The sequence below is a fragment of the Heterodontus francisci genome, unplaced genomic scaffold (genome assembly GCF_036365525.1).
Source record: "Heterodontus francisci isolate sHetFra1 unplaced genomic scaffold, sHetFra1.hap1 HAP1_SCAFFOLD_58, whole genome shotgun sequence".
NCBI classification, from domain to species: domain Eukaryota; kingdom Metazoa; phylum Chordata; class Chondrichthyes; order Heterodontiformes; family Heterodontidae; genus Heterodontus; species Heterodontus francisci.
Genome location: NW_027142006.1, coordinates 2598145 through 2670233, shown reverse-complemented (window position 1 = coordinate 2670233; position 72089 = coordinate 2598145). Strand labels below are relative to the sequence as shown.

The 72089-nt window shown below is 46.0% G+C and overlaps 1 non-coding gene across 1 annotated transcript; it reads left to right on the top strand.

Moving 5' to 3' along the window:
* Nucleotides 1-30254: 30254 nt before the first annotated feature.
* On the top strand, nt 30255-30345 carry trnar-ucu (transfer RNA arginine (anticodon UCU)). Its single transcript is given in 2 exon segments — nt 30255-30291; nt 30310-30345. It is a non-coding gene; the product is annotated as a tRNA-Arg (tRNA).
* Nucleotides 30346-72089: the final 41744 nt, after the last annotated feature.

Genomic DNA, 72089 nt, shown 5'->3' with positions numbered 1-72089 from the left:
TGTGTGGAGTTTGTAAGTTCTCCCTGTGTCTGTGTGGGTTTCCGCCGGGTGCTCTGGTTTCCTTCCACCTCCAAAAGACTTGCAGGTTGATAGGTAAATTGGCCATTGGAAATTGTTCCTTCGTGTCGGTACATGGTTGGAGAATGGTGGGGATGTGGTAGAGAATATGGGATTAATGTAGGATTAGTATAAATGGGTGGTTGCTGGTTGGCACAGATTCGGTGGGCCGAAGGGCCTGTTTCAGTGCTGTATCTCTAAATAAGAAAAGTAAAATAAAAGCTACCAGTCGTAAATCAACTCAAACCCATTAGAGAGATAGAGGGAGACTGTCAGAGAACTTCCTGCATCCAGTCCTGACCCTGTCACACTCAGCAGCTTCTCACCCAGACCCCACTCTCATCAACACTGAACATTGTTACCGAGACCCTTCAAATACTGTTTATAAAAGGTAGAAAAATTCAAACTTCATCACAGCTAGATTGAATACAACAAAGTTTAATATCTTCTCGTCGTCACTCGGTAACCACAAGAGACAGTCCTTAAGTCAGTAGCATAAATTATCAGCTGGAAGAATGTTTGTCATTGGGTTGAATCATTTCTGTGTGAGGAATGTTCCAGCATCATAAACCAGGGGAACGTGTTGACTGAGCTGTGTCTTCATCTCTTCTGGACTGTTCACCCTTCATTCTGCTCTGATTCACTTTCCCAAAGCGGATCTACAGATTCTCAAATCCGGAGACTGGGTTTTCTTATTTTGTTCCTTTTGATTCTTCTTGCTCCTGAATGATAATATATTCCAAACTCGGATGAACCTTTCCCTGTGTCCCGGTCTCGGTTAAAAGCGACAAATAACGGCACCAACATTCTGAAACATACAACACGGTCACATTCTGCTTCAGTGAGATTAATGCTGAGGCAGTTTCCGTGTCGAATGCGATTGTGAACAAATTTCTCTCGAGGAAATTGTAAGTGATCAAGTATTTGCACTGAAATTCTGTGCAAGAAGGGACATTTTCAAACAGCCATTCCCAAATCACTTCCTTCACAAAGACAAAGACTGTGCTGTCTTAACGTGTGACTCAACTTCACAAACAAATTTGAACTCGAAGTTCAGGAGAAGACAGAGATGTGAATGATTGACAGTGTAATCTTTAAATCATAATTTTCCGTTTCTTCGTTGAAGTGAGGCTCAACCCTAATCCACTAGAGATCGCGGAAAGCTACAAACTTGGATCCAGAAAACAGAAAAGTAGTGAAACAGTTGGTGAGCACATTGTGACACTGAATAATTTATCACCACATTGCAACATTGACACATTCTTAGACCGTACATTATGAGACAGATTTGTGCTTATATTGGTGGATGAGGAAAGATACTAAACACACAAAATCCCAATTTGAGCTAGAGTGTAAGATTGCTCTTTCCACGGAGATAGCATGAAAGAATGCTCGTGAATTTCGTCCTGTGCCAGTGACAGCAACACACTTCAGAGGAACTTAAATACACTGGTAAAATGGGCTTTCACACAACAGATAAAATTTTACACAGAGAATTGTGAAGTGATACAGTTTGGGAGGAAGAATGAGACAATGCACACCAATCTTTTTTGATCAAGGTTTGAAAAGGTTTGCTCTTAGCAAACAAGACACTTGGCTTTATTAATAGAGGCATTGAGTAAAAGCAAATAAGTTTTGCTAAACCTTTATAAAACAGTGGGGCTGAATGGCCTACTCCTGTACCTCCACGGAAAGCTTCCACTCCAGGCTCGGACACCCTCTTCAGGATCACTCTCCATACATTCCGTCACTCCACGCACGGATATCTCCTTCGGGATCATATCACAGATCCACAGTCCTGCCACATTCAGTCGTGAATGGTGGTGGATAATTAAATAACTAACAAGATGAGGAGGCTCCAAAAATATTCACATCCTCAATGATGGTGGTGCTGAGCAAGTCATTGCAAAAGATGAAGCTGAAGCATTTGCAACCATCTTCAGTCAGAAATATTAAGTGGATTTGATCTGTGCTAATTTCAGCTCCTCATGCTCGCTGGTGCCTTGGTTCTCTGGTGCTAATTTCAGAGTAAATCATGCAGCTTGACAATTGGAGCCAAAGAAAAAGACACAGGAGAGGTTGAAAGTGCCAAAACCTGGGATTGAACCAAGAACTGTTTAACTGTTAGTACAGCACGAACTCAACAAAGCTATTTCAACAACACACAAAAGCCACCATTCTATCACTGCTTTGGAAGACAATATATACATTAAAGTGTTTGTAAAAAGTTACAGAACACAACATGTGAGTAATATTCCCCATTGTTTTCTCAGTACTGATGGACTGTGAAGTGGGTGACAACCAGAAGTCCCACTGTGCCACACTGACCCTGAGCTGTGAGTGAAATGAGATAAAGTTCAATCTTTAGCAGAGAGATTCTGGAGAGAGGTAAGAGTCCTGAATCAAGGAAAGACTTTCTGACACAATAAAAGCAAAATACTGCAGATGCTGGAAATCTGAAATAAAAACAAAAAGTGCTGGAAATACTCAATAGCTCTGGCAGCATCTGTGGTGAGAGAAACAGAGTTAACGTTTCTGGTCTGTGACCTTTCATCAGAACTAACACAGGTTAGAAAAGAATTAGGTTTTAAACAAGTGAAGGGGAGGGGCATGTGAGAGAGCAGAGGGCAGGAGAGATTAAATAACAAAGCTGTCCTGGGACAAAGGCAAAGAGTGTGTTAATGCTTGTGGTTGCCTGACACCAGTCATGCTCTGATGTTATTGAACACAATGTTCAATCCACAAGGCTGTAGAGTGCCGAATAAAAAGGTCAGGTGCTGCTCCTCGAGCTTGGGTTGATTTTCACTGGAACACTGGAACAGGCCAAAGACAGAAATGTTGACATGAGAGCAGGGGGGAGTGTTGAAATGGCAAGCAACTAGAAGCTCAGGATCATGCTTTCGGCCTGAGCAGAGGTGTTCCATCTAATTTGCGTTTGGTCTCCCCAGTTTAGAGGAGACCGCATTGTGAGCCGTGAATACAGTATACATAATTGAAAGAAGTACAAGTAAATTGCTGCTTCACCTAAAAGGAGTGTTTGGGGCTTTAGATAATGAGCAGAGAGGAGGGAAAAGGGCAGGTATTATATCTCCTGCGATTGCATGGGATGGTGCCTTGGGAAGGGGACGAGGTATTGGGGGTAATGGAGGAGTGGACCAGGGTGTCGCGGAGGGAACAATCCCTTCGGAATGCTGACAGGGGAGGGAAGGATGCGTTTGGTGGTGGCATCACGCTGGAGGTGGCGGAAATGGTGGAGGATGATCCTTTGGATGTGGAGGCAGGTGGGGTGGAAAGCGAGGACAAGGGGAACCCTGTCGCAGTTCTGGGAGGGAGGGGAAGGGGGAAGGCAGAGGTTGAGAGTCCTGTCAATTACACTGGGAGGGGGCGGGGTGGGAGTAGTTGAAATCTGCTGATGTTGTTGAATTTCATTTCAAATATTCCTTGAACTCTCTGCTGATGAAGACTGAAAAAGGGAAGAACAACCACACAACAAGGGTCTCAAATCCAAGACCCTGAGATTAAAAGTCTCATGCTCTACCAACTGAGCTAACAAGGCCTGATACAGTACTTCTACTCTGTCTGTTAGTGGACGGATGCAGCTGTTGACTCCACCCCAAGGGCGGGAATTTGTTCCACCAACTATGAAGCAGCTTCCTATCAATTCCTCAGATTATCAGTAAATCCACTTCCAGAAGCCCCAAAGTGTGATATATTCCTCTCACTCATCAATAATAAAACTGAAATCTTTTTACCTTCCAAATTCTGCCATCCATTTTGTCAGTATTTATTTCTCTCTCCTTTTTATTTAGTTCATGCATTTCTTCAGAATTTTTTTTTCAATTACATCTGAGGGAAGAAATGAACAGATCTGGCAGCTCAAAACTGGGCATCCATGAGGCACTGTGGGCCATCAGCAGCAGCAGAATTGTATTTAAACACAATATGTTACCTCATGGCCTGGCATATCCCTCACTCTACCATTACCATCAAGCCAAGGGAGCAATAGTGGTTCAATGAAGTGTGCAGGAGGGCATGTCAGGAACAGCACCAAGCAGACCTAAAAATGAGTGAAGCTACAACACAGGATTACTTGCATGTCATATAGTGGAAGCAGCATGCAATGGACAAAGCTGAGTGATCTCACAACCAACAGATCAGATCAAAGCTCTGCCGTCCTGCTACATCCAGTCCTGAATGGTGGTGGATAATTAAACAATTAACAGGAGGACGAGGCTCCACAAATATCCCTATCCTTAATGATAAGGGAGACCAGTATATCAGTGCAAAATACAAGGTTGAATTATTTGCAACCATCTTCAGCCAGACGTGCCAAGTAGATGATCAATCTCGGCCTCCTCCTGAGGTCCCCAGCATCACAGGTGCCAATCTTCAGCTAAATCCACTTCACTCCACATGATATCAAGAAATGGCTGGAGGCTCTGGATACTGACAACATCCTGGCTGCAGTGCTGAAGACTTGTGCTCCAGAACTAGCCACGCCGCCCGCCTAGCTACAACACTGGCATCTACCCAGCAATGTGGAAAATTGCCCAGGTATGTTCTGTAGACAAAAGGCAGGGCAAATCCAACCCGGTCAATTCCTGCCCGATCAGCCTCCTCTTGATCATCAGTAAAGTGATGGAAGGTGTCGTTGACAGTGCTATCAAGCAGCACTTACACAGCCATAACCTACTCACCAATGCTCATTTTGGGTTCCGCCAGGGCCACTTAGTTCCTGACCTCATTGTGGCCTTGGCCCAAATATGGACAGAAGAGCTGAATTCAGGAGGTGAGGTGACAGTGACTGCTCTTGCCAAGGGCATCAAGGAGCCCTTGCAAAATTGAAGTCAATGGCAATCAAGGAGAAAAATCTCCACTGGTTGGAGTCATACCTTGCGCAAAGGAATATGGTGCTGGTTGTTGGTGGCCAATCATCTCAGTACCAGACATCGCTCAGGAGTTCTTCAGGGTAGTGTCCTCGGCTCCAACCGTCTTCAGTTGCTTCATCAAAGAACAAACAAAGAACAAAGAAAATTACAGCACAGGAACAGGCCCTTCGGCCCTCCAAGCCTGCGCCGATCCAGATCCTCTATCTAAACATGTCGCCTATTTTCTAAGGGTCTGTATCTCTTTTCTTCCTGCCCATTCATGTATCTGTCTAGAATCAATAAACTTCCTTCCATCATAAGGTCAGAAGTGGAAATGTTCACTGATGATTGCAAAATGTCCAGTTGCATTAGTAACTCCTCAGATACTGAAGCAGTCCGTGTCCACATGTAGAGAGACCTGGGCAAGATTGGGCTTGGACTGATAAGTGGCAAGTAACATGCACGCCACAAAAATGCCAGGCAATGACCATTTCCAACAAGAGTGAATCTAACCATCTCCCCTTGACAGTCAATGACATTACCATTGCTGAATCCTTCACAATCAACATCCGGGGGGTTACCAATGAGCAGAAACTGAATTGGATCAGTCATATAAATACCGTAGCTACAAGAGCAGGTCAGAAGCTGGGAATTCTGCTGCAAGTAACTCACCTCCTGTCCACCATCTACAAGGCACAAGTCAGGAGTGTGATGTAATACTCCCCACTTGCCTGGATGAGTGGAGCTCCAACAACACCAAAGAAACTCAACACCATCCAGGACAAAGCAGATCACTTGATCAGCACTCCATCCACTACTTTAAATATTCACTTCCTGCACCACCAGTGAACAGTGGCAGCAGTGTGTACCATCTACAAGATGCACTGCAGCAACTCACCAAGCCTCCTTCGACAGCACCTTCCAAACCCCCAACCTCGACCACCTAGAAGGACATTGGATGAATGGGAACACCACCATCTGCAAGCTCCCCTCCAAGTTACACACTGTCCTGACTGGGAACTATATCACCATTCCTTCACTGTCACTGGATCAAAATCTTGGAGCTCCCTTCCTAACAGCACTGTGGGTTTACGTACAACACATGGACTGCAGCAGCTCCAAAAAGGCAGCTCACCACCACCTTCTCAAGGGCAATTAAGGATGGACAATAAAGGCTGCGTTTGCTGACAACGCAACCACTAGGTGGCACAACTCGCTTTCTCCCCCTGCTTTGCACCGGCCGCTTCCACCCTCCATAGTCGCTCGCTCCAGACCTCGCTGCTCCCCCGCCTACTTCCCTGGCCGATTGTCTCCCGATCATGTCACCCCATTCTCCAGTCGTTCGCTCACTCCCCACCCCCCCTCCCCTAAAGCCACTAGCTCTAGGCTGCGCTGCTTCCCTTCTCTCGGCCACTTGCTCCCACGTTTGCCCAGTCTCCACGCGCCGCCCGAAGAAGCAAGGTGGGCTGCAAAGTGTGACGTAGGAGTGAGTAGTGAGTGGCCTAGAGGAGGGAAGTGGCACGGCCTAGAGCTAGCGGCTGGAGCGGGGGTTGGGGGGCAGAGAGCAAGCGGCCATAGAGCTGGATGACGCGAGTGGGGAACAATTGTCCAGGGGAGCATCGAGGTGTACAGCGAGCGGCTGAGGGGAGGAAGCGTCGAGGCCTGGAGCGAGTTGCCGAGGGGGGAGAGCTCCAGCCTCAAAGTCTCCTATTCAGCCGCTTCCTCCAGCTGAGTGAGGGGCTGGATACCTGATGACGATTCAGCGCACATGTGCGAAGATGGACCAAGCGCGGATATGCGATGATGTTGGCGCTGCGCAATGACATCATCCTCCACATGTGCCACTTAATCCTGGCAAGATGTAGCTGTGCCTATGCACAGCTTGGCACAGTCCGATGATGTCAGCGGGCCGCTCCGTTGACAGGAATCACATTGTGTCAGCAGTGCCCACATCCCAGGAAAGAATAAAAAAGAGATTTACCACAATGGTAGCAGGGTGAGGGATTTCAGTTATGTGGAGAGATTGGAGAAGCTGGCGTTGTTCTCCTTGCAGCAGAGAAAATTCAGAAAAGATTTGACACATTTGTTCAAAGTCATGAAGTTCTTCAATAGTTTAAATAAGGAGAAACTGTTTCCAGTGGTAAAAGGGTCAGTAAGCAGAGGACACAGATAACAGGTGATTGGCAGAAGAACCAGAGATGACATGAAGAACCATTGTTTACACAGCAATGTGTTGTGATAAAGAAAGAAAAGACTTGCATTTATATAGCACCTTTCAAGACCACTGGACATATCAAAGCACTTTGTAGACAATGAAATACTTTTGAAGTGTAATCACTGTTGTAATGTCAGAAATGCAGCAGCTAATACCCACAAACAGCAATGTGATAATGACCAACTGATCTGATTGAGGGGCAAATATTGATCACAACACCAGGGAGAATTGCTCTTCACTTGTTTGAAATTGCAGCATGGGATCTTTTACATTCACCCAAACATGCAGACCAGGTTTTGGTTGAACATCACACCTGAAAGGCAGCACCTTCAACACCCTCAGTGCTGCACTGGAGTGTCAGCTGTGAAATCTGAACCCAGAAGCTTGTGATTTCGAGGTGAGTGTGACCAACTGAGCCACAGCTTTTACCTGAGTCTCAATCCTTCTCCCAACAATTTCTATCGGGTCTGTCACGACCCCTCATGATTGTGAACACCTCTATCAAATCTCCTCTCTAAAGAGAACAACCCCAGCTTCTCCAATCTATCCACATAACTGAAATCCTAACCACATGTTGCAGAAATCGATTTTTCCTCAAGTTCCTTCTGGTTTTGTGAGTCACCTTAAATCTATAACCTTCGGTTATTGACCCTTCAGCAGTTAGAAACAGTTCCTCAGTATTTACTCTACCTCAAACCTTCAAGGAAGCTCTGCAAAGTAACTGAAAATCAAGTTGTCAGAAGTGGGATTTAAACACATGCCTCCAGTGAAAGCTGCAACCTGAACAAAGAAGCTGAAACCGCTCAGTCACCTCAACTGTTCAGACCTTTTTGACCTCGTCCTCACTTCCGTCCTTTGAAAGGTTCACTCAGTTCAGGAACTTGTTCAATGTTGCTGGAATGCTCAGTGACTGGGATATTAACTCCCCCGGGTTTTCCTGAGCTTGTTCTCGGTGTATTGGGATGTTTGTCCTGGGCTGTGGAATCTTGCATCCCTGTAATGGACATTAACCCACTGATTGAATCTGTATTCACTGCTTTCTGCTGGTGCTGGGTAATTGCAGAGTGTGGGGCCGGAATGTTGCTGCTTGTCCCGGCCTCACTCACTCTGGGAAAGAGTGAATAATTGATGCATCTGTTTCTGTATCTGAAATGTGACTTCGATCTGCTGTTATTAACCGAGGCAGCGCTGCAGAAGGATACGTTAATAATCTCTCACTAATCAACTGCAAACAGTCAGAATGTGTAACTTTGAGCAGCGCTTTCTGCACCGTCAGGGCTGGAAAGTTGAGGGAGGGAGAGACACTGTCAGTATCTGAGTGTGTACAGCACTGCACAGAGAAAGAGCCAATATACCGGGGCTGAGACACCGTGCATCTTTTCACATTTAATCACAATAATATCCACAGTCAGGAACTGAAAATGATGAAAAACCGAATAGCAAGAGCAAAATTAAGAAATGTAAGTAATTATAGATTAGCTGATCAGCTTTCACTGTGTTACCTGGTAGTCTACTGTTTTATATTCAATGCTGTCTCCACTGTGGCCAGGGAATGATTTCTTCTCAAAGGCTGAACATTAACAAAACTGCTTGTAATTTAAAATCTTTTAAAAGTAATTCCATGGAGCGAATGGGGCAAAGTCAAATAACTGCATCAATTATAGGAGAGCTGGTTGGTGATGACGTGGATGTGTCTGCAGTGTGCAGGACCAGACTGTTTCTATAGATTCACAATGAATGTTCCATCCTTTATTTATAACAGTAAAACTGATAGTGGACAATGGCTATTCTGGTTGCAGCAACCTGAAGCTTTAACTCATTAACACCCTACTTTCGGGTAATTTAGAAAGCACAACATGCAGCTCTGTCAGTTAGTATGTTTGTTTGTTAACCCACAATTTGATGGTTCAAGCACATAAATGGATGAGGCTTTATTAACTTAAACTCTTCTACATCTGCTATATTACTCTTGCTGTTTATTTTTCAAAGATAAGGTTCATCAAGTCTTTCTTTGTGAAATCCATGCTGACTGTGTTTTATTATTTTTCATTTCCATCTGTATTTTCTACTTTGGAGGATTACAGGATATTATCATTTTTTTAATTCATTCATGGGAGGTGGGTGTCACTGGCTAGGCCAGCATTTATTATCCATCCCTAATTGCCTTGAGAAGGTGGTGCTGAGCTGCCTTCTTGAACCACTGCAGTCCATGTGCTGCTGTTATGAAGAGAGTTCCAGGATTTTGACCAAGCAACAGTGAAGGAACGGTGATACAGTTACAATTCAGGATGGTGTGTGGCTTGGAGGCGAACTTTCAGGTTGTGGTGTTCCCATGCATCTGCTGCCCTTGTCCTTCTAGGTGATAAAGGTCGCGGGTTTGGAAGGGGCTGTCTCAGGAGCCTTGGCACATTGCTGCAGTGCATCTTGTGGATGGTACACACTGCTGCCACTGTGTGCCAGTGATGGAGGGCATGAATGTTGTAAATGGGGTGCCAATCAAGCGGGCTGCTTTGTCCTGTTGAGTTTCTTGAGTATTGTTGGAGCTGCACCCAGCCAGACAAGTGGAGAGTATTCCATCATACCCCTGACTAATGTACAGGCTTTGGGGAGTCAGGAGGTGAGTTACTTGCCGCAGGATTCCTAGTCTTTGACCTGCTCTTGTAGCCATAATATTTATATGGCTACTGCAGTTCAGTTTCTGCTCAATGGTAACCCCCAGGTTGTTGAGAGTGGGGGATTCAGCGATGGTAATGCCATTGAATGTCAAAGGGAGATGGTTAGATTCTATCTTGTTTGGGATGGTCATTGTCTGGCAGTTGTGTGGTGAGAATCTTATACATCTTTATTGTAGGGTACTCTATTGTACTGTTGAGTGACTACACTTGAAAAGTCCTTCCTTCATTGGCTGTAAAAGGGTTTGCAATGTCCTGTGGTCGTGAAATGCAAGTCTTGCTTTTTCCATTGTTATCAGTGTCATTGTGATCAAAAGATAGGATTCATGAGCACAAAGTTTAAATCAATTTTGATTAAAATAATGTGAAATCATCTGTATTTTTGCACTATACTTAATAATCTCCATCTTCCTATCCTTACAGAGTACAATGTCTTTGACCCTGAAATTGATTCCACAATCGCAGTCCCTCAGACAATTTCAGCTCAGTTCTGATGAAAGGTCACAGATCTGAAACGTTAACTCTGTCTCTCTCTCCACAGATGCTGCCAGACCTGCTGAGTATTTCCAGCATTTTCTGTTTTTATTTCAGATTTCCAGTATCATCAGTATTTTGCTTCTGTGTTACTTTGAAAGTTAAAACTGACCCACCTGTCTACAATTCACACTGGGGTCTCCCATGAAATGATTCTGTATAATGTTGATGTAATGAATACAGACTCCGAGCACTGAGCATCCTGTGGGGAATTGGGGATATGAAAACCAGCAGACTCTGCAGGAATTTCCACTGGGAGCACAAATTCACAAAATCTACCTTTTATATATCGATTCATTTTGATTGTCCTTCTGGAAAATTATTTTGAAGCAATTAAAACATCAACCCACAGCTCCATGACTGGGTCAATTATGAGGTCATCCTCTGACAGGTCATGTGACAGCTGGAGCCACAAGACATGAGAACCAGATTTGTGACTGGATTAAAACCCGGAATCCTGTCATAATGGCTTTTCAAATAAAGCTGTTGCTGTTTGAAAACACAGCAGTTAAACTTTCTGCCTGACCATGAGGGGAGCTAGGGAGAAATTTACAAAACTAAATCCTTTTACAAAATAGTTCAAAAACAATTCACTGAAAATTCATGTGAGGATTCATATGCAGTAGAGAAACAAGCAGAATACAGAAAGTACAGAGGAGAGCTGAAAAAGGAAATGAGATCAGCAAGAGAATGTATGAGAAAAGATTAGCAGGTCACATAACTGGGAACACTGAAGTCTTTTACCAACATATGGACAGTCAATGAACGGGTGGGTCAATTAGGAGATCCTGTGGAGGCAGAGGGTGTGGCTGAGGTACTAATTAAGTACATTTCATCTGTCATCACAAAACAAACGGGTGCTGCAAATGTCACAGTAAAGGAGGAGGAAGTGGAGAATTTGGAGGGGATGAAAATAGATATAAAGAGGAGACAATTACAAGGTTAGCCGTGCTCACACCTGTCTACAGGTCACCCGGTCTGGATGGGCTGCATCCTGGGTTGCTGAGGGAAGTCAGGGTGGAAATAGCAGAGACTCGAACCACAATCTTTCAATCCTCCTTGAATATGGGAATGATGCCAGAGGACTGGAGGATGGAAGTAAGCTTGGGTAGTTCGATCTCAGTTTAACTTGACCATTTTTATCATGTATCCATTGTCATAACTAACAAGGTTAAGAAAGCCATTTTATAATGAACACATGACCAAAGGAACCATTTTGTGTTCAGTACTAACGTTTATATCCTGTATAATTAATGAGTATCTACCCATCCTGAAACAGATGATTGTAAAAGTAATGAGCCTTGATTGAGTTATAATTAATGAATCAATAAACATTTTAGAGAGAATGGGTTTTCGTTTAAAGTTAGTTCAATCTAATTACTGTGAGTTTCTGTGTCTGTGTGGGAAAGGACAGTTTCAGCTAAATGTATTCAAACAATGGACCTTTCTCAGACCCCTGATAAAACCCATGGTATGGTACATCGTGACCTTCAAGAGTCTAGATTTAATGAACAGGAAACTTGTTTCAGATCAGATTGGGAGACAGTGTGAAACCACTCCATTGTACTCATGTCTGAGATTCTGAGGACAGGTGACTGTTAGTGGAAGACATTATTAAGAACTAATTAAATGTACCTAGCAACAGCTAGGACCAATTATTATTTTACATGGTGGTGTGATGGCCAGCCAGGGGTTAAAAGTAGGGATCTTGTAAGGTTTCAGTGTGCAGGAACACTAGAAGATATCAGGGGTAAAGACTCAGATCATCAACCAAGTTCTCCATCTGACGAGGGATCTAGACTGGACAAAGAGGACCGTGACACTCTGAGACCAAGCTCGACCAGTCCCCAGAGCTGTAAAGTTATATTCCACAAGTTTGTTTAGTATAATTTTACTTTCAATTATTAAGTACTATTTTACTCTCAATAAAAGTTCTGGACTTATTAATCAAGTATCCTGTTGCTTTAATTGGTTAAAGTCATGCCCAAAGTGATTGTCTACAATAGACTTTTCAGAATTAAAAGATAAGTCTGCAAGGGTTGTCAATATTACAGCCCTGTTTAAAAAGAGAGATAAACCCAGGAACTACAGACCAATTAGTCTAATGTCGGTGGTGGGGAAACTTTTAGAGACAATTATCCAGGAGGAAATTAACTGTCACTTGGTAGAACATGGGCTAATAAATGACAGCCAGTACAGATTGGTTAACAGAAGATTGTGTCTGAAATAATTAATGAATTAATTTCTTTGATGAAGTTTCAGAGAGAGTTGACGAGGGTGGTGAGGTTGATGGTACGTGTCTGGACATCAAAATTGTGTTTGAAAAGATACCATAAACTAGACTTGGGGCAGCACAATGGCGTAGTGGTTGGCACTGCAACCTCACAGCTCTCGCAACCCAGGTTCAGTTCTGGGTACTGCCTGTGCAGAGTTTGCAAGTTCTCCCTGTGACTGTGTGTGTTTCTGCTGGATGCTCCGGTTTCCTCCCACAAGCAAAGACTGCAGGTTGATAGGTAAATTGGCTGTTGTAAATTGCTCCTAGTGTAGGTAAGAGAACGGTGGGGATGTGGTAGGGAATGTGGGATTATGGTGTAGGATCACTATAAATGGGTGGTGGTTGGTCAGCACAGACTCAGTGGGCCGTAGGGCCTGTTTCAGTTTTGCATCTCTCTATGACTTGTTAACAAAATTCAAGCAGATGGGATTAAAGGGGCAGTGGCAGTGTGGATACAAAATTGGCTGCAGGGTAAAAAGTAGGGTGAATACTTGTTTTTCAGAATGGAGGGAGTAATACAGTAATGTCCTTGTTGTTGCAATATGTTCAATGTCAGACCCCGAGCTGTCCGAGGGATGGGGCAATTTGTGATGTTCCTGTGGTTGCAATATTTGCAGTGTCTGACCTTGATCTGTCACAGGGACGTGGCATTTATGAGGTCCCTGTGGGGTGCTGTTTGTTTGGTGTATCACACTGACCTGTCCCATAGAGCGGGAAGGTTGTGATGTCCTTGTGGGTTGCAATCTGTTCAGTGTCTGACTCTGATCTGTACCAGAGATGGGGCAGTGTGTGATATCCTTGTGCATGTCATACAGGCCCACTGGTGTGTGGTTCCATCCTGATGCCAAGAAACAGAGCCCCATCTCTGGGCAAAAAGTCTCACTTCTCAAGGGGTGTCTCGAGAAGACACAGTGGCGCAGTGGTTAGCACCGCAGCCTCACACCTCTAGAGACTCGCGTTCGATTCTGGTTACTGCTTGTGCAGAGTTTACAAGTTCTCCCTGTGACTGCGTGGGTTTCTGCCGGGTGCTCTGGTTTCCTCCCACAGCCAAAGACTTGCAGGTTGATAGGTAAATTGGCCATTGTAAATTTCCCCTAGTGTAGGTAGGTGGTAGGGGAATTGAGGGGATGTGGTAGGAATATGGGATTAATGTAGGATTAGTATAAATGGGTGGTTGATGGTCGGCACAGACTCGGTGGGCTGCAAGGGCCTGTTTCAGTACTGTATCTCTAAATAAATAAATAAGAAGGCTGAGGCAGTAAACCTGGATAGTAAATCCGGAGTGGAGTCATGGAGGCAGTCACCTGTTACTTATCAGGCAGTTTTCCAGCAACTCCTACAGCAGAACTGGTAACAAACAGTACTGGTTTTTCCTTTCCTTTGGACAAGACGAGCAATGCTGAGAGGGGGTCCTGATGCTCAGGGTCTCCATACTGTTTGCCCAGGCCTGTGCCCTAGAGAGGACACTCCAGCTTCGTGGTTAAACATGAGCACAACCCGGGAATAAACAGTTACTGATTATAAGCTCTCATTCAATTGGTGTAGAGTATGAGCGCCAGGGGTTACTTCGGACAGTGGGAGAGCTCTTAGTGTCTCATTGGATACCTACCATTCACTCCAAGCTGGGCAGCCCCCAGTCAGTTAGGTGCTGAGAAGCCAAGACCTGCTTGCTTCAATGGGTGCTTGGAGCTTAGAGAGTCATCTCTCAACAGGCGGTTCGATAATCTATGCACCAAGAAAAACAAACTCAACAAAGAAGACACCAGTCCTTCGCATCACAAGCTGGAATGTAAGGACCATGTGTCCTGGCCTTACCGACAACCTTCTGCAGGTTGATGACACACACAAGACAGTTGTGATCGACAAGGAACTCACAAGGCTCAATGTGGACATTGCTGTGCTGCAAGAAACTAGACTCGTTCAAAGTGTATCCCTCAAAGAGAAACACTACACCTTCTTCTGGCAGGGGAAAGTCCAAGAGGCAACTCGTGAGCATGGAGTGGGTTTCACAGTAAAATACACGCCACTTGAGATGAGTGAACCAGCCACAGTAGGCTCAGAGAGACTTCTTACTCTTCACTTGTCAACAAGTGTGGGCCCAGTTAATCTCATGTGCATCTATGTCCCGACACTCACCTCCACCCCAGATGTCAAGGATCAATTCTATGTGACACTTGACACTGCCATCAGTAGAATTCCCAGCACTGAGGGACTGTACCTTCTAGGAGACTTCAACACAAGCTTGGGTACTGACTACACAGCTTTGCCAATGTGCATAGGGCACCAGGGGATTGGCAAGATGAACGAAAATGGACAGAGGTTGCTGGAGCTATGCTGTCACCATGGATTCTGTGTGATGAACAGCTACTTCCAGGTCAAGCTGTGCTACAAGGTGTCCTGGAGACATCCGAGATCATGCCATTGGCACCAGCTAGACCTTATCTTCACCAGACATAACACCCTCAGCAGTGTCCTCATCACTCGCAGCTATCACAGCGCTGACTGTGACACTGACCACTCCCTGGTGTGTAACAAGGTCAGGCTTCAGCCAAGGAAGCTTCATCCATCCATGATGAAAGCTCGTCTTCTGATCAACACTTGCCGAACCACTGATCCAGAAAGGACCCAGGAGTTCCTCAACATCCTCGATCAGGCTCTTTCAGACAACAATGCTCAAGGCCTCAGTGCAGTGTCAAAGTGAAATCATCTGCACACCACCATCTATATCTCTGCACTCACTGCGTATAGGAAAAGTGATGGGAGGAATGCTGACTGGTTTGAGGCTTATTGGACTGAAATGGAGTCAGTTACTGTAACTAAGAGGAGAGCCCTCATGAACTACAAACAAGTTCCCAGCAAACAACATCTAAATGCTCTCAGAGCTGCCAGAAACAAGTCTCTGCAGACTGCTCGGCACTGCACCAATCAATACTGGTTAAAATTCTGCTGATGAATCCGGGGTTGCTAGAGGGATGTATGAAGGAATTAAGAAAGCAATGGGCCCAGTAGTAACTAAATCAGCACCTTTTGAAGACAAAGAGAGGGGTGATCATCACTGAACCTAACAAGCAGATGGAAAGGTGAGTGGAGCATTATCTTGAACTCTACATAACGGAGAACATTGTCATTGAAGTAGCTCTCAGTGCCATTCCAGACTTCCCTGTCATGGAGGAACTGGACAGTGAGCCCTCCATAGTCGAGCTCAACAAGGGCTCAAAACATGCGTGATGCAAACATTGTCACCTTGTACAAAATTAAGGGGGAACGCAGTGACTGCAGCAATTATCGGAGCCAGCTACTCAGTTCCACTCACCTGCTCGATCCCTTTCCTCCTGCAAGTTCCTTTGCTTCAGGTATCCATCCAATTTCCTTTTCAAATCATTGATTGTCTCTAGTTCCACCACACTCGTGGGTCAGGACATTACCACTCACAGCATAAAAAAATTCCACCTCACCCAAGGATAGGAAATATTTATATCTTCTATATTTGGCTTATTCTCTATCTCTACGAGAATAGAATGGCAGTCAACATGAAAGAGAACCCAAAAATCTTCGAGCAGTATATAAATAATAAGCAGGTAGTAAGCGGTGAAGTGGGCCCCATTAGGGACAAAGATGGCAATATATACTTAGAGCTGCAGGGCAATGTTAATCTAGTTAATAAGTACCTTGTATCAATGATCACCAAGGAAGTGGAATTTGACAAAATATCAGGAGAAGTGGAGAGTGTAGAGGCAATGGAGAGGGTACAAATTGAGAGAGGGAGGTACTGAAAAGGCTGGTTATGCTTCAGGAAGATAAATTACCTGGTCCAGATGGCTTTCATCCCAGATTGCGAAAGGAAATGTGGATGCAGATAACAGAAAGGCTTGCTATAATCTTCCAATCTTCCCTGGATACGGGGGAGGTGTCAGAGGATTAAACAGTGGCAAATGTGACACCATTATTCAAGAAAGGGTGTAAGGACAGTCCGGCTAACTACAGGCCAGTTAGATTAACAGCAGTGGTGGGTAAGGTTTCAGAAAGAACAATCAGGGGAAAAATCAACAGTCACTTGTAGAGGTTTGAGTTAATTAAGGAGAGTGAGCATGGATTTATAAATGGGAGTTCATGCTTGACTAATCTAACTGCATTTTTTGATGAACTAACAGAGAAGGTTTATGAAGGGCATGCAGTGGATGTTGTTTATATGGATTTTAAGAAACGACACATAAAAGGGTGATTAACAACATTGAGGTTCATGGAATAGGAGGGTCAGTGTCCAATTGGAAAGAAAATTGGCTTAAGGAAAGAAAACAGCAAGTCGTAATAAATGATTCATTCTCAGACTGGAAGGTTGTCGACAGTGCTGTTCCCCAAGGGTCACTGCTGGAACCACTGCTTTTTACTTGCGACAGATAAATGACTTGGATCTTGGAATATAGAACATAGAACATAGAACATACAGCACAGAACAGGCCCTTCGGCCCACAATTTTGTGCCGATCCTTTGTCCTCTGTCAAGGACAATTTAATCTATACCCCATCATTCTCCTTTATCCATATACCTATCCAAAAGCCTTTTGAAAGTCCCTATAGAACATAGAACATATAGAGTAGAATCTCAAAAAATGCCGATAACACCAAACTTGGAGAAGTGGCAAACAGTGAGGATGAAACGAACCACCTGCAACAAGACAGTGATAGGCTAGCAGAATGGGCAGACAGGTGCAGATGGATTTTAATAGTGACTGGTGTGAGGTGATGCATTTTAGCAGAAGGAATAGGGAGAGGCAATATATACTTAATGGCACAGTTCTAAAGAGTGTGCTGGAATAGAGGGACCTGTTCACTGAACAATGAACAACGTGAACAATTACTTCTTGTTGTGTGCTCTCAGATTTGTCACCTTCACTGTACTGGAGTGAGGTGACATCTACTGGCAGGAAGCAAGAACTGCAATCAAGCTGCAGAAATTCCATCGTCTGTCAGGGTGAAAGAAACATTGCAATGTGAGGAAATAGTCAATGGGTTTGATTGGGTTGATGGAGACATGATTCCACTTGTGGTGGAGTCCAAAGCAAAGGCCAGAAATATAAAATTGTCATTATTAAAAGATATGAGGAATTCATGATAAATGTATTTAGGTAGTGAGTGGGTGGAATCTAGATAAAATAGAAAGTGAGATTGGGTGGACAGAAGCAGTGTGAAAGTATGGCTCAAACAAAAGGTAAACGCCCTGAAAGGTGAACTCTGTTTCTCTCTCCACAGATGCTGCCAGAGTTTCTGAACATTTCCAACACTTTCTGTTTTTATTTCAGAATTTGCAAGATGTTGCTTTGCTCTGAAAAAAAAATGGATGGTCGGCTTTGGCTGCCAGTGAAATTCCACAGGAGCTAAAAGGAAGCTCTGATATCAGTGGCATGTTGATCTAGGGGTATGATCCTTGCTTATGGTGAGTGATTAATTAATGTGTGAGAGATCCTGGGTTCAAATCCTGGACAAGCCCTTCTTCTTTGGCATTTTTAGTTTAAGGTCATTGATTGGTTTCAGCCTTGCAGAAGGCGGAATTGATTTCCATATGGAGCCTGCTTGAGGACCAGAGAGCTGGATTCAAAGAGCTTGATTAACTAAATGTACAGATAGCCAAGTGGGAATATAAAGTTGTTGCAGTAATTGTGGCCTGACTCCAAAAACAACAGGACTGGGTTCTGGACTGGAATGGAATGGAATTCTTCAGTGTTTCTGCTGTTTGGCTTGCATTGACTCATCGATTTTCTTGTTTTTCACTTTGTCGATGCCTTTGAATAATTGTGGATCCTTCTTCAGATTGTCTTCTTTCACCAGGTAGTTCTGACCTCTGATGATGATGATCGTAATGAGCTTCAACTCACTGATAGTTTTGGAACTGAACAGATTTCCTTTGCTTGAGTCTACAACATGGAACTCAGTCTGACATGTGGACCCATGGGAGGATTTGAATGCCACTCCTGCGTTGAAGAATACAGTTGCATTCATCCAATAAGAGACCGAGTAGAAGTGACAGTTCAGTCAGTCAAACATTAAACTTTTAATTTCAGGGTGGTGAGTTTGAGTGCCATTTTGTTTTTCCCTTTTTTAAGGCTTCATTAGCAGAGAGTACAAGGAGTGTTTGAAATGAAATTCAGCAAATGTATGAGAAAGTCTCACTTTGATTCGGGACTCATCTCTCTGCAGCATCTCGCTGTGAAAGATTGAACTTCATCTCATTTCATTCCCAGCTCGGGGTCAGTGCGGCTCAGTGGGACTTCTGGTTGTCTCCTGCTTCACAATCCATCAGTGCTGAGAATGCAATGGGGAATATTATTCACGGCTCTGTAACCTGAGGACACCGATTTAAGGTGAATGGCAAAAGAACCAAAGGCAACATGAGGAAAAACTTCTTTTGCACAGCGAGTGGTTAAGATCTGATGTGCACTGCTTGAGAGTGTGATGGAGGCTGATTCAACCATAGCTTTCAAAATGGCATAAGATAATTATCTGAAGTGGAAAAATTGCATGTTTTCATGGAATACATGAGTCTGTGGCATGAGCTGAGTTGCTCGTGCATAGAAGCAGTACAAGCACAATGAGCTGAATGGCTTCCTTTTGTTCTGTAACTATTCTATGATCTATGATTCTTTTCAGAGTGAAATCAACACTCACATACAAGAAACTGACAGGTACACTGTAAACTTCGCATTACCAGACAAGAAATTGACAGATACAGTGTGAAACCCACAGTCACGGAGCAGCAGTTGGCAGGTAACGTGTAAAAATCTTTCTTTCATATCCCAACTGCAAGGTACAAAGGAAATTAGGTACAAACCCAGGCTCACACTTCAAAGACTGAGAGATACAAAGCAAAACACATATTCACTTACAAGTGCAGAGACGAAGACACACTCAGAGGAGGTGCAGATTAAAGACACATGCATGTAACAGAAACTGATAGGGATAGAATCAAACCCTTTCTCACTTCTCAGAAACTGATAGATATAGACAAAAGCTGATGCTTACATACAAGTTGTTGAAAGATATGTGGTGAAACTCACAGAGCAATAGCAGAAACAAACAAGTACTGAATAATACCCACAGTCACAGACCAAAAACTGAAATATACTGAGTTAAACACCACTTTCTCACACCAGAAACTCATGGCTACAAAGTGAAGCTGACTCTATCCTCCCAGGCACTGACAGGTGCAAAAGAAAAAACTCACGACGATTCCAGGTCATGAAATGTACGTAATAAAACCTTTCAGCTGAAAGAATAGCATTAATGACAGGTGTGATACCCAGAATGCTCAGCGGCCTAGAATCCGCCCGATCTGTGACAGGACCGGGGCTCGCAGGCGCGGTAGAGAGCTTTGTCAGCAGCAAGAGCTGCGGGTTCGGTGTTGGAGCACGATATTCACAAAGTGCGAGAAGACTTTGCGGGCTCACACAGCTGGAGCAGGGCCTCAGGGCCACAATAAGATGGAACAATCCCATCTGTATCCCTGTGGATGGCGGTGGTGAAGCTTTTCCCGGTGAGGCTTCCCGAAACGGCGTCGAAAAATGGATAAGAATTGGGGACTGGTTCGGGAGCGTTTTTTTATTCGTTCGTGGGATGTGGGCGTCGCTGGCTCGATCTCAGCTCGAGTAATGTGTCCAGTTCTGGGCACCAGGCTTTAGAAAGGACATCAAAGCTTCTGAGACAGTTCAGAGGAGATTTACTAGAATGATACCAGAGATGAGGGGTGTCAGTTCTCTGGACAGGCTGGTGAAGCTGGGATTGTTCTCCTCAGAGTAGAGAATGTTAAGGGAAGATTTAATAGAGGTGTTCAGAATCATGAAGGATTTTCATAGGGTAGAGAGGGAGAAACTGTTTCCACTGTCCTGGGGGTCAGTAACCAGAGGACACAGATTTAAAATAATTGGCCAAAAATGTCAAGGGGAGGTGAGGAGAGATCTTTTTACCCAGTAACTGATTCGGATTTGGAATGAATTGTCTGACAGGGTGGTGGAAACAGATTCAATTATAACTTTCATAAAGGAATTGGACAAATATTTCAAAGTGAAATTCTCCAGGATTATGGGGAAATAGGCAGGGGGTTGGACTAATTGGATCTTTTTGTCAGGGAGTCAGCAGAGACACAATGGGGCCGAATGGCCTCCTTCTGTGCTGTATGATTCGATGAACATAAGAACGAGGAGCCGGAGTCGGCAAGTCAGCCACTCGAGCCTGCTCTGCCATTCAATACAATCATGGCTGATCTCATCACGGCAGTTCTTGTTTCTTGCCAGTAGATGTCACTTCACTCCAATGCAGTGAAGTTTACAAATCTGAGAGAGACACAACAGGAAATAATTGTTCCCATGATAGTGAATGTGTTGGATTTAGAAATACTAGGAGTGGAGACGAGTTATTACTTGTCTGCTCGATCCCCATAGCCCTGTAAAATTATTTCCTTCAAGTGCCCATTCAAATTCCTTTTGTAATCCTCGATTGTCTCCATTTCCACCGCCCCCGTGGGCAGCGAGTTACAGATCATCACCAATCAGTGTAAGAAAGTTCTTGCGCACATTCCCCCTGTACCTCCAGTCCAAAACCTTCAATCTGTGTCCCCTAGTCCTTGTACCAATAGTTAACGGGAACAATGTTTCCTTGCCAACTTATTTAAAACTGTCATAGCCGAAAACACATCTATCAATTCTCCCCTCACTCTCCTTTGATGCAGGTAGAACAACCCTAGCTTTTCCAACCTAACCTTGTAACTAAAATCCTCCATCCCTGGATCCATTCTGGTGAATTTCCTCTGCATCCTCTCAAGGACGCTCACATTCTTTCTTAAATGTGGTAAGCAAAACTGGAAGCAACACGCCAACTGGGGCCTAACCAGAGCTTTATAATGGTTCATCATAACTTCCCTGCTTTGTACTCAATGCCTCTTTTTTTCAAGCCCAAGATCCCATATGCTTTGCTAACCACTCTCGCAATATGACTTGCCACCTTCAAAGATTGATGCACATGAACCCCAAGTCCCTCTATTCCAACACACACTTTAGAACTGTGCCATTAAGTAAATATTGCCAATCCCTATTCCTTATGCCAAAATACATCACCTCACACTTGTCACTATTAAATTCCATCTGCCACCTGTCTGCCCATTCTGCTAGCCTATCATTGTCCTGTTGCAGGCAGTTCATATCATCCTCACTGTTTGCCACTCCTCCAAGTTTGTTGTCATCGGGATATTTTGAGATTCTACTCAATATTCCAAGATCCAAGTCATTTATCTTGAGCAAAAAAAGCAGTGGTTCCAGCACTGACCCTTGGGAAACACCACTGTCGACTATCCTCCAGTCTGACAAAGAATCATTTCATAAGACTCGCTGTTTTCTGTCCTTAAACCAATTTTCTATCCAATTTGACACTGACCCTCCTATACCACGAACCTCAATTTTGTTAACCGCCCTTTTATGTGGTACCTTGTCAAACGCTTCCTTAAAATCCATATAAACAACATCCACTGCATTCCCTTCATCAAGCTGCTCTGTTAGTTCATCAAAAAATGCAGTTAGATTAGTCAAGCATGAACTCCCATTTATAAATCCATGCTCACTCTCCTTAATTAACTCAAACCTCTCCAAGTGACTGTTGATTTTTTACCCTGATTATTCTTTCTAAAACCTTACCCACCGCTGCTGTTAATCTACCTAGCCTGTAGTTAGCCGGACTGTCCTTACACCCTTTCTTGAATATGGGCGTCGCATTTGCCACTGTTTACTCCTGGCACCTCCCCCGTATCCAGGGAAGATTGGAAGATTATGGCAAACTCTTCCATTATCTGCATCCGCATTTCCTTTCGCAACCTGGGATGCCAGCCATCCAGACCAGGTGATTTATCTACCCTAAGCACAGCCAGCCTTTTTAGTACCACCCTCTCTCAATTTGTACCCTCTCCATTGACTCTACTGTCTTCACTTCGACTGATATTTTGTCAAATTCCACTTCCTTAGTGATCACTGATGCAAAGTACTCATTGAGTAGATTAACATTGCCCTGCACCTCGAAGCTTATATTATCCTTTTTGTTCCTAATAGGCCCGACTCAACCTCTTACTACTCACTTATCATTTACATGCTGCTCGAAGATTTTTGGGTTTCCTTTCATGTTGACTGTCAGTCTATTCTCATAGAAATAGAGAATAAGCAAATATAGAAGATATACGTATTTCCCATCCTTGATGAGGTGGAATTTTTTATGCTGTGGGTAGTAATGTCTTGGCCCACGAGTGTGGTGGAAGCAGAGACAATCAATGATTTGAAAAGGAAATTAGATGGATACTTGAAGGAAAGAAACTTGCAGGAGGAAAGGGACCGAGCTGGTGAGTGGAACTGACGAGATTGCTCCGGGGAGAGCCAGCATGGACGTGATAGACCAAACGACCACCTTCTGTGCTGTAAATGACTCTGTGTTGTTTCTCAAATTCAATCCACTGGTGCTTGGTAAATAATTTCAAAGTAAATTGTGCAACCGGAAAATCAGAACCAAAGCATGGGACGCATAAGGAAGCAAAATTGCTAAAACCCGGGATTGAACCAGGGACTTTTAAATCTTCAGTCTAACGCTCTCCCAACTGAGCAATTTCAGCCCTACGTTAGCAGTGGTTTGGTGTCCTTGTTTTGGAAGAAAATACATACATTCAAGTTTTCCAAAAAATTAAAGAACACAACATGTGAGTAATATTCCCCATTGCTTTCTCAGTACTGATGGATTGTGAAGCGGGAGACAGCCAGAAGTGCCACTGAGCCGCACAGACTCCGAGCTGAGAATGAAATGAGATCAAATTCAATCTTTCATAGTGAGATGCTGCTGAGAGGTAAGAGTCCTGAATCAAAGCGAGACTTGCTCATTTCAAACACTCCCTGTACTCTCTGCTCATGAAGCCTTAAAAAAGGGAAAAACAGAATGGCACTCAAACTCACAACCCTGCCATTAAAAGTCTCATATTCGACTGACAGAACTGTCACTTCTACTCGGTCACTTATTGGATGGATGCAACTCCAATGCAGGGGTGGCATTCAAATCCTCCCATGGGTCCACATGTCAGACTGAGTTCCATGTTGTCGACTCAAGCAAAGGAAATCTGCTCACTTCCATAACTATCAGCAAATTGAAGCTGATTACAATCAACATCATCAGAGGTCAGAACTACCTGGTGAAAGAAGACACTCTGAAGAAGGATCCACAATTAATCAAAGGCATCGACAAAGTGAAAAACAAGAAAATCGATGAGTCAATGCAAGCCAAACAACAGAAACACTGAATAATTCCATTCCATTCCAGTCCAGAACCCAGTCCTGTTGTTTTTGGAGTCAGGTCACAATTACAGCAACAACTTTATGTTCTCACTTGGCTATCTGTACATTTCGTTAATTACAATTTTGTCGACAAGCTCTTTGAATCCAGTTGGCTGGTCCTCAAGCCAGCTCCGTTTGGAAGTCAATTCCACCTTCTGCAAGGCTGAAACCAATAGATAACCTTAATCTAAAAATGCCAGCAGACCAGGGCTCGTCCGGGACTTGAACTCGGGATCTCTCGCATGTTAATTAACCATGTTCCCAAAGCAAGAATCATACCCCTAGACCAACGAGCCACTGACAGGTTAGGCTTTATTAGCTGCTGTGGAATTTCACTGGAACCCCCCAGCCAATCATCCATTTTTTTTCAGATCAAAGCAACATCCTGCAAATGCTGAAATAAAAACAGAAAGTGCTGGAAATGTTCAGCAGCTCTGGCAGCATCTGTGCTGTGAGAAACACAGTTAACGTTTCAGGGCACTCACCTTTTGTTTCAGCCATCCTTTCAGACTGCTTCTGTCCATCCAATCTCACTTTCTATTCTATCCACATTCTAACCATTCACTACGTTACTACATTTTTCATGAATTCCTCATTTCTTTTATTAATGACAATTTTGTATTTCTGGCCTTTGCTTCAGACACCACCACAAGTGGAATCATGTCTCCATCTACCCAATCAAACCACTTCGCTGCATCCTCACATTGCAATGTTTCTTTAACCCTGACAGACTGTGGAGTTTCTGCTGCTTAATTGCAGTTCTTGCTTCCCGCCAGTAGATGTCACCTCACTCCAATACAGTGAAGTTTCCAAATCTGAGTGAGACACAACAGGAAATAATTGTTCACATTATAGTGAATGTGTGGGATTTAGAAATACTAGGAGTGGAGACGAGTTATTTTTGCACTCTGCTATTACATCTTTTATAATGGACTCCAGCATTTTCCCCACGACTGATGTCAGGCTAACCAGTATATAATTCGCTGTTTTCTTTCTGCCTCTTTTTTTAAATAGTGGAGTTACATTAACTACCATCCAATCCATTGGAACTGTTCCAGAGTCGATAGAATTTTGAAAAAAGACCAGAAATGCATCTGCTATTTCAAGGGCCACTTCCTTAAGTACTCTGGGATATAGATTATCAGGCCCTGGGGATTTATCGGCCTTCAATCCCATCAATTTCCCAAACATTCCCTGCTAATACTGATTTCATACAGTTCCTCCTTCTCACTAGACCCTATGTTTCCCAACATTTCTGGGAGATAATTTGTATCCTCCTTTGTGAAGACAGATCCAAAGTATGTATTTAATTGGTCTGCCATTTCTTTGTTCCCCATTATAAATTCCCCCGTTTCTGACTGGAAGGGGCCCACATTTGTCTTCACTAATCTTTTTCTCTACACATATCTATAGAAGCTTTTACAGTCAGTTTTTATGTTCTCTGCTAGCTTACTCTCATACTCTATTTCCCCCTTCTTAATCAATCCTTTTGTCCTCCTCTGCTAAATTCCAAACTGCTCACAATCTTCAGGTTTGCTGCTTGTTCTGGCCATTTTATATTTCTCCTCCTTGGATCTAATACTTTCCTTAATTTCTTTTGTATGCCACAGTTGAGCCACCCTTCCTGTTTTACTTTTGCACAGACAGGAATGAACAATTGTTGTAATTCATCCATGCGCTCTTTAAATGCTAGCCATTGCCTATCCACTGTCAACCCTTTAAGTAACGTTCCCCAATCTATCACAGCCAACTCCCGCCTCATACCTTCATAGTTTTCTTTGTTTAGATTCAGGACCCGAGTCTCGGAATCAACTCTGTCACTCTCCATCTTAATGAAGAATTTTATCATATTATGGGCGCACTTCCCCAAGGGACCCCACACAACAAGATTGTTAACTAATCCTTTCTCATTACACAATACCCAGTCCAGGATGGCCTGTTCTCTAGATTTGTTATACACCTCTATCAATTCTCCACTCAATCTCCTTTGATATAGGCAGAATAATCCTAGCTTTTCCAACCTAACCTTGTTGCTAAAATCCCCCATCCCTGGATCCATTCTGGTAAATCGCCTCTGCGTCCTCTCAAGGACCCTCACATTCTTTCTAAAGTCTGCTGAGCAGAACTGGAAGCAACACTCCAATTGGGGCCTAACCAGAGTTTTATAATGGTTCAGCATAACTTCCCTGCTTTTGTACTCAATGCCTCTACTTATAAAGCCCAAGATCCCATATGCTTTGCGAACCACTTTCGCAATATGACTTGCCTCCTTCAAAGATTGATGCACATGAACCCCAAGTCCCTCTCTTCCAGCACACTCTTTAGAACTGTGCCATTAAGTATATATTGCCTCTCCCTATTCCTTATGCCAAAATACATCACCTCACACTTGTCACTATTAAATTCCATCTGCCACCTGTCTGCCCATTCTGCTAGCCTATCACTGTCCTGTTGCAGGCAGTTCATATCATCTTCACTGTTTGCCGCTCCTCCAGGTTTGGTGTCATCGGCATATTTTGAGATTCTACTCTGTATTCCAAGATCCAAGTCACTTACCTTGAGCAAAAAAAGCAGTGGTTCTCGCACTGACCCTTGGGGAACACCACTGTCGACTATCCTCCAGTCTGACAAAGAACCATTTAATAAGACTCGCTGTTTTCTGTCCTTAAACCAATTTTCTATCCAATTGGACACTGACCCTCCTATACCACGAACCTCAATTTTGTTAACCGCCCTTTTATGTGGTACCTTGTCAAACGCTTCCTTAAAATCCATATAAACAACATCCACTGCATTGCCTTCATCAAGCTGCTCTGTTAGTTCATCAAAAAATGCAGTTAGATTAGTCAAGCATGAACTCCCATTTATAAATCCATGCTCACTCTCCTTAATTAACTCAAACCTCTCCAAGTGACTGTTGATTTTTTACCCTGATTATTCTTTCTAAAACCTTACCCACCGCTGCTGTTAATCTAACTAGCCTGTAGTTACCCGGACTGTCCTTAAACCCTTTCTTGAATAAGGGTGTCGCATTTGACACTGTTTAATCCTCTGGCACCTCCCCCGTATCCAGGGAAGATTGGAAGATTATAGCAAGCCCTTCCATTATCTGCATCCGCATTTCCTTTCGCAACCTGGGATGTGAGCCATCCGGACCAGGTGATCTATCTTCCCTAAGCACAGCCAGCCTTTTTAGTACCTCCCTCTCCTAATTTGTACTCTCTCCATTGCCTCTACTCTCTTCACTTCGACAGATATTTTGTCAAATTCCACTTCCTTAGTGATCACTGATACAAAGTACTCATTAAGTAGATTAACATTGCCCTGCACCTCTAAGCTTATATTATCCTTTTTGTCCCTAATAGCCCCGACTCAACCTCTGACTACCCACTTATCATTTACATGCTGCTCGAAGATTTTTGGGTTTCCTTTCATGTTGACTGCCAGTCTATTCTCATAGAAATAGAAAATAAGCAAATATACAAGATGTAAGTATTTCCCATCCTTGATGAGGTGGATTTTTTTATGTTGTGGGTGGTAATGTCCTGGCCCACGAGTGTGGTGGAAGCAGAGACAATCAATGATTTGAAAAGGAAATTGGATGGATACTTGAAGGAAAGAAACTTGCAGGAGGAAAGGGATCGAGCTGGTGAGTGGAACTGACTAGATTGCTCCGGGGAGAGCCAGCATGGACGTGATAGGCCAAATGACCACCTTCCATGTTGTAAATGACTCTGTGTTGTTTCTCAAATTCAATCCACTGGTGCTTGGTAAATAATCTCAAAGTGAATTGTGCAACTGGAAAATCAGAACCAAGGCAAGGGACGCATAAGGAAGCGAAATTGTTGAAACCCGGGATTGAACCAGGAACCATTAGATCTTCATTCTAACGCTCTCCCAACTGAGCTATTCCAGCCCGACATTAGCAGCAGCGTGGTGTCCTTGTTTTGGAAGAAAATACATACATTCAAGTTTTCCAAAAAATTAAAGAACACAACATGTGAGTAATATTCCCCATTGCTTTCTCAGTACTGATGGATTGTGAAGTGGGAGACAGCCAGAAGTGCCACTGAGCCGCACAGACTCCGAGCTGAGAATGAAATGAGATCAAATTCAATCTTTCATAGTGAGATGCTGCTGAGAGGGAAGAGTCCTGAATCAAAGCGAGACTTGCTCATTTCAAACACTCCCTGTACTCTCTGCTCATGAAGCCTTACAAAAGGGAAAAACAGAATGGCACTCAAACTCACAACCCTGCCATTAAAAGTCTCATATTCGACTGACAGAACTGTCACTTCTACTCGGTCTCTTATTGGATGGATGCAACTCCAACGCAGGGATGGCATTCAAATCCTCCCATGGGTCCACATGTCAGACTGAGTTCCATGTTGTAGACTCAAGCAAAGGAAATCTGCTCACTTCCAAAACTATCAGCGAATTGAAGCTGATTACAATCAACATCATCAGAGGTCAGAACTACCTGGTGAAAGAAGACACCCTGAAGAAGGATCCACAATTATTCAAAGGCATCGACAAAGTGAAAAACAAGAAAATCGATGAGTCAATGCAAGCCAAACAACAGAAACACTGAAGAATTCCATTCCATTCCAGTCCAGTTGTTTTTGGAGTCAGGTCACAATTACAGCAATAACGGGTCCTTCTCAGGATGGCAGGCTGTTACTATTGGGGTACTGCAAGGATCAGTGTTGGAGCCACAGCTGTTAACAACCTATATAAATGATTTGGATGTGGGAATTAAATGTAATATTTCCAAGTTTGCAGATGACACAAAGCTCGGTGAAGTGTGAGTTGTGAGGAGGATGCAGAGAGGCTTCCAGGGGACCTGGAGAGGCTAAGTGAATGGGCAAGAATATGGAATATAATGTGAATAAGTGTGAAGTTATTCACTTTGGTAGAATAAACAGAAAGACAGAGTATTTCTTAAATGGTGAGAGGTTGGGAAGTGTCGATGTCCAAAGGGACCTGGGTGTCCTTTTTCCTGAGATACCAAAAGCTCTTGTGCAGGTGCAGCAATCAATTAGGAAGGCAAATGGTATGTTGTACCCACACGAGGGGTCATGAGTACAGGAGTAAAGATGTCTTGCTGCAATTGTATAGAGCCTTGGTGAATCCGCACTGGAGTATTGTGTACAGTTTAGTCTCCTCACCTTGTGAAGGATACACTTGCCATAGAGGGGGTGAAACAGAGGGTCAACAGACTAATCTTTTTTTTGCATTTATTTCATTTCATCTCAGTTTGTTCAGTTTGCTTACCTACTGTTTTTTTCAGGTTTGTACTTCCTGCTGTTCAATATTCAGTCCATTAACACCTAATCTGTACTAATGCTTTGACTTTCAACACACCATTAACATATTGTTTGCCTTTGCTGCATGACCTTTTGGTCAGCTATGTGGCCTTGTCCAATCTACACCTTCTCCTTTGTTATCTCCTGCCCCACCCCCACCCCACTTGCTTATAACCTGTGACTTTTCTAATATATGTCAGTTCCGAAGATGGGTCACTGACCTGAAACGTTAACTCTGCTTCTCTTTTCACAGATGCTGCCAGACCTGCTGAGTGGTTCCAGCATTTCTTGTTTTTATGTCACCAGACTAATCCCTGGGATGGTGGGATTGTCTTCTGAGGAAACTGGGCCTGTATTCCTTAAAGTTTCGAAGAATGAGAGGTGATCTGATTGAAACTGACAAAATTCTTACAGGGCGTGACAGTGTGGATGTAGACAGGATGTTTGCCCTGGTTGGTGAGTCTAAAACCAAAGGACATCGTCTCAGAATAAGGAGTAGGCCATTTAAAACTGAGATGGGTGGCATTTCTTCACTCAGACGGTGGTGAATCATTGGAATACTGTGCCCCAGAGGGCTGTGGCAGCTCCATCATTGAGCATGTTCAAGACAGAAATTGATAGAAATCTTGATACTCATGACATCAAGGGATATGGGGATAGCATGGGAAAGGGGCTTTGAGGTAGGTGATCAGCCATGATCGAATTGAATGACAGAGCAGGTTCGACGGGCTGAATCGCTTACTCCTATGTTCCTCTGTTCCGAAGAGAGTTGGCGCCAGCGCGCAGCCCTGCTTTACCCCACTGCTGATCTTGAAAGCGTCTGATGTTGCTCCATTGTAACTGATGGAACTGTGCATGTTCTCGTGGAAAGAAGAGATGATGCCCAAGAGGTCAGGAGGGCAGCCGATGTTCCATTGCAGTTTGAAGAGGCCGTCTCTGCTGACAATATCAAAGGCCTTAGTGATGTTAACAAAAGTGTGTGAGGCTCTGTGGCGCAATGGATAGCGTGTTGGACTTCTAAATAATAATTAAGATGATATTCAAAGGTGGTGGGTTCAAGTCCCACCAGCGTCAGATTTTGGACCAGAAACAGAGGAGCACAACGGAACAACAAATGAAGAAATCTGCCAAAAGCACAGACTCGGAGACAGAGCGAGAGAGAGGAGCAGAGCAGGGGAAAAAAAAATCGAGGAGTGACGTCACAATGGAGAGTGAGAGCAGGGAAACAGAGAGCCGCTGCAGTGAGGATCCAGGATTTGGTTCTTTCTTCGGTGCAGTGGAAGGAGCTGTTTGGTGAGGATCTGGTAAGCTGTGACATCACAGGCAAGCAGGTAGTTGATTGGTTTGGAAGAACCGACCTGCTTGATGCGCATCTGGTAAGTGATTAAGATCCATTTTAGTCCTAACATTTAAAATAGTAAACAAACTAGTGGTAAGTTTATTAAAATATGCAATAAAATGAATAATTGAATAAAATATTTAAGTAGTAAATTGAAACACGTTGAGGATGACAGGACAGGTGATGTGTCACAGCTGCAGCATGTGGGAGTTCCTGGATGCCAGTGTGATCCAGGGCAAACACGTCTGCAGTAAGTGTTTGCGGCTCAAAGAGGGAGAAAAAAGGAATGTAGTGGTAGTAGGGGACAGTATAATAAGGTGGATTGACTCTGTTCTCTGCAGCAAAAGCAAGAGTCCAGACGGCTGTGTTGCCTGCCGGTGCCAGGATTCAGGACATCTGCTCAGGGCTGGAGCGAAACATACAATGGGAGGGGGAGGATCCAGTCGTCGTGGTCCATGTCGGTACCAAAGACATAGGCAGGACAAGGATAGAGGTTCTGCAAAGTCAGTCTGAGGAACTAGGCACCAAATTAAGAAGCAGAACCTCAAAGTTAATCATCTCTGGATTATTACCTGAGCCATGTGCAAATTGGCATAGGACAAATAAGATTAGAGAAAGTAATGTGCGGCTGAAAGACTGGTGTGGTAGTAGTGGGTTCTGGTTTGTGGGGCATTGGCACCAGTACTGGGGAAAGAGGTGGCTGTACCGTTGGGACGGTCTACACCTGAACCGTGCTGGTGCTGGTGTTCTAGCGAGCCACATAACGAGGGACGTAGAGACGGTTTTAAACTGAATAGTGGGGGCAAGGGATCAAATTTGGGAAGATATGGTGAATCAAGGAGGAGAGACAGGGCGAGAGAGAAAGGTATAAATATGGGAAATGATAAGCAGACTGTGACAGGAAGGGGCAGAATGTACAAATCTAAGAGTAAATCGACAGATAAGGCCAGAGGTGACAAAAATAATAAAACGACAAAACTAAATGCTCTGTATCTGAATGCATGGAGCATTTGAAACAAAACAGATGAACTGGGAGCACAAATAGAATAAATAAGTACGATCTGATAGTCATTACAGAGACATGGCTGCAGGGCGACATAGATTGGGATGAGAATATTGGAGGTGACATGGCATTTTGGAAGGACAGGAAGCTAGGAAAAGGTGGTGGGGTAGCTCTGTTAATTAATAATGGTATTAGCGTAATCGAGAGGGATGACCTGAGTTCTGGAGATCAGGATGCAGAATCAGTTTGAGTACAAATGAGAAATCATAAAGGCAAGAAGTCACTTGTGGGAGTGGTGTACAGGCCACCTAACATTCACCACACTGTCGGATGGGATATAAAGGAAGAAATAATGGCAGCTTGTCAGAAAGGTACTGTGATAATTATGGGGGATTTTAATCTACATATAGAGTGGAAAATTCAGATGGGCAGAGGTAGCCTAGATGAGGAATACATAGAATGTTTTGGGGATAATTTCTTGGAACAATACATTCTGGAGCCAACCAGAGAGCAGGCTATACTAGACCTGGCATTGTGCAACGAGATAGGATTAATTAATGACCTCATAGTTAAGGTGCCCCGAGGTAGTCGCGATTATAATATGATTGAATTTTACATTCAGTTTGAGGGAGAGGAGAGTGGGTCCCAGACTAGTATTTTAAATTTAAATTAGGGCAATTATAAGGTCATGAAAGCAGACCTAGCTAAAGTGAACTGGCAAATTAGGTTAAGGGATAAGTCAATAGAGATGCAGTGGCAGACATTTAAGGGGATATTTCAGAATACACAGAATAGATACATTTCAACGAGAAAGAAAAGTTCCAAAGGTGGGACTCACCATCCATGGTTCACGAAAACAGTTAAAGATACTATCAAACTTAAAGAAAAAACCTATAATTGTGCAAAGGTGGGAGGCAGGTCAGAAGATTGGACAGAATATTAAAAAAACAGCAAAGAATGACTAAAAGATTGATAAGGAAGGTAAAATTAGAGTATGAGACAAAGCTCGCAAGAAATTTCAAGACAACTAGTAAGAGTTTCGATAGATATTTTAAAAAGAAAAGAGTTAACAAAGCGACTGTTGGTCCAATGGAAAGTGTGTCTGGGGAATTAATAATGGATAATTAAGAGATGGCAGATGAATTGAACAGATACTTTGCATCGGTCTTCACTATTGAGTATACAAATAACATCCCAGTATTAGCCGTATATCAGGAAATTGAAGGGATGGAGGAACTCAAGAAAATTACAATCACCAGGGAAGTGGTACTAAACAAATTGTTGGAGCTGCGGGTTGACAAGTCGCCAGGTCCTGAATTGGCTAGTGAGATAGTTGATGCGCTGGTTTTAATATTCCAAAATTCCCTAGATTCGAGAAGGTTCCGTTAGATTGGAAAAGAGTGAATGTAACTCATTTATTCAAAAAGGGAGGGAGACAGAAAGCAGGAAACGACAGGTCAGTTAGCTTAACATTTGTCTGAGGGAAAATGTTTGGAGCTATTACAGAGGATGTTATAGCAGGGCATTTAGAAAAAATTAAGGTAATCAGGCAGAGTCAACATGTTTTTTTGAAAGGGAAATCATGTTTAACCAATTTATTGGAGTTCTTTGAGGGAGTTACATGTGCTGTGGATAAAGGGGAACCAGTGGATGTATTGTATTTTGATTTCCAGAAGGATAAGGTGCCATATCAAAGGTTATTGCAGAAAATAAAAGCTCATGGTGTCGGGGGTAACATATTGGCATGGATAGAAGATTGGCTAGCTGATAGGAAACAGAGAGTCAGCATAAATGGGTCATTTTCTGGTTGGCAAGAAGTAACGAGTCGTGTGCCACAGGGATCTGTGCTGGGGCCTCAACTTTTTACAATTTATATAAATGACTTAGATGAAGGGACCGAAGGTATTGTTGCTAAATTTGCTGATCACAAAGATAGGTAGGAAAGTAGGTTGTGAAGAGGACATAAGGGGGCTACAAAGGGATATAGATAGGTTAAGTGATTGGGCAAAGACCTGGCAAATGGAGTATAATGTGGGAAAGTCGGAAATTGTCCACTATGGCAGGAAGAATAAAAAAGCATATTATCTAAATGGTGAGAGATTGCAGAGCTCTGAGATGCAGAGGGATCTGGGTGTCCGAGGGCATGAATTGCAAAAGGTTAGTATGCAGGTCCAGCACGTAATTAGGAAAGCTAATCGAATGTTATCATTTATCACCATGGGAATTGAATACAATAGTAGGGAGGTTATGCTTCACCTATGCAGGACATTGGTGAGACCTCTTCTGCAGTACTGAGTACTGTACTGGTCTCCTTATTTGCGGAAGGATGTAAATGCATTGGAGGTAGTACAGAGAAAGTTTACGAGACTAATACATGGAATGGGTGGGCTGTCTTACGAGGAAAGATTGGACAAGCTAGGCTTGTCTCCGCCAGAGTTTAGAAGAGAAAGAGGCGACATGATTTGTTATATAATTTATTAATTAACAAATTAGCTATCCTCCAGTCTTCCGGTACCTCACCCGTGGCTAACGATGATACAAAAATCTCTGCCAGCGCCCCAGCAGTCTCCTCCCTTGCTTCCCATAGCATCCGAGGATACATCTGATCAGGCCCTGGGGATTTATCCACCTTAATGCGCTTCAAAACCTCCAACACCTCCTCCTTTGTAATGTTGATATGCTGCAGGATATCGCTGTTCCCTCCCTTGAACTCACTAGCTTCCATGACCTTCTCCACGGTAAATACAGACGAGAAATATTCATTTAAGACCTCGCCCATTTCGCGTGGCTTCACACATAGATTGCCACACTGATCCTTAAGGGGACCTACACTCTCCCTAGCTACCCTTTTACTCTTAATACACTTATAGAATCTTTTAGGATTCTCCTTTATCTTATCTGCCAGGGAAATCTCATGGCCCCTTTTCGCCCTCCTAATTTCCTTCTTAAGTATACTCCTATATCTCCTATACTTCTCGAGGGACACGCTCAATCCCAGCTGCCTATACCTGACGTATGCCTCCTTCTTTGTCCTGACCAGACCCTCAATATCCCTCGTCAACCAAGGTTCCCTAAACTTGCCAGCCTTGCCCTTCCATCTAACAGGAACATGCTGGCCCTGAACTCTTCCTATCTCACTTTTAAAAGCCTCCCACTTGCCAGACGTCCCTTTACCTGTAAACAGCCTCTCCCATTCAACTTTTGAGAGTTCCTGTCTGATGCCATGGAAATTAGCCTTCCCCCAATTTAGGACTTCAACCTGAGGACCAGTCCTATTCTTTTTCATAACTATCTTGAAGCTAATAGAGTTATGGTCACTGGTCCCAAAGTGCTCCCCGACTGCCATATCAACCACCTGCCCATCCTCATTTCCTGACAGGAGATCGAGTGTAGCCCCTTCTCCAGTCAGGCCATCCACGTACTGCTTCAGAAAATTATCCTGGACTCACTTAACAAATTCTTCCCCATCTGATCCCTTAGCACTTAGGCAGTCCCAGTCAATATTAGGGAAGTTAAAATCACCTACTATTACAACCCTATAATTCCTATACCTATCTGTGATTTCCCAACATATATGCTCCTCCACTTCCCTCTGACTATTGGGGGGCCTATAGTATAATCCCATCAAAGGGATCACCCTTTTATTATTTCTAAGTTCTACCAGTATGGCCTCACTGGACATTCACCCCGGGATATCCTCTCTAAGTACTGCCGTGATGTCCTCCCTAATCAATAGTGCAACTCCCCCTCCTCTCTTACCTCCACCTCTGTCACGCCGGAAGGATCAGTACCGCGGAACATTGAGCTGCCAGTCCTGCCCATCCCTCAACCACGTTTCCGTAATAGCTACAATACCACAATCCCATGTACCGATCCATGCTCTGAGTTCATCTGCCTTACCTGTAAGGATACTTGCATTAAAGTAAATGCAGTTTAGCCCACCAGACCTTCCACGCTCCCTGTCCTGCCCCTGCCTGGCCTGCCTACTGGACTTGCTTGCTTTAACCTCTCCATTTGCCTCAACTATCTCATCGGAGAGACTACTACTTTGGGTCCCACCCCCGCTGCAAGACTAGTTTAAACCCTCCAGTGTATTACTATAAAATCTCCCTGCAAGGATATTGGTCCCCTTCCAGTTCAGATGCAACCCGTCCCTCTTGTACAGGTCACCTCTGCACCAGAAGAGATCCCAATGATCCAAGTACCTGAAGCCCTCCCGCCTTCGCCAGTCTTCAGCAATGCATTCATTTGCCTAATCCTCCTATTCCTACCCGCACTAGCACGTGTCACAGGGAGTAAACCTGAGATTACAACCCTAGAGGTCCTGCTCTTTAACCTTCTGCCTAACTCCCCATATTCACTTTGCAGAACCTCATCTCTCTTCCTGCCTATGTCGTTCGTACCAATATGGACCACGATCTCTGGCTGCACATCCTCCCCTTTCAGAATTTCCGGCAGCTGCTCCGAAACATCCTTGACCCTAGTATTAGGGAGGCAACATACCATCCTGGAGTCTCGTTTGCGGCCACAGAAACGCCTATCTGCAAACCTTATGATAGAATCCCCTATCACAATAGCTCTTCCTCCCCTTTTCATCCCCTGCTGTGCAGCAGAACCCTCCGTGGTGCCACGGACCGCGCTGTTGCTCTTTTCCCCTGGGAGGTCTTCCCCCCAACAGGAACCAAAGCGGTGTATCTGTTTGAGAGGGGGATGGCCACAGGGGACTCCTGCACTACCTGCCTGCTCCTACTACTCCATCTGGAGGTCACCCATCCCTTTTCTGCCTGTGCATCCATTACCTGCGGTGCGACCACCTCACTAAACATGCTATCCATGACACCCTCAGCTTCGTGGATGCTCCACAGTGAAACCACCCGCAGTTCCAGCTCCATAATGCGAGTAGCCAGTAGCTGCAGCTGGATACACTTCCTGCGCACATGGTCGTCATGGAGACTGGGAGGGTTCCTGAATCCCCACATAGCGCAGGAGGAGCATATCACGGGGCTGAGCTCTCCTGCCATGACTTACCCTTAGATTAATTAGTTACTCCCTTAATTAAAAAGTACTAATGACACTCGGGGCCTTGTTCTACCCACTACAATCTAAAGTCCTTCATAAGCTACACTGAATAAAAAAAACACTTTAGTAGTACTCATCTTATCAGCAGAGGTTTTTTTTTCAAGTAAAAAACGTTGCCCTTTTCTTTAAGATATTTAAATACACTAACAGCAGTGACTCACCAACCAATCACCTTGCAGCTCTCCTCTGACATCACAGTTGGCTTCTTTTTTTTCAAAACTCCAGCACACTGGAAGAGCTCCACTCCACTCCTGGAAGGGAAGAGACTGGGCCTCGATCCTCGGATTGGATTTATAGGCTCCGCTCTCAACATTCTCCTCATATCGGTCCATATAGGTCTGCTCCGCTCCGCTCCTCTCCGCTCCCGGAAGGTAATTCACCAGCTTTTGCAGAAAAGTAGGTCTTAAGCTGTTGCAGTACCTGTTAGAAAGATAGTCTAAGCTATTCTGAAGTCATCTTCCAATGTCATCCACATGGAAGCAGGATTTTAAAGGATAAGATGTAGTTTTTAAAAGTCACTTCAATCTTGCTCAAGAGTCTTTTCAAAGAAGCCAAGTAAATCTTGATAAAAAGTCATATACATTTAGAGATCTTTTAAAAGCACTTCAATCTTGTTAATAAAAAGTCAGATGTAAATTTAAGAACTCTGATCAGGCTATGCTAAAAAGTTACATACAATTAAGAAATAAAATACAACATTTAAAATGTCTGAACTCCCTCTGAAAGTTGACAACTGCTGCTGCCGGTGTCTTCCTGGAATAGTGGAGCTGTTGTGTCAACAGAAAAGTCCTTCCCGAGCAGCCCTGAGCCTGTTGGTACCGGCTTTAATCCAACCCAGGTAAAAATCAGGGTACATTGGGGGCAATGAGCCCAAATTGCTGAACTACAGGTCCCTGTCAGTTTAAAGAGTGGGCTGGTGCGATTATGATCAGAAGCTCATTCTAAGCACATTTCTCACCACCACAACTTCCAGATGCTGGTGTTAGTGTGTGCATGTACCAGCAGTTGCAGTGCTGTTCAGACCATCAATAGCAGTGAAAGTCTCAGAGTTCACCACTATTGGGCTGTAAAATCCAGGCCAATATCTCACAGCCCTGTTAGATTTGCTCTCCCTCTGTACAAAATCAAACTCCACACATTGTCTTTCACTCACTCCTGTTTCCAGCCCTGACGGTGCAGAAATCCCCTCTCAAAGGTACACAATCCAGTTGATTTCTGATCAAATACCTCCTTCCTCATTCAATAGAGGAAACAGAGACATGAACACGAGTCAGGTGCAAGAAAGTTTCACTAACAGAGCAAAGAAAGGCACCAACAAAAGTCACCCCTACTTTCCAAATCATTTCACTGGAATATTCTTTCACTTGTTTTGTCGGATGACTGCAATAAATCTGAAAATGAGCACCATGAGGTTTGTGTTCACTAGTCACTTGTTCTCCTGTGTTTGTCTGTCAGGTTTGTAATTCAGTTTGTATTGGATATTGAAGAGAATCTCTTTTCAAGATGATTACACATCGTACTGTGTTTAAAGCAACCTACTTGGAAAATGGCAGAAAATTAATGTTTCAATACCTGTGTGACCAGATTCTTCCAATGCTTTTCAACAGCTCGATTGATGATGCTTGTAATCTGTATCCTGTGGAGAATGGGAGAAGAGAATAAAAACATGGTGCATGAACAGGACAGACTGCGTAAAATGGGAGCACAGAAATACTGCCACCTCATTGAAAGTTAATGAGATTTATTTGAAGTCAGACACCTGTCCACAATGAACAAGTGAATACATTAATTGTCCACTTTCAATCTAAATGGGACTGAGGTTCCAACAGAGAAGTTTTCTGGAAAATACCTGCTGCAGTTTTAAAATTGATGAACTGGAACATCTTATACTAACTTTCAAATAACTGTAGTGATTGTATAGTTCTCATAGTGGAGAGAAGGAGTTGTTTATAAATATAAGCAGAAAGACACATTTGTGGATTGGTGAATGAGCTTTATCTTTCTGAAATGTATTTGTCCATTGGCTGCAGGTCACTGGAAATTCTTTTTTACATTTCAATTGTAGCAGCAGCAGTTAGCAGCAAAATGTCTGATTAATCAGAGTAGTGGGTCTGGGAAATACTTAAACAGCCGAGACCCTGTAAAACAGAACTCCAAGTAATAGTTTAAATAAGGCACTGAACTGACAGAGCGGTAAAGGCCTGCTCAGGTCAGGAAAAAAAAGCCGACCCGAACCTGACAGAACCACATTGGACCCGAGCCCGACCCGGCCCGAGTATCTCCATTTATTCCCACGCCCAAACTAACCCGAGCCTTACCCGACCACTGGAATGTTCACTTTATCTACCTCCCGATTCCGAATCTACAGGAAGCTGCAGCATGAGCGCAATGACGTCATAGAGATGCTCACTTTCTCACTGAGCATACTCAGAGTTTCCCTCCTTGATGACCCGGACTCCCAGCTTAGGTTGGCTTTTCAACTTTTGACACTTATTAAACTCAACTTCCCAGCAGAGTTAAATGTAATACTTACTGTGTGTGTCCGACACGGACTCAGCCCGACCTGGACCCAGCCCAACCCGAACCTGGCCCGACCTGACCCGAGCCCGAAAGCCAGACCCGGAAGAGCGACCCAACACGACCCGGACCCGACACAGGTCGTCGGGTCCCGTCGGGTTCAGGTCGGGTGGCAGGCCTTTGCAGAGCGGAGGTCAGATGAGGATTGAATTAATTTCAATCACTGAATCTAAACAAGAAGTAAATCTGCCAGGAATGGAAGACTTTGCTTTACCTGTGAGCTTGTGGCACAACGGTAGTGCGTCTGACTCCAGATTAGAAGGTTGCGTGTTCAAAACAAGTCAAGCTCAGTTATGTTTTACAGCAGCTCAAGTTCCTGGATTTTATATCAGAAGAGAGTTCGTTCTCTTGGAATATTCGTGCATGGTAGAATTTCAAGATCAACTTCAAAAGATTAAAGTCCTGATTTCTGGTTCCGTTCCATTTCCATGCTCAGTTCTTATTTCACACTGTTTTATATCAGAACAATGTTTCAGGGATGTGATGTGTCCATTGTTTGTGCAATCGCTCTGTCACCCAGTGTGAGAAATAAAACACAAACCTCACAGCGTGCGGCTCAAACCCATACCTGGCTCTGTCTATCGGCCGCTTAGTTCAGTTGGTTAGGACGCAGTGTTGATAACAACAAGGCTGTGGATTTGATCCCCATGTGCGCTGTCACATGGTCAGTCATTAATTTGACACATTTTTGCAACACTTAAAATCCAACTTTTAGATGCAAACAAGTTTACATCAAATGTCAAAGGGAATTTATTTTGAATAACATCCATTGTATCTTTGTCACTGGTCTGGAGTAACACAGAATTCTTTCCAATTATCTTCCGTTTTCTGAAAAACGTTGAACTCGTGGCCTGTTCTCGTTCATGGTCACGAGCAGCAAAAACAGACAGAGCAAGTCTGACTGCCCAGAGATGTGGAAAAGGCTTCAGTTTGGGACATATGCAGCAAATCAAATGTTCACCCGGCCCTGAAAGATTCAAAAACTGGGGAAAAGGACACAAAGAGATAGAGAATAAGCTAAAGCTGAGAATGTAAATATTTCCCATCATTGATATCTCTCTATTCCAATCCAACCTTCAGAGTTGGGTAAATAATTTCAGTGTAAATTGTGCAGCTCAAGAGTCAAAACCAAAGGGCGATGCAGAATAAAGGAGAACTGCCAAAACCCCAGATTGAACCAGGGATCTTCAGTCCAACACACTCCCAACTGAGCTATTTCAGTCTCACAGGCTTGGGATGAGAAGTGGCAAGTAACATTCGCACCACACAAGTGCCAGGCAATGACCATCTCCAACAAGAGAGAATCTAACTATCTCCCCTTGACATTCAATAGCATTACAATTACTGAATCCCCCACCATCAACATCATGGAGGTTACCATGGGTAGCCATACAAATAACGTGACTAGAAGAGCAGGTCAGAGGCTTGGAATCCTGAGGTGAGTAATTACAGTGCAGCTGTTGGCTCCACCCCAGGGGCTGAATTGGTTCTGTAAACCATGAAGCAGCTTCCTCTCAAATCCCAGGTTTATCAATAAATCCTCTCACAAAAGCCCCAAAGTGTGATATATTCCTCCCACTCATCCATGACTCCTGACTCCCCAAAGCCTGGCCACCATCTGCAATTCACAAGTCAAGAGTGTGATGGAATACTCTCCACTTGCCCGGATGGGTGCAATTCCAACTCAAGAATCTCAACACCGTCCAGGACAAAGCAGCCCACTTGATTGGCACCCCATCTACAAACATTCACTCCCTCCACCATCGGAACACAGTGGCAGCAGTGTGTACCGTCTGCAAGATGCACTGCAGCAATGCACCAAGACTCCTTCGACAGCACCTTCCAAACCCAGCGACCTTTACCACCGAGAAGGGCAAGGGCAGCAAATGCAGGGGATACCACCACCTGCAAGTTCCCCTCCAAGCCACACACCATCCTGACTTGGAACTATATCGCCGTTCCTTCACTGTCGCTGGGTCAAAATCCTGGAACTCCCTTTCTCACAGCACTGTGGGTGTACCTACCCCACATGGACTGCAGCGGTTCAAGAAGGCAGTTCACCACCACCTTCTCATGGGCAATTAGGGATGGGCAATAAATGCTGGCCTAGCCAGCGATGCCCACATCGCATGAATGAATGAATAAAAATGTGAAGTATCAAAATATCAAGTATTTATGAGTCCAATTGTCAGCAATTTTATTCACTGGATCCAATTGAACTCATAGCACACGGGAACCACGGGGCTTCAGAGCCTCGCCTGGTTAAAGGAGCTGACTGGGAGGTGGGAGCTGAGTGTTGTCTTCACTGGGAAGCTATCGGGTGAGGCAGCAAAACTTGGCAGAAAGGGCATCGGGAAACACTGTCAGGAGTGGGGGCCAATGTGCCAGCTCTGCAGAGGGAACAACACCAGGGTGCCATTGGGGCAGTGCCACTTCATTGAGGGTGACAAGTGAGGTAAATGTGGCTGGGTGTTGTTAACTGTGAAGGCCTTGCACTCAGGGAGGGGCAACCTGTCATGGGCCTCATTCGAGGCTCTCATTGGATTCGAGGCTCCCATTGAGGAGGAGGAGGAGGAGTAGAGAGGAAGGGAGGGAGGCACAGGCACCAGCAGGGGCACCACAGCAGCTTGGGGGCCCACAGGAAGGCCAGCCTCGAACAGGAGGCTGGAGAAGGAGGCAGAGGAACACGTCAGCCGAGGTTCAACTACCTGCAGAAGTCCGAGTGACAGTGTCTCCGCAGACTGCACCTCTCCACGGGGGTCGTCACTGATCTCTCTGCCATGATGCAGCTGTGCCCCATGCGACTTGGTGGGCACCTGATGCCAGTGTCACTGAAGGTCACCGTGCCACTGAACTTCTTCACCACCAGATCATTGCGGGGATCCACTGGAGATATGTGTGGAATCTCACAGTCTGTAGTGAATCAGTGCATCAAGGAGGTCACCAATGTCCTGTTCAGGAGGGCCGGTGACTATGTGCACATTGATCCAAACAGTCAAGCTGAGAGAGCGATAGGATTCGGGGACATCGCTGGATTCCACCAGGTGTAGGGTGTCATTGACTGCACCCATGTGACCATCATGGCTCCTGCAGACCAGCCAGCAGCCTTCAACAGGAAGGGCTTCCACTTGCTCAGTGTGCAATTGGTCTGCGACCACTGCAAATGGATCCCATAGGTGTGTGCACAAATCCCGGGAAGCAGCCACAACGCCGGCATACCAAGGCACTCCCAGGTGCCAGAACCTTTCCGCGGCCCCATCCGCTTTCAGAGATGGATCCTTGGAGACAAGGGCTACCCACTGAGGACATGACTACTGACGTCTGTAAGGAACCCACGCACGGATGCAGAGGAGAGGTACAACACCTGCTGCGGGTCAACCCGAGCGACCATCAAGGAGGCCATTGGTCTCCTGAAGATGAGATTCAGGTGCCTAGATCGATCCAGTGGAGCCCTTCAGTATGTCCCGGCGAGGGTCTCGCATATCGTGGTGGTTTGCTGTGCACAGCACAATCTGGCATTACAGAGGGGTGAGGTGTTGACTAGTGAGGATATCATGGAGTGTGATGTCTCCTCTGATGATGAGGATGTGGAGGAGGATGCTGCCCAAGCAGTGCCAGATGAAGAACCTCAGGCACAGCAGGGTAGGGGCCATGAGATACACACAAGGGAGACATGAGACACCCTTATACATTCAAGTTTCCTTTGAGCCTTACCACCTTCTGGAACCAAGGCAATAAAGTCTTAGCTTTAAACAGCCCTGTTGTCACCTCCTTCCTTCTGTTCTGCAGCGTCCAGGTACACATCGCACAGTGACAAGGCCAAAGCTTTGTGAACTCAGGGCTTGGTCCCTCACTTCCAGCCCCTTGGGAGGAAGGGTTTAAATGAAGTCCCAAAGGGCATCAACAATAGGAAGGAGACATAGTGAGAGAACATCATTTCTTTCTTCCGTGTGACAACAAATGCAACCCTATCCATCTGGAATGTACATTCACCGTGAACCCTAAGTGAATCTAGGTGCTCTTCTTAAATCTTTTCCGGGTGCTCCTACGTGGTGCTCCCCCTGCTCTGTCAGCTGAGGTGGAGACAGGCTGCTGACCTTGCTGCCCCATGGCTTGGGATGACATTGGTGGCCGTCCTCTTGCTGCCTGAGGCCTGGAGGGCCCCGGCACACTGAGGGCCTCCTGCACAGGTACAGGGACCCCCCTCTGTCATCGAGGGTGATGGAGGCAGGCACTGGCATCACTTGTGTCACTGGCAGAGGGGCTTTGGAGCGACTGTCCACACAAGGAGCACCCTGAGAGGAGACCCCAGATGTAGCAGCCAGCTGCTCCTCCCCCTTATAAGACACACTTGTAACTCGCTGCTGACCTGAGAGGGACGTGGACCTCGTCCCCCTCTCACCTTGTCACCGCTGGATGGAGCTCATGGACAAAGCGATGGAGTGCAGGTCTGCACACATCTCCGGCAGCCACTGATTGATTGGCTAGATCAGGCTCTCCATGAGAGTCACCAATCTCACAATGGAGGAAGCCAGACACACCCCCATCAGAGACAATGCAGCACCCAAGGCCTGGATGGACTCCTCCACCATCCTTGTTCGGGTACACATAGCCTCTGGCAACTCTGCCAGATGTTACCTGACCTCTCGCTGCAGCTGCGGTATTTCCCGTGTTGCTGGTGACACCAGAGGCATGTCATCAGCCTGGGGCTCAGCATGGGCCTGGCCTCCCACAGACCACCAACTGTCAGTGGCCTCGGCTGTCACAGCCTCCGTCAGCTGCCCGGGCCTGTCTGTGATGTGCTCATCAGTTTGCGTGAGCGTTTCTGTTCTGGTGGAGGGTGCAGGGGAATGATGTGATGGTGCACCATCTGAGGCTCCCTCCTCCTCCTCAGACGTGTCCGGCTGTCTCCCAGTCTCTCCAGCTCTTTGCTTTTGTCGTTCATCCGGGCCTTCATGAGAAAACAGGGACATTGTAGGGTTACGGTCTGCCCATCGTGACATTCCAACCACCCCTACTGTGCAGCTCCATTGATGCAGTGGTGAACAGATGTGCAGTGTGGCTCCTTTGCAGCGGATGCTCCCTTGTGCCCCAGGAGATGTGCACTCACTCTCTTGGGTAAATGCCCCTGTCTCTCCATCAGATATGGAGCAGCTGCTTTGCAGCCCGGCCTGTTCCATGGCCTCCTCCTCCATCGGGATGAGGACACGGAGATAAGGCACTCCACCGCCAGTCTTGACACGCTCTTTCCAATTGTGGGATGTCTTCTCCTGCAGACACAATGATGAACAAAGTTAGTCTCCCAGCGGGGACAAGCCCAACATCTCTGATGGTGATAGTCCAGCAGTCCATGATGTGGACACACATATGCCTCCTGCATGCGGCCCCTCTCGAGGGACTGTGTGAGGTTATATAATGACTGACGTGTGTCTCTCCTGCTGCCCTTCCCCAATACACATGACTGGGTGGTCACTCCCTTTCCACTAAACATTCCCTCTCACTCTGCCACATGCAATGTCCAAAGGGTCCAAAGTGCTTTGATTGGTCGCCTGAGCAACCTGGATCAGGTCATTGACCCACTTCCTGCACTGGATCCATTTCCTGGGGGTGAACCCATGGCTGCTGACCTCACCTACTATCTCCAGCCAGCTTTGCTTGGTCAGGTGGACAGGTCTCCACCTCCCATCCCTGGGGAAGAGGATCTTGCACCTTTCTCTTGTCACCTGGAGGAGAACCTGCAGGGTGGCATCGCTAAACCGTGGCACCATGGTCACTGCAGGCTCGCATTCAGCTCCTTACCCATCAGGCAACAGAGGCAGCAGAATGGGTCCTGGGGCATCAGAGGGCTCTCAGGAAGACACTCCTTTAAACCAGGCAGCAGTGAATGCAGGGCTGGCAGCCCTTTAAATATGGTGCCAGCACCTGCCGTTGTGTCAGATGTCGGTGCCATCGGCACCTCGTTCCCTGCCTCTGGTCCTTGTTTACATGGGCCCCACGCCTCCCCTTCATTAATTTGTCGGCTGCTCCGTGATCGGAGTCGGTCGGCCACATTTCACTCGTGTGGTGACGACACCCGCTTCCGGTGCCTCTGCCGAGAGCCGCACCGTTAGTTTAAAATTCAGCCCATGGGGTCAAGAGTGGAAAATCTCCCCTCTGATTCTCTCTACTTAAAATGAAGGAGACACCAAATTAAAACTGATGAAACCAGGGATTGTATCCTGGTTCTTCAATCTAGTGTTCTCCCAACTGAGCTATTCCATCCTCACTGTGAACTCATCTTCATTGGAGACAAATATAACTCCAGGAGGAATTTCCCCACCCGTTCATTCCTCACTTCAGGGGAATGGGACCCGGCCAGATCGCGGAACTCAGATTATGTTAATGTTCTGCTCTTGATATCTTCATATTATTTTGCGTTTGAGCCACTTTTAATCAGGTTCACGGACAAATTCTTCTATCATCCCTTCTCCCACATTCTCTCTCTCTCATTCATTCTTTATTCCTCACAATCCAGAAAGGGTTAGGAATCAGAGATCACCCCCAAACCCTCTGCACACAGACCTCTGTATGTCACCCTGTTTGCTCCAAGATCCAAGAGACCAGTCAATAAATTACACTCTTTATAAACACAGAAAGCTGCCTCACAGTGTTGGACACAGAGTTAAATACACTGAAGTCTTTTGAAAAAAGTTCATCTTATGGGCTGTGTTACTGAGCCCACAGAGCAGGACAGGCCCAGGCTCCAGCCCCAGCCCCACCTGGGCTGTGTTAGCTGATGTCACCTGGTGTGATACTGAGCCACATGGAGCAGGAAAGGGCCTGGTTGTATTCATGGCCTGTGTTGAGTTCACTGAACCCACCCAATGTTGTAGGAGCCACACAGAACAGAATGGGCCCAGGCTCCTTCCTCAGCCTGAGGGATGATAGTTCATCTCACACGGTGTTGTACAGAGCCCCACACAGAACAGGAAAATCCCAGGCTCCATCCCCGGCCTGTGGTATTTTACTTCATCACACCTGGTATGGTACGGAGCCCCCAGAGCAGGAAAGATCCAGCTTCCATCTCCAGTCTGTGCTGAATTAGCTGATCTGACCTGGTTGGCACTGAACCACAATCAGGGGAGGATGGGCCGAGGCTCCCTGGCCTGTGGTGTGTTAGTTATTCTCATTTGGTGAGGTACTGAGCACTGGAGAGCAGGAAGGGCCTGTGCTCAGTGAGCTGATCTCACCTTGTGCCTTCCTGAGACCCACACACAGAGCAGGACAGGCCTAGGCCTCATGCCCGGCCTGTGCTCAATTAGCGGATCTCAGCCAAAAGATTTTGATAAGGTTCCACACAAGAGGCTTCTCTATAAGATTAAAGTCCCTGGTGTCAGTGGTAATATATTGATCTGGATTGGGAACTGACTGGCACGACGTAGGCAGAAAGTAGTTACAGATGGATCTGGATCTGTTTGGAGACCAGTTACCAATGGTATCTCACAGGGATCGGTGTTGGGTCTGTTGCTCTTTATTATTTTTATTAATGATCTGGATGTCGGTGTAGGGGGCACCATCTGTAAATTTACAGATGATTTGAAGATCTGTGCGACTGTTCAGACTGTAGACGATGCTCGACTGTTTCAGGCTGATCTTAATGTGTTGGGAGATTGGGTTCATGACTGGTAAATGATGTTTAATTTGGGTAAGTGCAGTGTTATTCATGTGGACAGGGCGAATGCTCAACATTCATACACCCTTCAGGGAAAAACATTAAAGCAGGTGGAGAAGGAAAATAATTTTGAGCAGAGATCTGGATGTTCTGGTGCACAGATCTCGAAAGGTACAGCAGCAATGCTGTGAAGTGATAGCTGGAGCAAATAGGGGGTTGGGCTGCATTCAGAGGATAATTGCATATAAGATGGGGCATATTCTTTCATGGGATGTGAGCGACACTGGCAAGGCCAGAATTTGTTACCCATCCCTAATTGTCCTTGACAAGATGGCGGTGAGCTGCCTTCTTGAATTGCTGCACTCCATGTTGTGTAGGTGCACCCACAGTGCTGTTAGGAAGGGAGATCCAGGATTTTGACCCAACATCAGTGAATGAACAGCGATATTGTTGCAGATCAGATGGTGTGTGACTTGAAGGGGAACTTGCAGATGGTGGTGTTTCCATGCATCTGCAGCCCTTGTCCTTCAAGGTGGTTGAGTTCTTCGGTTTGGAAGGTGTTTTTGAAGGAGCCTTGGTGAGTTGCAGCAGTGCATCTGGTAGATGGTACACACTACTGCCACTGTGCGTCAGTGGTGAAGGGAGTGAATGTTTAAGGTGGTGAATGGGGTGACAATCAAGGCAGCTGCTTTGTCCTGAACAGTGTCAAGTTTCTAGAGTATTGTTGGAGCTGCACTCATCCTGGCTTGTGCCTTGTAGATGGTGGACAAGTTTTGGAGAGTCAAAAATCACAAAATTATTACAGTGCAGAAGGAGGCTATTCGGCCCATTGTCTCTGCATAGAATCATTGAACATAGAAAGTTTAGAGCACAGGAAGGCCAAAAATCGGGCAACCCAGCGGAATCCCATTGTCCAGCATTTGGACCGTAGCCCTGCAGGTTCAGGCACTTGAGGTGCACATCCAGACTCCTCTTAAATGAGTTGAGGGTTTCTGCCTCAACTACCCTTATAGGCAGTGAGTATCAGACCCCTCGCACCCTCTGGGTGAAAAAAGTTTCCTCATCTCCCCTCTAATCGTTCAACGAATCACTTTAAATCTATGCCCCTTAGTCATTGACCTCCCTGCTAAGGTAAATAGACCCTTCCCATCCACTCTATCCAGACCCCTCACAATTTTATGCATTTCAATCAAATCTCCCCTCAGCCTCCTCAATTCAACCCCAGCCGATCCAATCTTTCCTCATCGTTGCATTTTTCCAGCGTTGGCAACATCCTCGTAAATCTCCTCTGTAACCTCTCTGGTGCAATTGCATCCTTTCTGGAATGAGGTGACCAGAACTGCACACAGAACTCAAGTTGTGGCCTAACTAATGATTGATACAGTTCCAGCATAACCTCCCTGATCTGATATTCTATACCTCGGCTAATAAAGGAAAGGATTCCATAAGCCTTCTCAACCAACTTATCAACCTGTCCTGCTACTTTCAGGGATCTGTGGACATTCACTTCAAGGTCCCTCACTTCCTCTAGACCTCTCAGTATTCACCCATTAATTGTGTATTCCTTTGCCGTGTTTGACCTCACCAAAGGCATCACCTCACACTTCTCCAAGTTGAATTCCATTTGCCACTTTTCTGCACACCTGACCAGTCCATTTTTCCAGCTCTCCTAATGAGCATTTCACCTCGTACCGAGAGCTGAATTATTCATTGCAGAATTCTCACTGTCTGTTTTACCTTTGGTGCCACAGTATTTATATGAATGGTCCAGTTAAGCTTGTGTCTATGGTTACCCCCAGGATGTTGATGGTGGGGGGGATTCAGCGATGGTAATGCTGTTGAACGTCAAAGGGAGATGGTTACATTCTCTCTTGTTGGAGATGGTCATTGACTGGTACTTATGTGGTGTGAATGTTACTTGCCACTTATCAGGCCAAGCCTGAATGTTGTCCAGGTCTTGCTGCTTCTGGACACGGACTCCTTCAGTATCTGAGATGTCCCGAATTTGTCCTTTTATGAAACCTTGGTCAGGCCTCACTTGGAATATTGTATCCAGTCTTGGTCTCCTCACATGATGGGTGCTATTGAGGCTTTTGACAGGGTAAAGAGGAGAGACATTAAACTAATTCCCAGTGTAAGACATCTTCGTTATCAAGTTAGACTAAAAGAGTTGGAACCCTACACCTTAGAGAAACCCAGACTGAGGGGTGATCCAATTGAGGTTCATAAGTAATGAAGGGTCCAATTTAGCATGGGAGAGGAGTCATAATTGTATATTGTAAAAGGCCAGATATCACCCGGATCACATTAAATTTCATTTTCAGCAACGGGTTAATGAACCAGGAGGGCTGAGTGGTTAAGGTGTTGGACTTAAAATCCAATGAATATATGTCTGTGTGTGTTCAAACCCCACTCCTGGTATCTGTGCCGGCAAAATGTTACTTGTTCTTTCCCTGACTTTTGCCTTGCACCATCATCTCTTCTGTCATTTAATCACTCCTGCCTTCCAACCGATCACAGCTTCCTATTATTTGCCCCAGCACCATTCCTTGTCTCTGCACTTGCTTACAAGCTGGGAAACCTTGAACTTAATCTCCTCTGTCCCCTTATAATGACCTTCTCATCTTTCCTGAACTGTGGTTCCTCACAGGGTCCGCTGCCTCTCCGACTCCCCTCCAGGGGAAACTGAAGGCCCTGAGCCTGGGTCTTGCTTTCTACGCTTGCTGGTAGTTGAGTCCTTGCATGTCTAGACTCCTCCAGGAAGGGCTTGCCATAATCTTCCAATCTTCCCTGGATAAGGGGATTGGAGAGTGGCAAATGACACCCTTATTCAAGAAAGGGTGTAAGGACAGTCCAAGCAACTCCATGCCAGTTAATTTAACATCAATGCTGGGTAAGGTTTCAGAAATGATAATCAGGGAAAATATCAATGGACATTTAGAGAGGTTTGAGTTAATTAAGGATATCCAGCATGGATTTGTAAAAGGCAGATCATGCTTCACTAATCTAATTGAATTTTTTGATGAAGGAGCAGAGAAGTTTGATGAAGGAAATGCAGTGGATGTTGTTTCTATGGATTTTACGAAAGCATTTGATAAGGTATCACATAAAAGGCTGGTTAACAAAATTGAGGCTCATGGAATAGGAGGGTCAGTTTCCAATTGGTTAAAAAATTGGATTAAGGGCAGAAACAAGCAAGTTGTAGTAAATGGTTTCTTTTCAGACTAGGGGATGGTCGACAGTGGTGTTCCCCGAGGGTCAGTGCTGGGATCACTGCTTTTCTTGCTATGTATAAAATATGTGGATCTTGGAATACGGAACAGAATCTCAAAATTTGCTGACAATACCAAACTTGGAGGTGAGGCAAACAGTGAGGATGATATGAACCGCCTGCAATAGGACATAGATAGGCTAGCAGAATGAGCAGAGAGGTGACGGATGGAATTTAATACTGTTAAGTGTGAGGTGATGCATTTTGACAGAAGGAATAGGGAGAGGCAATGTATCCTTAATGGCACAGTTCTAAAGAGTGTTCAGGGACAGAGGGACCTGGGGATGCATGTGCATCGATCTTTGCAGGTAGCAGGGCATATTGAGAGAGTAGTAGTAAAATATATGGCATCTTGGGCTTTATACAAACATACAAGCATACGAACATATGAATTAGGAGCAGGAGTAGGCCACTCGGCCCTTCCAGCCTGCTCTGCCATTCAATAATTTCATAGCTGAACTGATGACCCACATTTCCAGCTACCCCTGACCACCCCCTTGCTTATCAAGAATCTATCTACATCTGCCTTAAAAATATTCAAAGACTCTGCTTCCACTGCGTTTTGAGGAAGAGAACTGCAAAGACTCACAACCATCTAAGAGAAAAAAATTCTCCTCATCTCTGTCTTAAATGGGCGACCCCATATTTTTAAACAGTGACCCCTAATTTTAGATTCTCCCACAAGAGGAAACATCCTTTCTACATCCACCCTGTCAAGACCCTCAGGATCTTATGTGTTTCAATCAAGTTGCCTCTTACTCTTCTAAAATCTGGTGGATACAAGCCAAGCCTGTCCAATATTTCCTTGTAAGACAGCCCACCATTCCAGGTATTTGTCCAGTAAACCTTCTCTGAACTGCCTCCAATGCATTCACATCCTTCCTTAAATAAGGAGACCAGTTCTGTAGACAGTACTCCAGATGTGGTCTTACCAATGCCCTGTATAGCTGAAGAATAACCTCCCTACTTTTGTATTCAATTCCCCTCGCGATAAACACGAGCATTCTATTCACTTTCCTAATTACGTGCTGTACCTGCATACTAACCTTGTGCGATTCATACACGAGGACACCCAGATCCCTCTGCATCTCAGGGCTCTGCAATCTCTCACCATTTAGATAATATGCTTCTTTTTTATTCTTCCCGCCAAAGTGGACAATTTCATACTTTCCCACATTTTACTCCATTTGCCAGGTTGTTGCCCACTCACTTAACCGATCTACATCTCTTTGTAGCCCCCTTATAAGAACATAAGAAATAGGAGCAGGAGTAGGCCATTCAGTCCCCAAAGCCTGCCCCACCATTTAATAAGATCAGGGATGATTTGCCCCAGACCTCAACTCCTCTTTCGTGCCAGCTCCTCATAGCCCTCAACTCCCCAATATTTCAAAAATCTATCTACCTCCTCTTTAAATGCTTTCAGTGATTTAGCCTCCACAACTCTCTGGGTAGAGAATTCCAGACATTCACTACCCTCTGAGAGAAGAAATTCCTTTGCATCTCAGTTTTAAATGACTGTCCCCTTATTCTGTAACTATGTCACCTAGTTTGAGATTCCCCCACTAGTGGAAACATCTACCCTGTCAAGCCCCCTCAGAATCTTATACATTTCAATAAGATCACCCTTATTCTTCTAAACTTTAATGTATAAAGGCCTAACTTGTTAGCCATTCTTGATAAGTCAACCCCTTTCTCCCAGGAATCAGCCGAGTGAATCTCTTTTGACTGTATCCAATGCCAATATATCCTTTCTTAAATACGGTGACCAAAACTGTACACAGCACTCCAGGTGTGGCCTCACCAACACCCTGTACAGCTTTAACAAGACTTCCCTATTTTTAAACTCCAGCCCCCTAGCAATAAAGGCCAAAATTCCATTTGCCCTCTTAATTATTTGCTGCACCTGCATGCTAACTTTTTGTGTTTCAATCACAAGAACACCCAGATCCTTCTTTTTTGGAGTCTCTGTCTATTTATATAATAGTCTGCATTTTGATTCTTCCTACCAAAGTGTATGACCTCACACTTTCCTACATTAAACTCCATCTGCCAAGTTTTTGCCCACTCACTCAACCTATCTATATCCCCTTGGAGATTCCTTATGTCTTCATGACAACATGCCCTACCTATTTTTGTATCATCAGCAAATTTGGATATATTACACTCTGCCCCCTCCTCCATGTCATTAATATAGATAGTAAATAATTGAACCCCAAGCACTGATCCTTGTGGCACTCCACCAGTCACATCCTGCCAATGAGAAAATGGCCCATTTATGCCTACTCTTTGTTTCAAGGAATTGGTAACTCGTGTGTGCATCATCACTTCAGGAATTGATGTCAGACAGTATGTGACACAGAGTGGGAGATGGGATGATCCCCGGTAAGATGTGCCTGTAATACTCTCCTGTAAATTGTATATAGTATTGTCAGTCTTCAATAAAAAAGTCAAATTATTTGTTGGCGTTGATCAGTGTGTGATTGGTAAGTCTGTGTGAAGAACAGGGGTTGGCAACATGTCTGTACATGGACACCAGTGTCCACGTTAAAACAGTTCGGTCCGTGACTGATAATTTCAGGGATGAGAAATTTCCCATTGGCTTCTTCTTCCAGACCAGTCTGACTTTCAATCAAATCGCAGCCGTCAGTTTCACAGCTGACAGGTCCTGAGAGCAGAGACAACGTTTCAGAACCTCGGACAAGTTCGGAGCTTTCCGGCAGTTCTGATTTCATTTCAAAGCCCTCCAGAAAAACCCGAGCTTGTCCGAGTTTCGGAAGTGCTGTCTCTTCTCAAAGCACCTGTCAGCAGTGAAACTGACGGCTGCGATTTTTTAAAAAAGACTAACCATAAAGCTGAGAGTTCTCGCTCTCTGCAACTGTCAGAGAGAGGGAGAGAGAGAGAGAGGAGAGTAAGAGGGAGAGAGGAGACCGGGGGTGGGTGTCGGCAGAGAGAGAAAGGACAACCTGAAAGGTTTACCCCGTATCCTTAGATTATGACCCCTGGTTCTGGACTCACACCCAAATCCGATGAACGAATAAAAAAAGTCACAACTGTGATTGGCTCTTGTATCGGACTCTGGTTAACAGACAATATTCGGAGCGCCTGCCCCAGACTGTTTAACACTGACTGAGCTGAGAAAATACAACTCACCCCCGAGAATCCGCAGCACAGACCGAGCGGAGGGGAAAACCTGTCCTGGGAACTCTACATTCAGGGAACAGTTTGTCCTGTGAATATGCAGATGTGAATATTGTGGAAGAGAGATTGTATTAAAGGGGAGGGCGGGTTAGTCTGAAGCCACTGTGTTTGTGGGTCCGCTCTCATCGCCGGATTTCAGAGTCATTCTTGTGTAAAATCAAATGATTTTCCAGTCAAAGAACCGCCCTGCTCCCTGCTCAGCCCCAAAGTGGGAATTCGGGATCATTTTTTTTAATTTCAAGATTTCAGTTGAAAAGTAGAGAACATGTCAGCGAGGGGTGAGAGAGGGCGGTCAATGCAGCAATAAAACCAGGTTAAATGGAAAATGGAGTCCTCAATCCGAGTGAAAGCTTTTCAACAGCAAACATACTGGAGTGAGAGACAGGAAAGATCTAGTCTGGAAGTCTGGAGTCTCTGAATTTCAATGGAATTGGAGAGTTTGTGAGGAGAGAGAAACACAGAGAGACAGCAGGAGCCGAGAGCTGACAGCAGCTTGTCTCCGCCCCGTCCTCTCTCTGCCTTGAAGTTGCTCTGTGCCACCATCACCGGCTTCATTTCTGACCCAGTTCACACTGACAGTGAGAATTTGTGCAGAGTCCCGGACATGTCCGATAGTGCAGCAGCCCAAACGGCTCCTCCAGCCGCCGCCGCCGCCCAAGTCAAGACCCCCAAGAAGAAGAAGGCGGCTCCCCGGAACAAGCCAGCCGGTCTCCCGTTGGGCGAACAGATCCTCAAGATTGTGCCGGCTTTCAGCGATCGCAACGGGATGTCCCTGGCCGCCATAAAGAAGGCTCTGGGTAGCAGCGGTGTCGATGTGGAGAAGCTCAGGACCCAGATCAAGTAAAGTATCAAGAGGAATGTGAACAAAGGCTCCCTGGTGCAGAGCAAGGGACAGGGAGCCTCCGGCTCCTTCAAAATCAGCAAGAAGGAAAACCCAGGGAAAAGTGGGAAAGAAGGTGAAGAAACTAGCAGACAAGAAATCTTTAGTGAAGAAACCAGCAGACAAGAAATCTTTAGTGAAGAAACCAGCAACCAAGAAATCTTTAGCGAAGACACCATCAGCCAATAAATCTTTAGTGAAGAAACCAGCAGATAAGAAATCTTTAGTGAAGAAACCAGCAGACAAGAAATCTTTCATGAAGAAACTAGCAGACAAGAAATCTTTCTTGAAGAAACCAGCAGCCAAGAAATCTTTAGTGAAGAAACCAGCAGACAAGAAATCTTTAGTGAAGAAACCAGCAGCGAAGAAATCTTTAGTGAAGACTCCAGTAGACAAGAAATCTTTAGTGAAGAAATCAGCAGCCAAGAAATCTTTAGTGAAGAAACCAGCAGACAATAACTCCTTCGTTAGAAACCAGCAGACAATAAATCATTGGTGAAGAAACCAGCAGCCAAGAAAGTGACAACAAAGAAAGTAACAGCCAAGAAAACGAGCAGCAAGGCGGCGGCAACGCCAAATAAGGCGGTGAAGAAAGCAGTGCTTCAGAAAAAGTCTCCTGCGAAGAAGGTCAAAAAAGGCAAGAGTGCGGCGGGCGGAAAGGCGCTGAAGAAAGTGCAGACATGGAAGAGCAAGGTCAAGCCGAAAGCAGCGAAGGCTCAGAAAGCATGGTCTGGAAAGAAGTGAAAGAGCGCGGGAAACTTGTAAACATCTGAACACAAAGGCTCTTCTCAGAGCCACCCACATCTCTCAGGAAAGAGCTGATCCCCTGATCAAATGATCCCTGTCCCGGCCCCGCCTGCAGATTCAACATGGAAATGATTTGGAGCAAATCCAGGATCCCTGGTGACTCCCCTCCACCCAGCCCTTTCTCCACTCTCTGTAATAAAGCAGAAGGATGTCCGGCCCTCACTCTAACTGGGGATGTGTTCGGTGTAGTCTCAGTTCACAAATTCAGGGGGAGAGTCCTGTAAGGTAGCTCGGTCACTCTGACTGAAACCGCCAGTTCTCCGGGGCTGCAGCCACTGACACTGCGGGGAGAGAATCCCCGACTCTACCCCGCCGCCGGGGGAACAAACAGCGTTGTGTCCGGAGAATAGGGAGGGCCGGGGAGAAGGCACATATTAAAGCGCTGCAGTGGACTCAGCTCCTGTGTGTGCACAACTCTCACTGATTCCGTCCTCTGGGAACAGTGCGGTCTAAACAGATCAGGTTAGGAAAGAAACACACAGCCCGAGAATGGCTTCTTTCTTCCTGCATTTACTCTGTTCTGGGAGCAGATTCTCATTGAGAAGCGGCGCTCAGATCACCGGAGAGAAAAAAAAAACACAATTCAAACTGTCCAAATGAAAAACAGAGAATTAACCCGGACACTTCCATTATTAAATTAATTCATCAGCTCCGAACCAGTTCCCGTTAATGTACCGGGATAATCTCGGGATTTATCAAATCGAAGGCAGCGGGATTTATTAAATTGTTGATTCTGACACCCTGTAGTTCACTTCTTCACTTAACTAGAGGGGGAGATGTGTGAGCAGAGAAACAGAGCGAAATCCAGAGAGGGAACTGAAAACACACCTGGACAGATGTGAAACAGGTCAATCCACTGTTACAATAACTCCATCACTGACTCCCTCCTGACAGTAACCAGCCCTTTCACAGAGACTGTGGGTGGCTCTGAAAAGAGCCTTTGGTTTATTAGATGACATTTTGGCCGCTTTACATTTTCTGGGAGCTCTGAGCGCTGGTTTTCTTGGGCAGCAGCACGGCCTGGATATTCGGCAGCACCCCGCCCTGAGCGATTGTCACCCCTCCCAGCAGCTTGTTGAGCTCCTCGTCGTTGCGGACGGCCAGCTGCAGGTGTCTGGGGATGATGTGGGTCTTCTTGTTGTCCCGGGCCGCGTTACCGGCCAGCTCGAGAATTTCAGCGGTCAGATACTCGAGCACAGCAGCCAGATAGACCGGGGCTCCAGCCATTGGAGGCGTGGGTTCAAATCCCGCTTCTGACACCTTGTGTTTTGACTGCTCCGGAGGCGTTTGGGAGCAGAGGTGAAGAGCAAAGAGGGAACAGGAAAGAACATGGACAAGCAAAATAACAATGGACCCAAAGATGTTGCATCAAAACATTCGAGTAAGAGGCAACTGAGCAAACAGCAGGGCACAGAAAACATCAAAAATGTAACCTTAGTATCGGGGTGGAAGATGTTGCCAATATCCTTAATGAATACATTACTGTCTTCTCAAATGAGGGGGTGATGCAGATATTGTTATGAAGGAGGAGGAGTGTGAAGTATTGGACGTGATAAGTTAAGGAGAGAGGAAGTCTTAATGGGATGAGCATCCTTGAATGTGGATAAATCACCAGGACCAGATGAAATGTACCCCAGGCTGTTGACTGACGCCAGGGAAGAAATAGTGGAAGGTCTGACCATCGTTTTCCAGAGCATTGGAGGTCTTGTAACGTTGCAATAAAAGCAAAATACCACGCAGATCAAGCATGGCTGAGCCTTTAGAGTAGAGAAACAGGGCTGAATTCCCTGAACCAGTGCCACAGCTTTCAGAATAGAAGGAGCCTATACAAACCTGATGGGTTCCACTTAAACCAAAGAGCTGGAGGTGTTGACAGTCAGAACAGATAAAATGTGGAGGAGTGTTTGAAGCAGATTCTGTGTGGTTACTGTAGTTGTACTATGGAGTTATTTCAAGGAGGTGATTCTGAATGTAATGGATCAACGTGGACCCACCCAAGGCAAAGGTCACTGAAAGTGGCAACGCAGGTGGATCAGGTAGTCAAGAAGGCATACGGCATGCTTGCCTTCATCAGTCGGGGTATAGAGCATAAAAATTGGCAAGTCATGTTGCAGCTGCACAGAACCTTAGTTAGGCCACACTTAGAATATTGCGTGCAATTATGGTCGCCACACTACCAGAAGGACGTGGAGGCTTTGGAGAGGGTACAGAGGAGGTTTACCAGGATGTTGCCTGGTCTGGAGGGCATTAGCTATGAGGAGAGGTTGGAAAAACTCAGATTGTTTTCACTGGAACGACGGAGGTGGAGGGGCGACATGATAGAGGTTTACAAAGTTATGAGCGGCATGGACAGAGTGGATAGTCAGAAGCTTTTTCCCAGGGTGGAAGAGTCAGTTACTAGGGGACATGGGTTTAAGGTGCGAGGGGCAAAGTTTAGAGGGGATGTGCGAGGCAAGTTTTTTACACAGAGGGTGGTGAGTGCCTGGAACTTTCTGCCAGGGGAGGTGGTGGAAGCAGATACGATAGCGACGTTTCAGAGCCATCTTGACAAATACATGAATAGGAAGGGAATAGAGGGATATAGGCCACGGAAGTGCAGAAGGTGTTAGTTTAGGCAGGCATCAAGATCGGCGCAGGCTTGGAGGGCCGAATGGCCTGTTCCTGTGCTGTACTGTTCTTTGTTCTTTGTTCTAAGCTTCCCTGTGGTCCAGCCTGGTTGAATGGAACTGAAGCAAACAAATCATCCAGAAGTGGAAAAGAAATATAAGGCCATGAAAGCACAGAATTCAGATGGATGCAATACCAGATGGTATGGCAAGAGTGTAAAACAGCAACAGACTGGTGAATAAAACTTTCCCATTGAATAAGACAAGAGAAGAGAAGGGTAATAATAGTGTCAGAGGTGAGTTGTGACACTATTCACATTCCACCTTGATCTGAATAGGACTGTTGAAGGGAGTGATTGAGAAGAATAGAGGAGAAATGAAAAGAAAGGAGAAATAAACAAAAGGTCTTTTGATTTTAGAATGCTTGTTTTTGGAAATGACAGACTGTAAAGTGTGTGTGTCAGAAGATATAGAGCGAAGTTGGGTGTGACAAGATCACAGGAAAGTTGTGCCCTGAGACAAGGTGTGTGTTGTCAGGAAAGCTGCTTTCTTTTGCACAATATGTATTTTATTCATATAATTTGTGCAATTACATTGCAAAGCAGTTCAAATTTAATATTACATAAGGTACAATACAGATCAATTTCCTTCAATAATGTACATGAGGTATCTCACTATCCCTGCCTGCACAGGTTATATTTACAGTATTTACATTACACATCAAACATTCTCTGGTGCAAACAGCCCGAGCGGTTTTACACAGGTTCCAGCCTCTCGCTGAACGAGGGCCTTAGTCTGTCGCCTTTCTATTGAGACTCCATGGTGGCTTCCCCAAGCTTTAATGCCGTCCCACAGCACATAGTCTTGAATGTTGGAATGTGCCAGTCTGCAACACTCGGTCAGAGACAGCTCTTTGCACTGGAATACCTGTCCCACGGCCGGGCTCGTTCTCAATAGAGATAATTTCAAATGAACATTTCCTAAATCCGTGCTTTCTCTCTCGCAATAAAGAGAACAGGATGTCTGGCAGATTCAGTGTGAGACGATAACACTGCCGGGTAAAGGCCGCTTTCCAACTCCAATCTTAACACAGGAGATTCCCCAAACAGCTGCAATAGGGTGTTTGTAAACTGTTGGAAGCGGATGTGTGTGGAAATGGTGATGTTACTGAGGAGGTTCCTTGTTATAGAATGGATTGTGTTTTGGTGGGAATATTACTGAGTGTTAATTGTAGCAGGATCATATTTAAAAGCTCCGGCTTTCTGGAAAGCCTTGACTGTGAAGGTCGAGTCTGAAAGGTTTGCGTGGAGAGCTGGGTTTCGGTTCTACTGTTAATAAAGGGTTTGAAATTGGCGGCCCGGAGGAAACTGGAGGTTGGAGATGAAAGATAAGGTGCCGTTCTCTCTCTGTCTGTCACTCTGGGTGTCTCCTTCATTCTCGCTCTCTGTTTAATCTTCAATCTTGTCTCCTCCCCTCCCTGCTCTCACTCTGCCTTTCTCAGCCAGGTCCGGGCGGCCTGTAAAAAAAAGGAAGCTGACGGAATCAGTCTCTTTTATTGTGCACTGATTTGAGGCAAGAATTATCATGGTGGCTGTGGTGGGGAAGAGACGGTCGCCCACCTCCTCCTGGAATGTGTCTTTGCAAAGCAGGTGTGGAAAGGGATGCAGTGTTTTTTGTCGAGGTTCATCCCAAGCAGCTCGATAACACAGGAGTCTGTGCTCTCCGGGCTGTTCCCAGTGACGCACACCGAGACAAACATCAACTGCTGCTGGAGGACTATCAATTCGGTGAAAGACGCCCTTTAGTCTGCCCGAAACTTGCTGGTCTTCCAGCGCAAAGAGTTGTCCACCACCGAATGTCGCAGACTGGCACATTCCAAGGACCAGGACAACGTGGGCAGGGACGCACTAAAGATTGGGGCAGCCGCAGTAAAGGCTCAATGGGGAAAGACTATGATGTAAGGTCCCCCCACCAAGCTGAGCGGAGGGGCTGGATCCATGGGAAACCCTTCGAACCATATAGGGAAAATTTTGTGTGCTGTAAATGTAGAAATGTATATGGCATGACAATGAAATGGAAGAGTTGTGAGGCAACTCGTGATTGTATAGAAGGAAACTGATCACCTTTGCACTGTTTGTATTTTTTGACTTGATGCTGTTTTAAACTGTTTGGGAATGTAATTTTTACAGATTTTTATGAATAAAGTATATTTTGGAAATTTAAAAAAAAAGTCTGGCAGTATACCAGAGTATGGTCCTGGCCGGCAGCATATTAGAATCCATGAGGAAAGGCATCATCACCCTCATCTACAAGCGGAAGGGGGAAAGGGCAGAAATCAGAAATTGACGGCTCATCTCACTGCTTAACATCGACTACAAGATTCTGTCAAAAGTCATCGCCAGTCGAGTCAAGTCTGCTCCGGAGTTGGTGATTGACCCTGATCAGACCTGTACTATACCAGGCAGGAAGATCTCTGATAGCCTCGCGCTACTCAGGGATACGATCACCTATGTACGGGACAGGAGGGTGGACACCTGCCTCATCAGCCTGGACCAGGAGAAGGCTTTTGACAGGATATCGCACACCGACATGATGGACGTACTTTACAAAATGGGGTTTGGGGAGGGAATCTGCAATTGGATTAAACTGGTCTACACAAACATCAGTAGCGCAGTCTCAATCAATGGGTGGGAATCAGAAAGTTTCTCAATCCAATCTGGAGTCAGGCAGGGCTGTCCTCTCTCCCCTGTCTTGTTTGTTTGCTGTATTGGACCCTTTTCTGAGTCTATTAGGAAGAATGCGATAATCAGAAGGGTAACAATCCCAGGCAGTGGAGGCACTCAGGTTAAAACCTCCCTGTACATGGATGACATCGCCGTTTTCTGCTTGAACCCGCTGCCTGTGCGCAGACTGATGAGCATCTGTGACCAGCTCGAACTGGCATCGGGAGCCAATGTTAAACACGGCAATAGCGAGGCCATGTTCTGTGGGAACTCAGCTGACCGATCCTTTGTCCCCTTCACCATTAGGTCAGCCGACCTGAAGGTGCTGGGGTATGGTTCGGAAGGGCCGGGGCGTGCACCAAAACCTGGGAGGAACGAGTAGCCAGGGTACAACATAAGCTGAACATGTGGGAGCAGCGATCTCTCTCCATTGTGTCAGGTTACTGTACGTGGTGCAGGTCTGGCCCAGACTGCACTCCTGCACTGTGGTGATCACCTGAGCCATTTTCCGCTTCATCTGGGGATCCAAAATGGACCAGGTCCCGAGGGACACGATGTTCAAACCTCTGGAGAAAGGCGGGAAAAATGTACCCAACATCGCCCTCATCCTGATGGCTACCTTTGTGTGTGGCTGTATCAAGCTGTGTGTAGACCTCCAGTACGCAAACTCCAAGTGTCACTCCATGCTGAGGTTCTATCTGTCCCTGGTGTTGCGAAGGATGGGCCTGGTCATATTGCCGTGGAACGCTCCATCCGGTTGGACTGTGCTGTAACACCTATCCTTCATGGAAAAGTTTTTGTGGAAAAACACCTTTGACCACCAATCCATCAGGCACTGGTCTGCACGGAATGTTCTCAAGGCCCTACGGGAAAAGAAGATGGTGGATCCTGTCGGATGGTTACCCGAGCAGACTTCCAAAGTCATTTGGCGGAATGCCCCATCATCAGAACTTTCAAACAAGCACCAAGATGTAGCTTGGCTGATGGTGAGAAGAGTCCTCCTCGTCAGATCCTTCCTGCATGCCCGAAGTCTCACCCCCTCTGCACAATGCCCTCGAGGTGGCTGTGGTGGGGAAGAGACGGTTGCCCACCTCTTTCTGGAATGTGTCTTTGCAAAGCAGGTGTGGAAAGAGATGCAATGGTTTTTGTCGAGGTTCATCCCAAGCAGCTCTGTAGCACAGGAGTCTGTGCTCTACGGGCTGTTCCCAGGGACGCACACCGAGATAAACATCAACTGCTGCTGGAAGACTATCAATTCGTTGATAGATGCTCTTTGCTCTGCCCGAAACTTGCTGGTCTTCCAGCGCAAAGAGTTGTCCACCACCGAATGTTGCAGACTGGCACATTCCAAGGTCCAGGACTACGTGCTGAGGGACGCACTAAAGCTTGGGGCAGCTGCAGCAAAGGCTCAATGGGGAAAGACCACAGTGTAAGCTCCCCCCACCATAGTGAACTGAGGGGCTGGATCCATGGGAAACCCTTCGAACTGTAGCCAGAAATTATTTGTTTGCTGTCAAATGTACATGGCATGAGAAATGAAATGGAAGGGTTGTGAGGCAACTCACTCCTGTATTGAAGGAAACTGATCTCCTTTACACTCTTTGTATTGTTTGACTTGGTGCTTTTTGGAACTGTTTTGTAATGTATTTTTTTTACAGATTTTTATGAATAAAGTATATTTTGGAAGTTAATAGAAGAAAGTCTGGCAGAGGTAAAGGAGGGAAAGGACTAGGCAAAGGCGGAGCAAAGCGGCACCACAAAGTGCTTCCTGACAATATCCAGAGCATCACCAAACCAGCAATCCGCCGCCTGGCTCGCCGTGGCGGGGTCAAGCGGATCTCGGGTTTGATCTATGAGGAGACTCGCAGGGTGTTGAAAGGTTTCCTGGAGAATGTGATCAGGGATGCGGTCACCGACACTGAGCACGCCAAGCGCAAGACGGTCACTGCCATGAATGTGGTGTACGCTCTGAAACGGCAGGGCCGCACAACTCGACCCTTTCCAGCAAACACACACTCTTCGAAGAGCCACCCACCGTCTCACAGAGAGAGCAGTGAGCTGGAAACGGGAGCTGGGATAGGCTGTTCAGAACTGTCTGGAATAAATATGTGCTGTATTCGGGTAGAAAACTGGAATCCCCGAAATTGACATTTCAGTTGCAGCAAGGATGTGCAATGGATTTGATTTTCTAAACGGGCTGTGTAAACAGTGCCCGAGGCTCTACACTTAGTTATTTCCCCAGTCGACACATACCCTCAGTGAAAAGCCACATCACTCCTCCAGAATCACTCATTGTTTTCATAGAATTTCAAAATGATTTCGCTGCAATGAGGGAATCCGGGAATTTTGCAGCAGCCGTTGAATCGGTCACTGGAACCAGACCCAATTGTGATGTTATTTCTTCCCAGACGGTGTTTCCTGCACTGAAACTGACAGGGTTTGTGAAACTGATCAGTTTCAGCTCAATCATTCAGGGACCTGGAATTCCCACAGCTTGAGCCCGCGCTCACTTCTGATTGGTCACCCTCTTCCCATTCGCATTATTTAACCAATCGCAGAGCTTCGAATTGGGGAAAATGCAGCAAATCATTGGCTTAAATTGTCGAAATTGGCAGAACGTTTGAATTCGAAAAAGGCGCCAATTTCAGTGTCGGCAAAAAGCGAATTACTGGAAAATCTATTTAAAGTTGTTCGTAAAATATTTTCCACCAACCCTTAAAAACCTTTCTTTATTCCGCTATTATCGCCTCAAATTCCTGGCGCTATTTTACGCACAGCTTTAACCTGTCATTTTCCCCCCCCACTTCTTATCTGTAACCGGCGGTGGAAGACTCCATTCAGCAATCCTTAAGGGACCAATAACTCAAACTCGGTGTGGAAAGGAATAAATTAGACTATTGGTAATTCCCCTTCACACAGGGATCAGGGGGACAGTGAGAAGCCACTGAAATAGTTGCTCATAAACATTTTAAATAGTTCTTATTCTGTTCTGTTACTGACATGCTTGAATCAGACAGTAATCAGCCCTTTCGGAGACTGTGGGTGGCTCTGAAAAGAGTCTTTGGTTTATTAGATGACATTTTGTCTGCTTTACATTTTCTGGGAGCTTTGAGCGCTGGTTTTCTTGGGTAGCACCCCGCCCTGAGCGATGGTCACCCCTCCCAGCAGCTTGTTGAGCTCCTCCTCGTTGCGGACGGCCAGCTGCAGGTGTCTGGGGATGATGCGGGTCTTCTTGTTGTCCCGGGCCGCGTTACCGGCCAGCTCGAGGATTTCAGCGGTCAGATACTCGAGCACAGCAGCCAGATCGACCGGGGCTCCAGCACCCACACGCTCAGCATAGTTGCCCTTTCTCAGGAGCCTGTGAACACGGCCCACCGGCAACTGCAGTCCAGCCCGGGAGGAGCGAGACTTGGCTTTGGCCCGAGCTTTCCCGCCGGTCTTTCCTCCAGACATTTCCACAATCTCACAAATACGTTCACAAATGGATCATTTCCGCAGCATTTACTTTACTTTAAGACTGAGAACTCTCCTCAATGGTCGGTACTTAATTCTATTTGCCTATATTCTTCACCAATCAGGTCACTGACCAACACAAGAGGGCGGGATTGACCCACCACGACATCAGAAGCACAGAATTTGTCAATTTCAAAAAGCCCGCCAATTTCATTGTCGGAAAGGAGCGGATTGAAATAAATGTCATCCTTAGTCAAAGATTTAAAGTCCCATCTCTTGATTTTGTTTTATTCAACTTGTAAAATGTTATTTAAATTGTGACTCATTCGACAATCGCTTTCATACTGTCCCGGGTGGGGACTGCATTGGCCTGAAGTGAAATACTCAGTTTAGTTTTCAATCAGAGCCCAGTGTCCTTCTCTGAAAAGAGGGAGCCGGATCAAGTCCTCAAACGGCCCTTAACTTGCTCTGTAATAATCCCATCCCAGGCTGTTACACTGCGGAGAGTTGCTGTTAATAAAATTATTAATCAGTGAAGGGATTAAGGTCTAATCCTTACCGCTGAAATCAGCTGTTAATGCGGTCATACAGGGGCTGTGAAAAACCAGAATAAGAGCAGCTTTAAGCAAAAAAAGTGAAGGCGGGTGATCAGATTATGGGTTCGTGTTCGGTTAATAACAGGAGATACAAACACAGCAGTGGGATCGTTATTATATTATACATCGTCTTAAAGTGATTTCATAAAGATGTCGGATGCAGCTTTTTCAGAGATTGTTGGTGGCTCTTAAAAGAGCCGTTGTGTTTGGGATGATTTTCAGTCCATTGTGCAGTTTTACTTGGAGCTGGTGTACTTGGTCACCGCCTTTGTCCCTTCCGACACGGCGTGCTTGGCCAGCTCCCCGGGCAGCAGCAGGCGCACGGCGGTCTGGATCACCCAGAGCTGATGGTTGTTGTAATGGGCCAGGCGGAAAGCCTCACCCGCGATGCGCTCGAAAACATCGTTCACAAACGAGTTCATAATGCTCATGGCCTTGGAGGAGATGCCGGTGTCGGGATGAACCTGCTTCATCACTTTGTAGATGTAGATGGAGTAACTCTCCTTCCTCCGCTTCTTGCCGCCCTTTGTTGACGGTTTATTTAAGGTTTTCTTGGCGCCTTTCTTAGGAGCTGCTTTCTTCTCTTTTTTATTTCCAAAATATACTTTATTCATAAAAATCTGTTAAAAATACATTGCCAAACAGTTTCAAACAGCACCAAAAAAATAGAAACATTGCAAGGGAGATCAGTTTCCTTCAATACAATCATGAGTTGCTTCACAACCCTTCCATTTCACATTTGTCATGCCAATTACATTTTTACATTTACAGCAAATGAAAATTTTCCCGATACAGTTCGAGGGGTTTCCCAGGGGTCCAGCCCCTCAGTTCAGCTTGATATTTTTTTTATTTCCAAAATATACTTTATTCATAAAAATCTGTAAAAATTACATTGCCAAACAGTTTCCAAACAGCACCAAAAAATACAAACATTGCAAGGGAGATCAGTTTCCTTCAAAACTGTCATGAGTTTCTTCCCAACCCTTCCGTTTCACAATTGTCATGTCAATTACAGTTTTACATTTACAGCAATTGAGAATATTAACGATACAGTTCGAGGGGTTTCCCATGGTTCCAGCCCCTCAGTCCGGCTTGGTGGGGGAACCTTACACTGTGGTCTTTCCCCATTGAGCCTTTGCTGCGGCTGCCCCAAGCTTTAGTGCGTCCCTCAGCACGTAGTCCTGGACCTTGGAATGTGCCAGTCTGCAACATTCGGTGGTGGACAAAGCTTTGCGCTGGAAGACCAGCAAGTTTCGGGCAGACCAAAGGGCGTCTTTCACCGAATTGATAGTCCTCCAGCAGCAGTTGATGTTTGTCTCGGTGTGCGTCCCTGGGAACAGCCCGTCGAGCACAGACTCCTGTGTTACAGTGCTGCTTGGGATGAACCTTGACAAAAACCACTGCATCTCTTTCCACACCTGCTTTGCAAAGGCACATTCCAGGAGGAGGTGGCCGACCGTCTCTTCCCCACCACAGCCAACGCGGGGGCACTGTGCGGAGGGGGCGAGACTTCGGGTGTGCATGAAGGATCTGACGGGGAGGGCCCTTCTCACCACCAGCCAAGCTACGTCTTGGTGCTTGTTTGAAAGTTCTGGTGATGAGGCATTCCGCCAAATGACTTTGAAGGTCTGCTCGGGGAACCATCCGACAGGATCCACCGTTTCCTTTTCCCGTAGAGCCTTGAGGACATTCCGTGCAGACCACTGCCTGATGGACCGGTGGTCAAAGGTGTTTTTCCGCAGAAACTGCTCCACGAAGGATAGGTGGTATGGCGCCGCCCAACTGCACAGAGCGTTCCGCGGCAATGTGACCAGGCCCATCCTTCGCAACACCGGGGACAGATAGAACCTCAGCACGTAGTGACACTTGGAGTTTGCGTACTGGGGATCTACACATAGCTTGATGCAGCCGCACACGAAGGTGGTCATCAGGATGAGGGCCACGTTGGGTACATTTTTCCCGCCCATGTCCAGAGATTTGAACATCGTGTCCCTCCGGACCCGGTCCATTTTAGATCCCCAGACGAAGCGGAAAATGGCTCGGGTGACTGCCACGGCGCAGGAGTGGGGTATGGGCAAGACCTGCGCCACGTAGAGCAACAACGTGAGCGCCTCGCACCTGACGACCAGGTTCTTACCCACAATGGAGAGAGATCGCTGCCCCCACATGCCCAAATTTTGTCGTACCTTGGCTACTCGCTCCTCCCATGTTTTGGTGCACGCCCCGGCCCTTCCGAACCATATCCCCAGCCCCTTCAGGTAATCTGACCTGAAGGTGAAGGGGACAAGGGATCGGTCAGCCCAGTTCCCAAAGAACATGGCCTCGCTCTTGCCGTGGTTAACTTTGGCTCCCGAGGCCAGTTCGAACTGGTCGCAGATGCTCATCAGTCTGCGCACGGACAGCGGATCCGAGCAGAAGACGGCGACGTCATCCATGTACAGGGAGGTTTTGACCTGAGTGCCTCCGCTGCCTGGGATTGTCACCCCTCTTATGCTCGCATCCTTCCTAATAGACTCAGCAAAGGGTTCAATACAGCAAATAAACAAGACAGGGGAGAGAGGACAACCCTGTCTGACTCCAGATTTGATCGGGAAACTTTCAGATTCCCACTCGTTGATTGAGACTGCACTACTGATGTTTGTGTAGAGCAGTTGGATCCAATTGCAGATTCCTTCCCCAAACCCCATTTTGGAAAGCACGTCCATCATGTCGGTGTGCGATATCCTGTCAAAAGCCTTCTCCTGGTCCAGGCTGATGAGGCAGGTGTCCACCCTCCTGTCCCGTACGTAGGCGATCGTATCCCTGAGTAGCGCGAGGCTATCAGAGATCTTCCTGCCGGGTACAGTACAGGTCTGATCGGGTAGAATCACCAACTGCAGAGCAGACTTGACTCGACTGGCTATGACTTTGGACAGAATCTTGTAATCAACATTAAGCAGTGAGATGGGCCGCCAATTTCTGATTTCTGCCCTCTCCTCCTTCTGCTTGTAAATGAGGGTGATGATGCCTTTTCTCATGGTCTCTGACATGCTGCCGGCCAGGAGCATACTCTCGTATACTTCCAGCAGGTCCGGGCCGACCCAGTCCCACAGGGCCGAGTACAACTCGACCGGTAAGCCGTCGCTCCCGGGGGTTTTACTCGTCTCGAAAGACTCGACGGCCTTTGTCAGCTCGTCCAGAGTTAACGGCTTGTCCAGTCTCTCCCTCCTGCTGTCATCTAGGACCTCTGTGATAGATGACAGGAAGGACTGGGAGGCTCTGCTGTCTGTGGGCTTCGCGTCATACAGCCCAGCATAAAAGGATTTGCTGATCCTTAGTATGTCGGACTGCGAAGACGTTACCGAGCCATCTTCTTCCTTCAGGCTGCTGATAACAGAGCTCTCTCTGTGTACCTTTTGGAAGACGTAACGCGAGCACGTCTCATCCTGCTCGATGGAGCGGACTCTGGACCGGAAGATGATCTTGGAGGCCTCTTTGGCAAAGAGCGATGCCTGCTGGCTCTTCACCTCTTGGAGGTCCTCCTTGACCTCGACCCCCATTGACTGCAACCGGAGTAGACTTTGCATAATTTTCTGGAGTCGGGACAGTTCCCTCTGACTCTCTCTCGCCTTCTGAACACCTTTGTGGATGAAGAACCTCTTGATGTTCTCCTTAATCGCTTCCCACCACTGAACTGGAGACTCAAAGACGGGTTTCACGTTCCTCCAACCATTGTAATCCCTTTTGAGTTCCTCAACGTTCTCTGGGGTCAGCAGTGTCGCATTGAGCTTCCACGTCCCTCTGCCAACCCGCTGGTCGTCCTGTAAGTGACAGTCGTCCAGTAAGAGGCAGTGGTCGGAGAAGAACACCGGCTTGACGTCGGTGGATCCGACCGTGACAGCACGGGACACAAACAGGAAGTCAATCCTGGAACGGGCAGACCCGTCCGATCTTGACCATGTGTATCTGCGCTGCGCTCCGTCTGCAGGTTTGCTGAAGACGTCGTGCAGTTTGGCATCCTTAACTGTTTCTCCTAGGAATCTGGACGTAGCGTCCAGTTTGCTGTCGTCACTGCCGGATCGTCCAGCCGCATCGATGATGCAGTTGAAGTCACCGCCTAGGATGACCGGCCTGGACGTCGCCAGCAGCAGTGGGAGCTGCTGGAAGACGGTCAGCCGCTCGCTGCGTTGGACGGGGCGTACACGTTGATCAACCGGAACGGAGCATTGTTGTACATCACGTCTGCTACGAGGAGGCGGCCGCCCACCACCTCCTTAACTTCGGAGATGGTGAAGTTACCTCCCCACAGCAGAATACCCAGGCCGGAGGAGCGGCAGTCATTACCCCCCGACCAGATCGATGGCCCGTGGGACCACCATCGCGACCACTGCCTGTAGGTGCTGAGGTGTGGTATTCCACACTCCTGCAGAAACAGTAGGTCAGCTTTGACCTTGGCAAGGTAATCCAAGGTTGAAACACATCGCGTAGCAGATTTAATGCTACGCACATTAATGGAAGCAATTCTTACACCCATTTTTTACTAAAAATTAGTTGTTGCTTCCCATACCATTTGTCCTCGCTGGTCCCAGTCCTTCGGGATGTTCCTGCATACCCATCGTGTGCGCAAGCAGTTTCACTTTGGTTGGGCTCAGAAACCCCTCCTGATTTTTCATGCAGGGTTTGTGCTGCTCGGGTGACATCGGGGGGGTCTTGTAGGCAGAGAGCATTGGGTTGTCCTCAGCTGCTTCCATCTGTTCCTCCTCGAAAACATCACAGCTCCCGGTCTCCCGGAGGTCAGGTGCGCCAGACGTGTCTTTACTCCCGCTGTCCCGGAGCTGAGATGCGTTGGCCACGTCGTTACGTGTGAGGCATTGGGGTTGGGGCACGCCGGGCCCATCACAGCTTCCAGTGCCCGGGGGCTGGGATGCCTTATCATCCATCTCGGAATTCTGCCGCCTCTTTTGAAGGGGCTGTCGTTCCAGCATTTCCCCGTCCAGTGAAGAGGAGTTGTTGCAGTCTGATTCAGAAGAGAGCCTCCTCTTGCCACTGGTTTGGGTGGTGGCTTTGGGATGTTTTTTCTTTGTGGTTTTCCCCTGGACCACTTGCCACTGACCTGTTTGTCCATCTGCTGCCTCCTCCTCCATTGATTCTGTCTGTGGAGGAGGGGTTTCCGGGCGCTGGGTAGGTGCTGGGTCGTTGGTTTCAGCTGCCTCCTCTTCCTTCTCAGGTTGAAGTTCCTCACTTCGAAGAAGGTTGCTGGTCTCCTTTCGAACAGCGGACGCCTTCGTCGAACCTTCTCCCGGCCTTTCCTTGGACGTTGCCGCCTGAGCATAGCTGAGGCAACGTTTGGGGCAGGTCTTGTAGAGATGGCCTGCCGCACCGCACAAGTTGCAACACTTAGTCTGCTTACAGTCCTTGGTCTGATGGCCTTCCTCCTTGCAGTTCTTGCAAACAACCGTGCTGCAGTTGGCTGCCACGTGACCAGATTTGCCACAGGTGCGGCAAACTCTGGGCTGCCCAGCGTAGACCAAGAAGCCTCGACTTCCCCCGATAGCGAAGCTGGAGGGAGGGTGGATGATGGCTCCACTGGGAGCCTGGTGGGGGGACCTTACCATTTTCAGTTTCAGATACAGAAATAAACCAAACCCCTTCCGAGTGCGGATTAAATAGACAATCCCACAGCTCTATGCTAATGAGGGATGGGAGAAAGTAAAGATTGTGATTGGGTGATTGGCAGTGATGTCACAATAGTTTTATATCTGCAACCAATCACAAACTCTCTCACTGCATTCAGGAATTACATTTCCCAAAGACTCTCTCCAACCCCAGTTTCTATTGAAAAATCCACCGGGAAATGACGCCTGGTTGCGAGGGTCTCTTATTCTCAGCAGCTTCTCACATTCCGGCCTTTAAGTTGAGCGCTTTGTTGGGCGGAAATATTTATTCAGGCAGTTTCAACAGCTCAGAGCCGACACTGGGTTAGAAACCAGAAATAGGAATACGGGTCACAAACAAGGAGTTTATGCTGAACCTTTATAAATCTCACTGGTTATCGGCCTCAGCTGGAGCATTGTGTCTAATTCTAGGTTCCACATTTTAGCAGGGATATCAAGGCCTGAGAGAGAGTGCAGAGGAGATTGACTAGAATGGCACTAGAGATGCGTGAAAGGATAGCAAAGCTACCTCGACTACACTTCTTCACACCCTACCTCCTGTAAGGACTCCATTCCATTCTCCCAGTTTCTCCGTCTCCGACGCATCTGCTCTGATGATGCTACCTTCCATGACGGTGCTTCTGATATGACCTCCTTTTTCCTCAACCGAGGATTTCCCCCCACTGTGGATGACAGGGCCCTCAACCGTGTCCGACCCATTCCCCGCACCTCTACCCTCACCCCTTCCCCTCCCTCCCAGAACCGTGACAGGGTTCCCCTTGTCCTCACTTTTCATCCCACCAGCCTCCATATCCAAAGGATCACCCTCCGCCATTTTCGCCACCTCCAGCGTGATGCCACTACCAGTCGCATCTTCCCCTCCCTTCCCCTGTCAGCATTCCGAAGGGATCATTCCCTCCGCGACACCCTGGTCCACTCCTCCATTACCTCCACCACCTCGTCCCCGTCCCAGGGCACCTTCCCCTGCAATCGCAGGAGGTGTAATACCTGCTCATTTACCTCCCCTCTCATCACTATCCCAGGCCCCAAACATTCCTTTCAGGTGAAGCAGCGATTTACTTGTACTTCTTTCAATGTAGTATACTGTATTCGCTGTTCACAGTGTGGTCTCCTCTACATTGGGGAGACCAAGCGCAGACTGGGTGACCGCTTTGCGGAACATCTCCGCTCAGTCCGCAAGCAGGACTCTGAGCTTCCGGTTGCTTGCCATTTCAACACTCCCCCCTGCCCTCATGCTCACATCTCTGTCCTGGGATTGCTGCAGTGTTCCAGTGAACATCAACGCAAGCTCGAGGAACAGCATCTCATCTACCGATTAGGCACACTACAGCCTGCCGGACTGAACATTGAGTTCAATAATTTCAGAGCATGACAGCCCCACATTTTACTTTCATTTTTAGTTATTTTTTCTGACTTTTTTATACATTCTTTTTTACATTTTTTACTATCTTTTTTTGCATTTATTTCATTTCATCTTAGTTTGTTCAGTTTGCTTACCCACTGTTTTTTTCAGGTTTTTTTTTCAGGTTTGCACTTGCTGCTGTTCAATATTCAGTATATTCACACCTAATCTGTACGAATGCTTTGTCTTTCAACACACCATTAACATATTGTTTGCCTTTGCTCCGTGACCTTTTGGTCAGCTATGTGGCCTGGTCCAATCTGCACCTTCTCCTTTGTTATCTCTTACCCCACCCCCACCTCACTTGCTTACAATCTGTGACTTTTCTAATATTTGTCAGTTCCGAAGAAGGGTCACTGACCCGAAACGTTAACTCTGCTTCTCTTTCCACAGATGCTGCCAGACCTGCTGAGTGATTCCAGCTTTTCTTGTTTTTGTAGCAAATCTAGGGCCGTTCTTCTTGGTGCAGAGATGTTAATGTAATATTTAATAGTTGTGTTCTACATTCTAATGGGTTGAAGAGGAACTGTTCCCACTGGCAGAAGGGTCTGTAACCAATGGACGCAGAATTGTTAAAAG